Here is a 72089-nt window from a genome sequence, read left to right on the forward strand (position 1 = left end):
ACACAACACTCCAGCTGAATCCTTAGAAAGTTAAAATTTTGAAACTATTTCAAAATCGAAGGTAACTTCTTGCTATTCTAAATCAACTTCTCATCAGCAGACAAGTTTTCATTAAATATAACCATAGATTGGAGAACACTGTCACGACCGCTTTTGGCATCCCATAAGGGAGAGTGAGTTCTTTCATCATGGTTCTTTGTCACAGCATTAGAGCCCTTCCTTGCGAAGCACTCAAACTTCATTTCATATGCTGATGATCTTAAGATGCTGGTCACATCCGATGATCCAGCAAAAGTTGAGGCGGTCACCCATGAAAATCAGATAGTATTATTTGAACTCCAGGATTATCTAGGACGTGTGGGGCTCAAGCTGGATCCTTAGAAAGCAGCTCAGATAACCTTCACGAAAAGGACTATGAATGAAATTATGCTCACAATCAACGGGACCGCCATTAAAAAGGTTCAATCCCACACGGATTTGGGATTGAAGAGGGATGACGAGCTTACTTTCAAAGGCCACCTTAGGATGGCCAGGCTAAAAACGCTTATGGCGCTCTGATCAATCCGACAGCAGTTAATCGGGCTTAAGCCCGACAATAAGGAATTTGATACCCATACCGCTCTAAGCATCAGTGCTCTGGTCAAGGACCTCCTGTACTCAACTAAAGAGGTTTTTTCGGGTTGAATATTGGCTCCTGAGATGGCTAAACAGGGAGATGGGCTCTAGGAGCGTGTTTTATGCAAACCTTGCATTAAACCCAGGGAAACCATTATCAAAGAGAGGAATCTGCACACACGGCACAACTTCTTTGCCTCCAAATGGATTCACCAGACATCTGGGAATTTTCTACAAACCTTCGGTCCTCAGAACGAACCCGTGCAGTTCAACACTTTGTCTTCGATCTTCCCGGCAAAACTTTCAATACCTTCACTTTTTCCGTCGAATACGTTTGGAATGTATTAACTCCCTCGGAATTTATGCCTCATCTATATGCAGCGCAAAGCGCTACAGACAGGACATCCTGAAAGAAGTCTATAAACACGAATAACTATTATGTGGAAGGATTTCCCGGCTACGGTTTCCCTGGATTCGCCGTTTTTTTTTTTTTTTTTTTTTTCAACCTATTTTGATTTCTTGTAATTCCAGTCAATGTAATCAATTCAAATTTGCATAATGCATACACTTCTAGCCGAACCAGGCTGTTTCTTACATGTATTTTTGCACAAAACACTTACCATAGTATTCAGTTGTTCTCACTGAAAATCAATTTTGTTTAATTCTAGTCTTTTTTTTTTCTTCTTCCAGAGAAAGTTGATTTTCTTTCAACTTGTGATATTCTAAACTGTCTTGATTAAATTTCATTAACCTTTCTTTTCTTATTTGTATGTTAAACTGTCAGTTTAATTGGTGTGAATTTAAGTATATATCATCTATTGTTAAGGTTAAAAATAAAATTTTCAAAGACGTGTGTTGACTTGTTCGTAATCTTCATTGCAACTGCATTTTTTCTTAGAATATTTAAATTTCTTATTTGCTTAGTGTTATTTTATTACCATTAATTTAAATTTAATCTGAACACGAAACAATTTCAAAACTCTATATGGGGAGTTATGTTGTAGGTCTACCAATACATGAACCATTATCAAGGAATGATCACTGGGTTCCAAGTTGAATAATGGGATGAGGCAAAGGCATTAACAGCTTAAGGCATTACATGGCCATTATCAAATAGGCAGTTAGCACAGGGAGGGTGAATATATTAGAATTATGGAATATCTTTAAAGCTTTGTGGCCAAAGAAGCAACAAATTCATATATATTATTAAGAAAATATGCCTGATGGATGAATGAGAAGCTGGCCAGTTTAATAGATCAGCAAATGATTGCATGGGAAAATTAAAAGTACTGAAGCCTATAACAGCCACAATTTTATCTGTGATAATACCAGAGAAAATGTTAGTGAGTATATAAATTGCTGTTTAAGAGAGAAAAGAAAGGGGTAAAAAGTTTTTCATGCAGCTGTGAATACAACGTAAGGAACGAATCAGATCAGCCCTTTTGTCGATAGGTCTGGAAAAGTCTTGGATAACTCTGCTGATGAATATAAAAAGTATTTCGCATCGAGCTGTCGACGAAAGACCCTTCACAGTGAATAGAGGATGTGAGGGTGAGAATACGATATATGAAGCTGGCGACTTACAAATACTTTCCTTGTCTCAGCCAATAATCTCTTTTCCTGATAAAACCTACACAATCTTTAACTAGGATGGAAGGGAGCATGCGAAGCTGTTACTCCAAACTCATCAAAACTAGGATCGCTAAAACTTAAGATTTATAAATAATATTATATACGTACCCTCAGTGATCACTGAATTGTGACCACCTACCTAATAGGGTTTTGGACCACCGTTCGCACGAATAACAGCCGCTATTCGGCTAGGTACTGACTCCAACTACATGTCTAACGACGTTCGTAGGAATCAGCAGGTATGCTGCCTGCAGGGCTACACAGTGTCAGAATAGATGACGGCTGTGCGTCCATACGCCTCACTTCCATTCCAAACCATCCCACAGGTGGATTCGGGTCAGGCGAATTTGATGGCCAATCAAGATGAGTGATGATATATTCACTGTGTTCCTGGATCTAGTTGTGCACACTAGATGTTATACTCCAGATTATGGGTACACCTCCGGTCAAAGTGGCTTCTTTTGCTTGAAACTGTCCCGAATTACTGGAGCAAACTAACCTAAACTTTTTTCACTAGCCAAAAATGAATATCTATTAAAAAACCAACACTTCTTTTGCTTGAATCTGTCCCGTTATTTTCCAAAATTTGGCTATGCCCTCAATGCGGTGGCAAATTGTACCCATAATCTGAAGTTCGGACAACAAATATTTCAAAGAGACTTAAATCAGCTTCGATATCACGATATATAGCTATCACATATAATTTTTCACAGCAATGGGCAGTCACATGCAGTGAAAAATTGCCACTCGAATATTATTCGAATCATGCAAAATCAACGATGAGAAAGGAGGGTGATGGACGCGTGCGCAAACATTGACTATCCGTCAATGTTTCCAGAGTACACAGAAAGCTTCAAGGCATGGATTTTTTGGGACTTGTTGCTCAGAAGCTCCATATCATGGCAACGAGTTCCAGAAGTTTACAGTGATGCTAGCCAATAGTGCTTGAACCATGGAGTAGTGATAATATGTGCTATGGGGCGAAGAATCGCATTAAACAGTTTATGGAATGGAATGTGGGTGTGGAGAATGCTTTGAAAACGTCGTGTACCTCAGTGTTCGATACCTGCAATGAAATTTGCAAGAGGTAGGTCATGGTAGCGAATTTATCTTTCTGTTCGCACCCAAACCTTTGGCTGTACTGCAGGAAATCATCAATGCCCAATTGTAGAAAAAGTTGTGAATTGCTAAACAAGCTGATCAAATTAAATTCGATTAGTTTATTCGGCAATTTCAGATGTGTACAGGAGGTTCCGTCAGTGCTTTCACAGAACGAATTTAAGATCATTGTTCGTGACCACACAGAAAACTAGATCGAATTTCATGATTTGGTATAATAAGGCACTCAATTGCAGTCCCAGTCCAGATCATGATATTAACGCAAATTATAGCCTCTTAGTAAAAAAAAGAAATTTAATAAAAATATATTGGGAGAAGCTATATGAAGTTCAATCGAGGCCATCCCCTGCACACATTTCTTTTATTCTTAAAATAATAAAAATTATCAGTGTTGTTACATATATACTATAAAGAAGAAAAGCAACAGAGCATTCCTAACTGTGTCACTGTTCATAATGGGAATGCACATCCTATTACAAATACCTCGAAATAATTATCGGCAATTATAAAAAGATAAGCATTTATAGAATTAGAAGAATTAAAATTAGAAGTAACGTACTGAATAGTGCCATGAATACATTAAGAACAGGTGTTAATGCGCAAATTACTTAATTTCCAAATTTCAAATAATGAAGAAACGTTTTCACCGGGAAGGGGGGAAGAGTTGTAGCTAAATCACTTTTTTTTCTTTTTTTTTTTTGGCTTACCGAACAGAGAGAGAGCTTTCCAGTAGTTATAACTCTTTACTTTCAACAAAATGTCTGGTAGTAGCTAATACAATCGGGGCAGCGTAGTAATACGCCTTCTTCTCGTAGTTACATAAGCCTATCCATTCTAAAACGAACGCACTTTTCACAAAATAATAACATGCATCGAGAAACAATGGACGAATTCTTAATGCAGTCTGTCACGTATTGGTACGTGCAGTCGCTTCCAGCGCCATCACACGGAAAACAAAAATCACTCCTAATTTACATAAATCTTTATTGAATGGAAATCACAATTAAAATTGTTTGAAGATGAAATTTGTAACGTTCCACAAATACAAATAAGTATATTTTTGCGACTCGTTTTGAACATTTCATGTTATATTTAAGTAATGTGTTTATATATGCAAATGAAAACAAGAACGACAGAGATTTGTGAAATAAATATTTCCGAAGGATTATGCAGAAAAATTACTTTCAACTAGATAGTAGTGTTGTTGTTATTGAGTTTTATGCGCATCAGCGACTTAAATCATATTGCACCGTATTATGTCGGTAAATTTAGTGTTCTGTTCTCAATTTCCCTGTTTGCTTGAGTTAAAACACGAGTTTCCGGAACAAAAACCTCGCCTGATGCCGAATAACTCAGCCACATTGTGAAAAAGGCCCAAGAAAGTTTCTTCCATTCTTGACGAGATTCGAACTGAGGTCTTTTCCTCCTGATGTGGGAAGGACGGTAGACAATAAATACGGACTCCTGTAAGTAGGCTACTCTATAATTAGATCCATTTTAGCCCTCGTGTGTATTTTGATTTATAAATTCAAAGTATTACGCAATACTTTCAATTTATGGAAATTCATGGTCACTTTGTCAACTGTGTAATTAAAAAATCTGATTCAATAGAATAAAAAACATGCAATTTTTCCAAAGACCGACTAACTCGGTGACCGTGTGACGTAAAAAAAAAAAAAAAATACAAAAGGTTCGTTCCGTCCAAACAGGAAGTTTCCATCAACTTCTGCGATTCAATCCAGGACTTTTTTTTAACCAAATCATTGTTGTAGTATTAGTATTAATAGTGAGAAATGATGCAAGAGAACAAGCTGTATACAGCATCAACCTATAAAATAAAAAAAACAATGAAAAGAGCCAACACTTCCCAATTCACCTTTTCTTCCCTTCTAACATTTTGTCTAGTTCTTTCTTGAATTTAAAGCTATGCACCACCACAACACTAGATGGGAATTTGTTTCAACAATCTACGACCCGCTGGTGAAGGCAAATTGACGCACAATCTACCCTGCACCAGTCTCCCTCATTTCAATTTATACCCTTCATGTGCGTAGTCTGAACAACAGAAGGATTCCATTAGACTGAGCTTACTCGATCTATTCAAAGCCTTAAAAGACCCAATCAGATATCCACACAGGTCTCTAGTCTCCAAACACTACTTGCCGAACTGAAGACTTTCTTGGTAAGGGTACCCTTTTGTTCTTCTCACTAATCTAGTTGCTGTTCTCTGCACTTGTTCGAACAGATCCAAGTGCTTCCCAAAATGAAGCCTCCAGACCTATATGCAGCACTCAGTACTTTAGTACAGGTACTGACAAAATGACTCAAGGAAACTTCCTTTCATAAAGGCTGTCCTTATAGGCCTTCAGTCCTTGTCCTGTAGTAGTAATAATATTCTATGGTTAGTTTTCCTGCTTCTCCGATGAAAAATCAGTTTCCGTTGGTAAAAACTCTGCAGTCTCTCCAAAACAGACCAACTCAAACTCTGTGTGAAAACCCCATAAAAATTCATTCCATTTCAGCAAACCCTGTCTTCGAAACAGTGTAGAAACATAGTGATCGTATCCGCTATGGCTGTAGTCGCTGGCTACTAGGGACCAACGACTACAAACGTAGTGCTAACTGCGCGGATACAGGTACAATTACAATGAGTGGTCACTTCATTAACTACATATGTCCTATCCATGAAATGGAGTGCTTCTTCGTTAACGTACCACACGTTCGTACTATGCGATATCAAGCAGGTGAGCAGACTTCTTTATGATGTTATTTGTGTGCAGTGCGAGAACAGGCAAGAAGAAAGATTTACATGACTTTGAATATTGCACAGTACTTGGCACCAGACACATCGAAAACTGTAACCCTTTGCATTTTCATGTACAGTTGTGTCTCAGGTGTATCGAGATTAGTCCCACAACCAAATAGCATTCAGCCAACGGCGATCCTGTGCTCCGAAACATTTTGTTGATTCGAAAGGCCAATGGAAGCTGACAAGATTTTTGCTGGGTAATGAAAAGGCTACAGTCAGTCAAAAAAACAACCCAGTGCACCAGTGGCAGTAAAAAGACATTTCACACCTCGTCGTACCTTGTTACGGATGGGGCATCGCAGCCAGAATAAAACAGTGGTGTTACGTTGGGCCCAAAAACAAAGACTAGAGATTTTGAAAAAAAAACATTACTTGTTCTAACAAATCCCAGTTCCTGCTGTTTCAAACTGATAGCTGGACCAGAATATGGCGAAAACTTCATGAGTCCATGGACTAAATTGTTAATAATGTAGACTTTGCAATGGTATAGGAAATGCTTTCGTCGTGCACATTGAGTCCCTTGATAGCACAGAGAAAAATTTGGGTCACAAGTTATCTGAAAACTGTTTCCGACCAGGGAGCAACCATTTATGGCTGTAGTATATCCATCTGCGAATAGGTTTTTCCAAGAGGATAATACGCCATGTCAAATCGAATTAAAATTTCATTTCCTTTATTTTTTCATTGAAGAGGAGTAATAATTCCCAGAAAAATTCATGACCGCAAACTAATCGGAATTCTTAATTCTGTCTACTAAGGTGTTTCCTTGTAATTTGAGCTCAGATCATGATATTTCCTGAGGCCGTCCTAAATCCTTATAATAATGCGATTTCGTTTTGTTCGGAAATAAGTATTAAATGACCTAACGTTCTGATGATTAATACACGTTTTACAACAGATCATATTACCACACATTGGAATGATGATAACAAAACTCCTTAATATTGTTAGCCGCCTTGATTCTAACGACATCTTTTTATCTCCATTGTGGTCGATAAGGGGCAATAGTGTTTTTGTTATCTCTTCTCATTGTAGGTGTTTCCATGACATGCAGTTTCATCGAAACGCCCACAATGATTGATAGATTTAGAAATTCTTGGATTTAGAAATTTTCATTTATTGATTTATAAAGGCAGCAAAAAAAAAAAAAAAAAAAAACGGAAAATGTTCTGATTAAATACTCAAAAATATATTAAATGCAATTGAAATTGATTAAGATTATCAAAATTAGAACTGAAATTTGCTCTTCAGTTCCGTTATAAATGATCAAATATCTCTAAAAGGATATAAGCCGCAGTGGCTTATAACTTTTTAGTTCTACATTATATTCTAAATATGACAAAAACAATGAAAATTGCGCAAGGCCGCTACCAAGTACCCGTAAAAGAATATGAAATTGCCATTATCTAATTGAAGCCTTTGTCCTCGCGATATATCAATATTGATTTCACCCTCATGGATACGATGGGATGATTACTCGAATCACTATAGTTGGCTGGGTAATAAAAGGTAAGACGCTGAACTTGCTATATGAATGTGTATTTATCCCCATGGTAACGTATGGTGCACCAATTTAGTTTGAACGTGTAAGTGGAAAAGTATTTACTAGAAAGCTCAGTTCCATTCAAAGAGTAGTGCTCCTTAGGATGTGCATGGCATGCAGAACTGTGTCGACCCCAGCTTTGCAGATTGTGACTGGAAAATTGCCTATTGATCTGCATTTATTGTATTGTGCACTGACTTACTTCATCCGCCGTGGCATTCCCTGTTCTTTCCTGAATATACAGGTGGACATTTTGGCAGATCCCAGGAAGGAAAGGACAAGAATCTGGGATGCTTTGGTAAAAGTCTGGCAAAAGCGTTGGAGTGTTTGTGATAAAGAGCAGATTACACAAAAATTTTTCCCAGAAATGCAGCCTCGATAAAATTCAAATGGTTTGCCCCAAACTTACAAGCTATGTTCTTATTAACTGGTCATGGTTCGATTAATGCAAAGTTGCATGATTTAGGAATTAATGAAAGATCTAGTTGCCATTGTGGCGAAAGAGAATCATGGGAACATATTATGTACAACTGTGAAGAGTACTGCGATCTACAAATTGCATTGGTAGCTCGGGTTAGTAATCTCAATCTTATGGCAGAATTCTGCGAGACAATTCTAGTTGATAAACAGGAGAACTTCTTGGCTTTCCAAGCCTTTGCAATTGCAATATTTCTTAGGCGGAAGACTCTTCTGCATGTGGAAGCCTTGGATTTGTAATGCGGTATGGCGTATGCCGAATTACCTAGAGTTCTGTGAAATCGTGGAGGCTTGAGTCTGCTATATCCACTGCAACTCCAGCGCCTTGTGCTGAAATTTCTGCTCTCGGCAGCTCCTGGCGCTGGTGTTTCTCTTCTCGGCAGCTCCTAGCGCTGCTGGCTTTCCAACAGACTGTGAACAGATGCAAATCTTTCCAATGAAGTTTGGACTTTGTCTGAAATTTAATTATATGTATATTTTATTTTTTATGTAATTTAATTATTTTTCGATTTGTTCATATCAATCTTTTTTGGTAATGGCAGGTTTTTCCCTCCCTGTTACTTGGGCAAACAGGAGAGGGAGTATATAAGAGTACTGCTAAATTATGTGTAACTGACAGCGGGGTTGCCATTGGTTGGCTGGGACCGCTTTAAGTAATAAATATCAATCATGGCTACGATGTAATTCCAAGATTATGAACAGATTTACATCTTATTTAAAAATAAACTTGCACAGTAATTTGAAACACATTGCACAGATGTTACTTTTTATTGTAGAAGATTTCCTATAATGATAAATAATTAATTACGAGACCCATTTATTGACCTAAGAACTCCGAGAAGTGCAGGTAATATAACTGTGGGATTATGCATATTGCATCTGTGAAGTGGATGCTGTCATCTTTGGTTGCCTGCACTGAGGTAAACTGTAAACACAAGGAAGCGGCCACTTAATATGGTACGTTAAAAGGGTATTCGTGATGATCTGCAATTCTGGAAAATAAAAATAAGTCTGGTTAATAAAGTGTTAAGTTTTTTGGAATTTTTTAATTTAATTCCGAATTTAAATTTTAATTTTGTAAAGTTTTTTAATTTAATTAATTTTAAATTAAGCTTTTTAAATGAACATGAAAAATATTTAACATGTTATATTAGGCATTCTACCTTTTACAAATAGAATAGGCATTCTACCTTTTACAAATGCAATAATTTACTTCACAGTTCATTCCATACGCTAATTAAACTAAACAAAACACGCAGGCGTATTTCTAAATAATTTTCTTAATTATTTTGACTTTTTCACAAGCATGTAAAGAGAGCCAACAGATATATAGGTATGCTCCGCAATTATACTTTTTTCTATGTTGTTTACAAAAGAAAATTTAAACATATACCAGGTAATGAACACCAGGAATTATAAAAAAGACATCGCCAAGGAGCCCACTGTGACAGATGACACATGTCGACGATGCCACCTGGACTCAGAAACAGTCCAACACAAATATCAGCAGGATGATCAACCCGATGGACTACACTCGTTGACACGACTAGATAGCCAGGATAATACATCAGAAGCTAGCTAAGAAATAGAAGTTGATCAAAGGCAGTGTACTGTTTTACAAGGATGACTCATCGGCCGCACTAGAAACCCCAATTCACAAGCTGTACTGGGACCGCTCCATAACAACAGAAGACAATCCCGCACGACACACTGGACATAATCCTTGTCGACAAGAAGGAAAAGGCTACCTATCTGATTGGCATAGCAGTGCCGAACATTGAAAACGTCCAGAAAACCAAGGAGGAAAAGATCTGGAAGTACACATACCTAAGACAGGAGATCAAGAAGATGTGGCATATGCAACAAGTAACGACCATACTGGTCACTGTGTGAACCACCGGTATGGGTCCAAAGATCCTATACAAGAGCCCAGCAGCAATAGTTTTCCAGAGAACACCTACAAGGAACTCCAGAAAGTCGTAATCCTGAACCCAGGTAGGATAGTCAAGAGTTCCTTCTTAAACAGTAATAAATAGACATAACAACCACCCTATGTGCTTGGTACCATTAACCATCACCACATCATGAAGAAAAAATGTAATAATAATAGTAATAATAATACAAAAGGCATCTTACCCTCTAAACAGGTCAAATTTCATATCGAAGAAACGTAAATTTTTGTCCAAACTGTTGATCACTTTCATTTCGTCTTCAGATAACGAGAAATCGAAAACCTGAAAATTAAACAGAAAATATACAGCTGCCACTTCATGTAGATATTTAACGTGGATAGCGTTGTGATTTGCACATAAGGAAAAATAGGATGTATTACACAAAACGCGTAGTCTTATTAGCAGACAAACAAAGTAGCCAATCACATCTTGCATATAATATTAAGAAGCGTATCGTTTTAAATCGTAATTAAACACAAAGAACACACAAGTATTTTGATCTAAATTCTAACTAGAGAATAAATCTAAATCATAACATACATCAGATCATTATATGTACAACGAATGAGATTTGAAAAACTGGAGGAAAACATACATGGAAATCAAATCTTACTGTGTAAGGTTTGTTTGCTATTAGATTTGCATTTTAAATTTGAACAATTTAAGGTTTTAGGAGCATAAGCGACAAAGGTCATAGTGCTCCGTATATACTGTCTGTAAATTGCTTGTGTTTCTGAGGTCGATTTTCTGTTTGCTGGACGAAAAACCCGAATTTCCAGGAGAAAATCCATGCTACTTTCGCCTGAGATCCACTAACTGTCACGTTGTGAAAAAAGGCCCATAAACATACCTCCTGCCATCGACCGGACCCTAACTCAGGTTTTTTCCACCCAGTAGGGAGGAGGATGATCCTACCAACTGCACTTCTAACGAGGGCAGGTAGAAGGTGAAAACCTGCATAAAGATATTCACAACCCAACAACACAAAGTTGGAGAAAAGAAAAATTTTACCAGATCAATGGAAAGAAAGCATAATATGTCCCATTCACAAGAAAGAATCTAGAACTGACTGTAATAACTATAAAGGGAATTCTCTTTTAAAGACTTCAAACAAAATTCGGTCAAATATCATACTATGGAGGCTAACTTACTATATAAAGAAAAAATAGGGGATAATCAATGTGGTTTTATGAAAAACTGTTACACAACTGGTCAAATCTTAACAGTCAGACAAGTCATGGAGAAAATATACAAATATGACCAGGATATGCACATGCTCTTTATCGACTAGCTGTCAAGGCGGACCAAATGAACCTCGCGGCCCAAGCACCAGAGAGTAAGTAATTAAGTATCACCTTTGACTTTTCAGTATAACAAATGTCAATAATATTTAATTCTCAATTAAATATCGTTCGCGTTTAGGCCTCTATAATTTTTTGAAAACCAGCATATTGTTGAAAATTTGTAAAATCAAGCTAACAGTAGAACACAATTATCGAGAAAATCTATTCAATGAACAGCATATCACCTTCAAAATAAGTATTTATTAATTACATTAAAATATGGATTGCGTAATATATTACCTGAAAGTTTGCTTTTATCCTCCCTGGATTGGTACTTTTAGGAATGGCAATTATGCCCCTCTGAATGAGCCATCTCAGAGTAATCTGAAATTAAAAAAAAAGGTCTAAGCCTTTTCTTTAGTGTTTAATAGCAGTGAATATAATTGCAGCGCTATGTGTGTGAGGGCTCACTCGAGCTGAATTGCCATTTATAGGAATTTGCGAGTGTCAAATGAAACCATGCACACTGATTAGCCGATTTGACACATAATAGAGTATTATGTAATTAAATAGAGAGTAAATTATGTTATTAAATAGGGAGTATTACATAATTTTACTCATAATAATTTGACACATAACATCTAGTATGTACATTTATTTCGTCATCAGTCTAACAGACATTATTCTATGACTGAGCTTTTACTAAAAAACTTACTTGGGCTGGAGTTTTGTTATGTTTATCGCACAGGGGCTTCAGAGCTGGGTCTTCTAAAGGCGAGGAGTCTACTCTGTAACAACAATAAATTATCCATACCCTTCAAATAAAACTTATTGAATATTTTAGAACAAATATCATATCAAGAGTTTGATATACATTTAAGGATTATTGCAATAAGAGTGAAATTAATCTAGTATAAAATTATTTTTAACATAAGTTATAATATAAAGTATTCTAAAAGTTAAAAGTTACAAAAATTAATAAAGTTGCGCTGCTCTAATTATTCACACTAATATTAACATAGCTATAAGCTCTAGCAGACAAAAAAAAATTGATTTAGTTTAGAAATTCAGTACTTCTAAGTAAAAGAATAACTAAGACAAATCACTAAATCGCCATTTAATTGTTTAATCGCCATTTAATTACTTAGCGCGTGTTACTTTTCAAAAAAATTATCCATATCCTGTCAGGTCATTAAAAATATATTCACAAAACAAATATGTAATAAGGACGTCAACAATTTTAGTCATTAACAAATATGTGCCAAAATTGATAATCAGAACGGACAATCCCTAATTATATGTACGATATTAATTAAGAGTTCTCCAAAAATAATTAACAATAGGTACTCCTGCTCTGCAACTTTTAACCACAAATGAGAACTCCAAAGGCGAATTACATTCAGCGCAGCTAACACTTCGGCTTTAAATTAACAGAGTAAATCCAAAAAGTAAGCTCGTGGTGCCTAACAGATGCCAGTGCACTAAGAAGTGGTCAGTGGGGTGCATTACGTGTTGAATCTACAGTGCCAGAAGAGTTCCATTTTAACATAATGGGTTAATGATATTATCAGAGAGTACAATGAGCTTCACAACAAAACGGATTTAAGAAATTAAAAAAAAAACATCGAAAAAACCAGAACATTTAACAAAATTCTAAGGTAGAATTCTAGCTAAGACTTGTTGTGATTAACGAAAGAAACCTTCAATTTTTATTTAAATTTAAATAGTAATGAAAAACTACTTCAAAATTAATTTACACATTTGTGAAAAGTGAACATACGTTTTGAAGGTTCCACCTCCTGGGGAGCCAAAAGGAGAATATGCAGTAAAAGTGATCCCAAGTTTCTTGCAAAATTCGAATAGCTTGTCTTGTTGAAAATACATGTGGCACTCCACCTAAGGGAAAAAAAGGCAAATGAATATATTTCAAATATACAATGAGTAGTCACTTTATTATGCATCTAACAATGGCGAGAACCAATCGATAATAGCGAGCAGCCCCCTCCCTTAGCATTAGTTGAGGCATACGATACAAAAAAGCAAGCTTATGCAGCATCAGCCGAAAAAAAAACCCTCTCATTCATCCATCTATTCACTTCAAATGCTTGTCCAGCTCAGCCTTAATTTAATTAAGCTATCAACTTCCACAACAAGAGATGGCAGCCTGTTCCAGCAATCAACTACCCACTGGCTAAAGGCAAATTTGCGTATATCCATTCTACAACTCTCTTTCCTCAACTGGAATCTATGCTCCCACTGGTTCTTAATCTGAGTAAGAGCAAGCATCCCATCAGCACTGCACGTGCTCAAACCATTCAAGGCCTTGTACACCTCAATCAGACCACCTTGCAGGTGCCTAGTCTCCAGATGCTACAACTTACAGAATTTAAGCCTCTCTTGGTAAGAGAACCCCTTTGTTCCTTTACCAATCTTGCTGCCATTCTCTGTATTCATTCTAGCACCTCTACATCCTTCCTAAAATGAGGCCTCCAGACCTGTACACAGTATTCAAGGTGTTGCCTTGTACAACAAGATATTCACCTCCTTGTCCCTGCTAGCAAAATTCCTATATATCATTGACAAGACTCCATGACTTGCTCTGGCAGCTCGTCTTCACTGTTCAGCAAACTTCATATCTGATTGCACAATTATCCCCAGATATTTTTCATTCTCCACTTCCCTGAGTGTACTACCACACAGTTGGTATGTTTCTGTTGGGTTACTGCAACCAATGTGTAGTACTTCGCATTTGTCAATGTTAAACTTCAGTTGTCACTTCTCAGCCAAATTCCCCAAATTATCTAGATCCAGTTGCAGTAGCATACTGTCTTTAATATCGTTAACAAACCTGCCAACTTTTGTATCATGTGCCAACTTGGACATGAAGCTTGATATACCTTGATCAATGTCATTGATGAATACACAAAACAACAATGGGCCCAGCACCGAACCCTGGGGAACTCACCTAATAACATTAGGTGAGTTCCCCAGGTTCCACGAAGAGCAGTGTTCATTAACTACCACTCTCTGTCATCTCAAACTCAACCACCTTTTATCCATCGTAGCAACTTGCCCTTAATGCCATACTGCTCCAATTTGTACAGTAGTCTTCCATGTGCAACAGTATCAAAAGCTTTCCTGAAATTCAAGTTTATGATATCAAAATTATTTTTTGCATCCAGTTCCCTTGTGACCACGTCATAATATCCAATCAAATTGGTCAGACAAGACTTCCCTTTAACAAACCCATACTATGTCTGAATTATTACTGCTGTCTTGTCTAAATGATCCTGCAATTCTTCTTTAACCAGTGATTAAATTCTTTTCCCCAGAACACAAGTTAAACTAACAGGTCTACAGCTATTTGTGTCGCATTTTGAACCCCCTTTGTGAATTGGGGATACATTTGCACACCTCCAGTCCAAAGGGACCTCCCCTGAGTCCAAGGGAGCTCTTATAATTATGACTAAGGGTTTGCTTACTTCCTTTGCTGCCTACTTTAATATAACTGGCTAGTTCCCATCAACCCCAGATGTTTTTATTATGTTTATCTTCAAAAATTTCTCCTCAACTTTCCTCTCAGTTATTACAAAATCACTTAGCTCCCTGTTAGAGTTTGATAAACTTTTGGCATTCCCCGCCTTGAATAACTCCTCATGTGTGAATGTAGATGCAAAATACTCATTCAGTTTATCAGCTACCTGAGTATGATCATCAGTAGTCAAACCATCTATGTTAATGGACCAATCTGATTCATCCCCTTCCTTCTAGGGTTTACACAAGTAAAGAATTCTTTATTGTTTTTCTTCGCATTCTTTGCCAAAGATTTCTCGTAATCTGCCTTTGTCTGCTTCACTTCCTTTGTGACTTGATTACAGACTAGCTTATATCTGCCATAGGCTTCTGTGTCGCCTGATAATTTATATGCATCCCATGCGTTTTTCTTCTCTGCCACAAGCCTCATTAATTCATCTGGCATCCAGTTAGGCCTAAACCTTGAAAAGTATTTCTTATTTGGTACGAAAAGCCTAGTAGCCTCCAAGATTATGTCTCTGAAGGCTTCCTGTTAACAAACACAGACCACGCTGAAAAATATTCTACCCCATGAGCCTTACACAATCTCTCCAAAGCCAAATTGATTGACAAGGCTCTCATCATGTACTCCCTCCTGTCTTGTCTGGGCAGAATTGCAGACACTTTCAGATTCAACCCTAGCTCGCGACTTTTTTTCAACATTGACCTGTACTTGTTAATTAAATCTGCATTTCTCTTACTCTTAAGATCATTAGTGCCGTGTACAACACAACAACATCACATTTTGTGCCCTTAAAAGATGATATCTGCTCTACAATTTAAACTTTCACCCCTGGCAGACATACCTTGGTCTTGTTACACCTATCCGTTTTGCATAATATATTCCCCGTCTCCCTGACAATAACTAGATCCTGTGGGACCAGCGCATTCTGCCTTGGAGATTACCTCTGTGTTGCCTGATGCACAGGAGTGTCACATCGAGTTGGGCAGCTGAGAGCTTGATGGGCCCTCATATTAATTTCTTTGACGGCATCTACCCTACACCTCAAATTCTCATAGATGCCCATTAGAATGCTGAGCTGTCACCTAATTTCTTGACACTCCAGGCACCTAGTATACACAAAGACGTCCTCCAGGGCTTGATCATGTCCTGTTGTGAAAATGTCCGCAAACATTTCACATTTCGCACATTTTTTGATACTGATGCGTTGGAGAATCGCCCCCTTCGTTTTCGCCAAGTCACAACACTCTTGGTAGTCTTTGATCGTTGTTTGCAGCTCTAGTCAGGATCATGACTTCTGTTTAAATACAATTTAATTAACAATGAAATTTAATAAGATTAATAAATTTTATTGATTAATTGATAATACTATACTAAGCTAACAGATTCCTAATGCAGTAGTACATATTACGTTACTTAGTTTTACGTTATACCACACGCATGCTATCAGTTCGAGATATACGTTAGTCTATTTCGTATCGACTACACAATTGCGGCAAGTTGAACAATACTGGAGCCAACACCAGTTCTAGCGGGAGTCTTAACTTATAAAAAAATCACTAGTTAAATTTAAAAAATAAGTTAACGAACGCTTCTAAGCCTATGTAATATCTTTGTAGAACACAATGTAGTATGCCACTTAACGAAGAATACGGTAAATATATCGAAATTACTTATCCCTTTTCAGCAGCCGAAAATCAACTGCCTGTTCTCTTTCATGACCCTAGCGCCCTCCATCACTAGTCTTCAGAACAGCCTGTATTCTTCACGGCATGGACTCAACGAGGTCCTGAAAGCATGCCACAGGATGCTGGTCCATAATTAATCAATTTCTTACAGTTGTTGAAATCATATGGTTAATTTTTACTCCAAAGAGCTCATACACCTCGTCCCCCAGGTGTTAAATTACATCTCAGTCCAATCAGATCATCAAGCCTCAATCCAAACAGCTCAACAGATTTCAATGCAATTTGATTGAGTTCTGTTGACTTTTTCCATTATTTTCTAGTCCAATAATCAATATTAAATAGCAATATTCGGGATTCATCACAGCAGACAACGTTTTCCCAAAGCTCCAATGTTGAGTGTTAGTGTTCCTGACCCCACTACCTTCTTTCTTTTGCTGACAGAAGCAGAATCCAATTCGGTCGTCAGCTGCGATACTCTACCCGTAACAAGGTACAATGAGTTGTGCATTCTGAAATGCCTGTTTGGTTACTACTCTTGTATTGGTTGCTATTTGACTGTCTGTATGCAGTCTTTCTGTTGCCCTTTTCAGCCTCTGCTGGCCTCTCACATCAATGACCTGTTTCCGACTACAGGTTCACCGTTCGCTGGATATTATTTGGTTATTGGACCAATCTCGATATACCCGAGATACAGTAACATGTAAAAACACCACAGGGTTGCAATTTACAAGATACTCATACCAGAGTGTCTTGTGCAGAATATCATGAAGACTCACTGAATCCTCATCCTTCCATTTTCGCACTGAATTTCTGGTACCTTTCAGTGTGATGCTTTTACTGGGAGTGCTGCACTTCATGAAAAGGGTAGGTGCACCTAATGATATGGCCTTTGGTGTGCATGCAAGTACAGCACATTTAATTCTGACAAAACTATCGTATTGTAGTGTGGAAAATATTACATACTTCAAATGAGGCTTCCACATCCTTTCAAATAAATGTACTTTTATTGCTATGAATATTTGCTTTTGATATCTGCATTATGAAACTTTGTTATAAACATAAGTAATGTGTTTTTATAATGACATTATAAAATTTAAGAAATGCAGATTGACAAATTTTAAGCCATCTAAATGCCCTAAGTAGATATGTAGTCAGTATTAACATATTTTTACCTCAGGCTATAAGGCTTTCACAAAATAACTCTTAATTCAATTAGTAGAGCATTTCCTCCCCCATAAAACTGGTTTTTGTTAATTTTTTCCAGTAGATCGCACTGTTTTCGCTTGCTACATGCCTCTTCGTTCACTATAATTAATTTTTTTTTGATAAGAAGAGTGTAATTTTTAATTAAACTATTTTAAAAAATCAAACTGGTTTTAGTTTGCCTTTTTTCTCGAGAGACTTGCTTTTGAAGCTTGAGCACAAAAAGCAGACAGATAGAAACGAAGAAAGAGACAGTGAGAGAAAGTAGGAGAAAATAGATAGAACTAAGAAGGAAACACAAAAAGAGTAAGGGGAGAAGAGCAACCAAAGCAGCAAGAGAGAAAGGACAAAAGAAATAAAGAAAGAGTAGGGGAGAAAGAACGTGAAAGAGAGAAAGCAGGAGCCGGAGCCAGAGAGAGAGAAAAAAAAAAGACAGTGTGTGAGAGAGAAAACAAAACAAAGTAAGAGAGCAAGTGATAGAGGAAAGTGAGAGATAGTGAAAGAGAGAGAGCAAGAAAGAGAGAGCAAAAGAAAATGGAGAGAGAGAGAGGAAATGACAGAGAAAGAAATAAAGAACAAGAGAGCAAGTTAAAGAAAATAGAACTAAGGTGGAACAGAAAAGAGTGGAAAAATGAGTGATAAAAGATGAAAGAAGAAAAAGAGACAGAGATAAAAAAGGGCAGGGGAAAGAGAGACTAAAATAATTAGAAGTTAATTTATGCTTCCCACCTGTATATTGGCTGGTTTAATTCTAGCATTGTCATAAACTCTCTGAATCTGTTCGTGGTTAAAGTTGGAGATACCAATGGCTTTGGCCAGTCCTGCATCAAAGACGTCTTCCATACCCTGTGTAAAACAAGAAGCATAGCAATTTACAGAATTTGATGCGTGAGAAATCAGTGAGATGGATGATCTATTCTTATGCAGAGTAACACATCCTGATTATTAGTGAGCAGATCAATGTGTATAGTACAGAATTGTAGAAATAAAAATGAAACTTTTACTAAACTAAAATAAACTAAATTTTTGATTAATATCATAATATACAAAATGCACTATGTTAATTAACAACAAAAATTTTCTTAAAGTATCACTGTAAGATTTCATGAACATTAACGTTATAATTTCAGTAAACTCAATCAGCAATCTAACTGTAGTACAAAAGCTAAATTTAATGTAGTACTAAAGCTAAAAAAAGTAAAAAACTAAATTCTCAAAGCTCATCATTCTCCGAAGGACAAGCTTTTAGCATTTTTAAGTATTGGTGATTAAGCTTCGATGGAGTACAGACATCTGTACAGTGTAGACAGTTTTTGTAAGAAGAAATTCTTACAAAAACTCTACAGATTTTCAAAACTCCTAGAAACACTGTTCATACAAAATTACTTTACTAACAGTGTCCTCTGGTAATACCCTCCACCATCGTATCCAAATTAAATCTCAGATCACAATAATTCCGGCATTCAACTATAACATGTGAAATTTAACACTTTCCACAAATTAAAGCATTTCGACTCTTCCTTGAATCCATGACCAGTTATTAAATTCACCACATTGGTCTCCAACACATACCACAGCCTCTTCTTAAGACTGACACTATCAATTTTAGGAATGAATCTGTAAATGCCCATTCCATGATATACTTCATCCCAGCGATCCTGCCATAATCTAAAGATACTTTGCGATATTTTATTCCTAGCCATCCTGGTAGGTATGGAATGCTCCAACTCCCCCACCTCTGTTCCCATTAGCACTGTCACTATTCGTTTCCTCACATCATATACAAGATTCCTTTTAGCCACTAACAAAGCTGCTGGAACCTTCGCAGATAAAAAGGTGCAGAGCATCATTCGATAAAGTTGTATTTGCCTTAGTGACACTCAATAGGGTTAGTTTTTGTGCAGCTAACAACTGCCTTTTTATCGAAAGTTCATCAGCTTTGTGCTTTGTGACTTATGCTTCTGTCACATAAGTCATAAAAAGTAAACTGCAGCCATTAGCAATCCACAGCAGGATGGAAGCCTCCTCAACAATTCATGCTGGGGGAAATAGACCATAATCTTCCACGCTAGTCTAGTGCGGGTTGGCAGATCAACCGTATATTAGTAAAAATATAACCATTAATATAATGCATAACATAATATAGTGTTAATTACTAAACTGATTAAATAAATAATGAAATAAAGAATAGCTAAGGGAAAAAATACTGCGTGGCAAAACTTTTAGAGTGCCATTCTAGTTACATCTAGCAACCTAATTACGGTATAATAGGAAGAAAGATCACTACTCAATGCTTGGATTGGTTTATCTGAGTCATTACAGAATTCGTCTGAGGACAACCAAGACAATAAGGCTACAAATTGGTCGCCATAGCTGATAAGTGAAATGTTTTATTTTTATTGCAGTCCTGAAAGTTTTTCGTAATATAAAAGTGTAGTAATTTCTCAAAGTCAGCTCACCTTCCACACGTCCAAGAGATCAGATTCCGTATCGATTATCACTTTGCCATCCTCGTCTTTAGGTATCAATTCAGTGTCGTTCTTATACTAATCAGAAGGGCAAAAACATGTTAGTATGACTATTCTCTGTTATTCACACAGGTAAAAATAACAATTAAAAATTGCATACATACAACTTATATATATATATAATACATTCAAAATAAGTGCTTGTAATGTGATATCTAATTTTTATAATTTAATTATATTCTTTAACTCAGACTCCCCTCATTGCAGCTGGTCATTCCATTTTTGGATAAGTATACTGTATGAACTATTTTGTAGCAAATACTGTATGAACTATTAAATAATCACAATCAAAATAACTGTCTGGAAAAAATTTCGGTGTTGCTCAGTCTAAATTCTGTCTGCGTTAGCATATTTCAAGATATCAAACTGATTATGAGTTAACGTTTGACATAATTGGTCGATGTGGAGTGAAATCAAGGATGTGAACCCTCGTAAGTAGTATTGGTTGAGTATATGAACTGATATAATGGCTGACAAGATGGCAGTGAAAATCCAAGATGGCACAGATTGAGTGGGGTGGGTGAAATTTTATTTCTATTCCCCCAGGTGACACCGTTCATTTTTTATATTCAATATGGCTTTAAACCATATTGATTGTTGTCCTTTGATGCATCATTTGTTGTCTTCGAGTTGCAAATTGCCCTCAGTTATTATACCTTCTCATAAAGTACTATTTTAGTAATTGCTCTATTTTTCTTGATACAAACTAAACACCAGTCTGTATGCAGAGATATTACTCGTGGCTGCCCAGGGGTCTGTCCTTGGACCCCTAGTGTGGAACTTAGTTCCAAATGATTGGCCTCTCCTCAATGATGACTTGACAAATATAAATACAATAGCTTAACACCGATGACTTATCCATTCTTGTCCACAGAAATTCCGAAAGAGATCTAGAATCTTCTGAAAAAATACATTTTCCCCAGATTATCTGACTGGGCCACTTAAAACAAGCTCACAGTTTCAGTGAAAAAAAACAGAAATGATCTTTAAGGGAAGACTAAATTACAGTAGGCCTCCAGCAATAAAATATCAAGTAAATTCACTTCCTCTAGTGTCAGCACACAAACACCTTGGTGTTCTCTTAGATGACCATCTAGTTTTCTCTTCACACTTACAGCATCTCTCTAAAAAGATTAAGAACTTTACATCAATGCTATTCAGAATTTCTAGGAAAGAATCAGGACTAAAAAACAATACTCTCTATATCTTGCATCTTACTGTCTTTATCGCAATTCTTTCACATGCCTCCTGTATTTGGTTTAAAAGGGCCAGCCTTCTAACTTTAAAATCTCAACTGGAAACTATAAAGGTCTTTTCTCTTGGCACTGCTTCAAACATGCCATACAGTCTCCACACCAGCACTACAAGCTATCACAGTTACTTGACCTGCTGACCTTCATGTTATTTAGAAAGGTCTCTGCTATTATATTAGGAAAGGGATACCTATTACCTTCCTTAATATTATTGTCGATCTAACTGCTGATCCAAAGAAAGAAAAAGAAAAATGCTGGAATCTTCTCACCAACTGTTGGCAATCCACATGGTCCTTGTCTACTAAAGGTGTCGTTATTAAGTCGTTTATACTCGACATTTCATTTACCTGTTCCAACATTGTACAGAAATGGTTCTTCCCTAGTCTCTGCACATCATACTTAATAACAGGTCATGGATCATTGAATGCGAAGCTCTTACAATTTAAACTCACCTCTACAGATTCTTCCATATTCGGTGGCATCAAGGACTGGCAACATGTGATTTATTCTTTCTCAGTTTATCAAGATCTTCAGCAACAAATCTCAACTACCTCTCATCACTTTGCTTCTAGAAATGAACACGAATTAATTGCAAACAAGGAAAAACTTTTGAAATCTTCTAAGAATTTTCAAAGGAAATATTTAACACACAGTGCAGCTATCAGGATATACACCTTCTAACTCAATCATAATTTCTTATGCGATAGTTTCTTGCCTCCAAACAGAACTTATTGGTTAACATTCGTGTTTCAATCTTACTTAGTAAAGAACCTATCATCGTTGAGAATATATGTTTTTCCTTTCTTCGTGTGATTCTGGAATCGATCTGATTGATTCTTCTGTTTTGCGCTGTGTCGCCCTGGCCAAGTCTACCTCAAATTTTATTACAGAATAACGACTACCAGACTTTACCTTCTGATTTCTCTGACTCGACTGCTTCTCATTGAAACTCCCTAGCTAAGCTACATGATGACTACTGAATTCATTATTCCTGGTGGCTTTTTTTTTTTTGTCAATAAAATTTTGTACAATCAAAATACAGCACAAAATCTTTTCAAAATTACAGAAAAGACGTGTTTTGCGCCTAACTGTTAGCCATGTTCAGAAATTGTAAAAGCTGAGAAAGTTACTGTTCTAATCAGAGTTTTATAGAACAATTATCGCTTAACAGGACTGTGGTCAGGAAGATCGACGCATGCCCCTCATTTAAGACATCTCGGAGGAATTATTGATGACAAAGACCCTCGGAACTGGCTCAGAAATCAGGGAAATAATTTGAACCTACTGACATGCAGTATTTATTTTGCTTGTTATATAAATTGTGAATATCATACTTTTCATATTTAACAGATAACCTTGTTCTCTTTAGTTTAAATAACTGGAATGTAATACACCAAGCATATAACTGAAATTTTGTTAAAATAATATTATAATATAAGACCCGATCAAATTAAGTTAATTTTATCGGGTCTTATAATTACAATAAAAGCAGTAAAATAAAGTATAAAAATAAAATATAAAGAATAGCAATTACACTATACGGAATAAAGCGATAAAAAGAACCGTAGCTTTCAAAGGCGACCTCCCCCTCCTTTACCTGTTGATAAAGATTTATCAACAGATGAACGAGGCGGTTTATCATCTTATTCATAATAATATTGCAGTTATTATAAATCAAAGCTTCTTGAAGAAATAATAAAGATTCCTTACCTGAAATGAAAAGGGAGTGTGAACCAAATAAAGGTCAACATATTCCAACTGTAAGCTCTCCAAAGATTTCTGTATGAAATGTTTAACCAAATGACGACGATGCCCAATAAGTGGAAGCTGTTGCAAAGAAAGAAGTTGTTTCGTATCAATAATTCCCATTTTAGCTCAATATTCTTGCTCATTAGCTCAATTTTAATTAGCTCAATTAAACAATTCTTGTTTAACAGAACAGCAACGGAAAAGTGGGGTGAAGTACAGTAGCTATTGTACTTAGTCAGTGAATAACCAAATTATAAATGAGAAAATACTGCTCTTAAAAACTGCAAATCTTTCCAATCCGCTTTTGCAAACACCAATTTATGCAAACAAATTACACTCAGTGTCAAAAAAAATTGTCCCTTCCTAATAGTGTAGATTTACATATATTTATCTGAGCTGGGATATCTGGTAAAGGAAATAAATGATGAAAATATCAGAAGAGAACGTTTCGCTGTAAACCTGTGTTGGAATATTCCTCCAACCTCACCATTGTCCTGCTGAGCAGTGACTCAAAGTTGATGTTCCATCATGTCCCAGATATCGGCAACAAAAATTGAATCAGGGGCCCTACAGGTTAGGGGGAAAATGTCGACTGTCATATAATAGCCATATGGGATAGTATAGGCTCCTTTTTGAAACAAAGGGCTATGCACATAATGGAGAAAAGGCAAAAGGGCAGGCTTTAGTATAGTTGCTGTGAATTCTTTGAACACAAATCAGTGATGAAGAGCGAGAATGAGAGATGGCATCCGATATCATAATTTTTAAAGTTTTCGATTTGTATTCCTTTGTTAAATACTGGCATGAACAGCTTTTTACACTAGGGCGTCGACAAACATCGCTCTCCAGAAAGAACTACTACTAAAGGCAATCAGTCGCCATTCCTGTGTCCAGCTGATTCTGTCTTTGCACCATAAAAGTACCTATGTATGATGAAATGCAATGAGAGAGTGTCGACGGAATGCAAAAATGGAAACGTATTTCAACACTGGCAGTCACTATTAATGCTGTTTCTTGATATTGGATTTCCTAAAGATGAGTTCTAATCCATCTTAGTAACAGCGTGCAAGAACCCGGATGGTGGCTGTGTTTCCTCCTATCTACTGCTCCCAAGGACCTTGGCTAACAGGAACAGCAACTTGCCAGGTGGTCCAGCCAGCCTTATGAAACCCGACAATGCAACGCTCCCTTTCAAACTTATTCAACTGGATAAAATTCAAATTTATGTAGACTGGGACACAAGCAGTCATAATTTTAGACGTCCTGGATCACTGCTTGTTGGTAAATCTGCCCTTGGTTGGATATAAACTTTTCATAAATATGGTCTGGGCATCTTGAGCCTTTCTGAAAACTGGCTCACCAATGTTCTGTCTTTCTTCTTCTTTTGCACCTAGTCGGAGCAGAGTCTTACTGATCACTGCAATGAATTTCTGTAGCACTTATTTTTACTTCCAACACATAGATAGTTCGATAATTTGCAGATATTTTCAGAAAGTTCCGTTAGAGTGGCGAAATTTTTGTGACATTGAGCCTATTTAAAAAAACAGTGCATCAAGAGAACTATAAAAGATGTCACTCATAATGCTACAGAATTATGTAGAATAGACAAAATTATGTAGAATAGAAATTTATGAAAGAAAGTATAGGGGAAGTAATTTCGATATAAAAAATAATTAAATTCATAATTATGTTTTAATCTTTTTATTTATATTAAAATTAAATACAATTTTAAAGTTTTACATTTTAAAATAAACTAATTCACGAAATTAGCTCATATTTTTGAATTCAAAGTGCAGGAATTCTCGGTGGTTTATTTATTTTAAAAAAAAAACCTTGAAAATGATTTTCTTAATGTGAAAATCTGAATTATTATTTTTTTATGAATTTCATTCATAAAAATATAAATAGTAATTAGCCATATTTTAAATTAAAAACTAATTATGATAATATAAAAATTATAATATTGACTTAAAAATTAAAAGCTCACGTGAACAAACTGAAATCTCAAAATAAAAGAGACACAAAAATGAGAAGAGTGATCAATTGATATGATAAACGTGAACAATTTACCTTGGTCACGATGAAAAGGTCTTCACGTTTCACTTTACCCTCGTCGAAAGCTTTCTTGAGAGCTTTACCAATATCAGCTTCATTCTGATACATATAGGCCGTATCGATGTGCTTGTAACCTGCGTCCAAAGCTGCCTCAATAGTTCTGTCTATTTCTTCAGGTGTGGACTAAAAAATAAAAATGAAGTTAGGACTATCACAAAATGGACAACATAATGTATAACCAACAAATAACTGTTTTTCCCTTTGATTCAATAATTATGTGCATACGATATAATAAATTTAGCACACTGTGCTACATATATTGAGACACTAACGAATATTTTCTGCAAATTATCGGTGATACAATTATTGCTGTTGGCAGATTAATCGAATGCAATTACGCATTTCATTTGGAAAAGAGTTCTGCGAATTCGAACGAGAACGGTGGTAGGATATCATCAAAGGATCGCAATGTAAGGTAAATTTCGGAGCTTCAACATTTCAAGGACTTCCATCTGGAAAGTTAACCCTTCGTTTCTATTTAAATATTTAACATAAGAGATTTAAGTACGAGATAGCCTAGATATATTAAAGATTCTCAACCCTTTTAGGCGCATTCTCAAAATGTATAAAGTGACCATCGTCTTTACAATTTCCATTCATTTGCAATAACAAATGGACTTCCTGTGAGCAGAATTTCATGAAATACTAGATTTGAGTCTTTTAGAAAGATCTTTCGAGTTCAAAGTTAATTAAAATCGGAACAGCAGAAATTCGGACTGTTTTTCTTTTCCTCAAAAAATCTCGAGTTATACATATATACAAATGGAGCACTGCAGATGTTTGAGCATTACACACAAGAAAAAAGTTAAGTAGGCACCAAATTTTTAAAGTATGCTCCGTCTTGGGAAAAAATATATATGGCATCAATTCTGACTCCAAACCAAATTTCCACAGTTCCCTCGACAGAAACCTATGTATAGTTTCAGATGTTCGGGCAGTAGTTGAAAAGGAAAAGTCGGATCGATACCAAATTATCAGCGTTTAGTTCATTAGTCCCTGGAAAGGTTTTGAGTTCAATTCTGACGGCATAATCTTTACTTTATAGAGACAGAAATCTAGATATCTACAAGAGATTTCTAACAAGTGGCAACCCTAGTTTTAATTATATTTTAAAAAAGATTGATCATCGATTAAGAAAAACAAGGACTGGCACACAAAAAAACTACTACAGTAAGTCTATGTTAAGTCCAATTCAAAGCAAACTTCCAGTTGCTTTGGACTTACCGTACATAAGGCTATGAGGAGTAAGTATATTGTGTCGATAATTGGTGTATTCTTCTCCAGACGATTTTGCTGTTTAATCGGGCAGCTTCAGAATCTCTTCCTTGCTGGACCTTGGAATTTTAACTCAAAAATTAGTTTGAAATTTGACCACCCCCTGTATGAAAACGTCTGTAGTTTTTGAGATACTTTTAGCATTTACTGAGAAACATTCATTCCACAATCACATGTAGCGTCGTTACACGTGAAGGTACGTTGAGGAGGTCGCATAGTTTTCCTCCGGGAAAATAGGGTTTTTGTCCTTAAGAGTTCGGCTGTAACAGCGCCCATGAATGCAAGAAAAATATATCCCAGGACAAAAAAAAAAAAAAAAAGTCTTCAAACAGTTTATTCCTTAAATAAGAAATTAGTGTCCCTTTTTATTTTTGCTTTATAGTATTATATTATTTGTAGCAAAGCATATACGGAATCAGAAAAAATAAAAGAAAGAAAAAACTTGTCACATCGCCTGTCCATCCCTTCTAATAATTCGTTTAATTTTTTCTTGAATTTATTCAAACTCCCGACTTACACCACGATACCAGATGAAAGTTTGTTTCAATAATAAACTGCAAGCATATTTCCTCGCATCGATTATGAAACATTTCATTGAATATCAAATAAAAAATATATATACACACTATTCAACATGTTTTCATCTCATTTTTAGCGGCGTTCGCATACATTTATATGCATAAATATGCACATATAAAGCGCCTATTGTCTTCATCGAGTCCATCTGTCAGCGAGTCTGCATGTAAATAAATAAATAAAAAAAATAAATAAATAATAACAACGCGACCCGCAGTGAACGGATTTTCATGAAAATTTTATATTTAGTTCTCTTAGAAAGGTTTGTCGAGCCAACCCAAATTTCATAAGAAATAGAAATTGCTCAATTATTATCCATTATTTATCATACAGTTTGTATGCAAAAGAGGAAATCATAAATTAAGCAAAGTTTTATTGCAGTCTCGTTAGTTTTACACTGTCTGCACGCGTCGCGTGTATTTGTTATGTAAGATTCGTGAACTTGGTGTTGCTTGTGGTGTAAATAGATCCATGGCGTGATGAAGCATGCAGTATTCAAAAAATTTCATAAAACATGAAAATTTGGACTTTGTACCGACGAGAAGGCACCGCTAAATTTGACCTAATTGGTATTTACATTTTTTTAAATTGTTGGTATTATTAATTGGAATTTCTTCTATATGTGAGTCGAATTGACATTTTTGTAAAATTATTTACTGGTATTATTAAACGGCATTTTTTTTTAAATTATATTAGGAGCGTTTTCCTTTTGCAACACCCATTATCGTGATTTTAAACTAAACGGTTAAGTTTAGAAAACGCGTAAAACTATAGAATTTTATGTGTTCTATAAAGTTATATTCTTTGATAATTAATTGATAAGGAGATAACTACAAGCGTTCAAGATACTAGTATATTTACTTGTCGCTCATTTTAAGCACAGAAAAATTTAAAAAAAAAAAACCTACGCGAGGGCCACTTGCCCGAAAAAGCGTTCAAACCTCCATCTTCGCCAGCCCTAGTTTCCAGAACAGTGAAAAATATCTGCAAGTTGCCACCATCATACCTTTGCGTGTCCTTGAAACGTGTGACATTTTCGCTTGCTGTAACTCTATTTAATAAGCTGGGTAAACACCATTGCACAACATGCCACATCAAAGAAGATAAGGAGCTCACCTCACTCCAAAGCCTGGTGGAATCCAAAAGTACATATGGCTTTTCTAGCAGCAGCTGCACCAGATTTGGAAACGTCTTGTGTATGTTATTGTAAATTTAAATGTAGTTAATACTGCATTATGTAAAGGATCATAATAACATGTTTCATTTTTTTCCCTTTTTATATCGTTGCGTACACAATTAATTATTTTACTCTGATGTGAGCCCCTGGCCTTTGTCCGTGACGGGACAATTGCAATTGTACTTTATCAATATTGTATTTCATCTAGTTGCAATTAAAGATTTTCTCTCTCTCTCTCTCTCTCTCTCTCTCTCCATCGGATATTCCGTCACACTTCAGTAAACGATACATTCAGTTGCTATTCATACTTGGAAATTAAACATTTTGTTCTCCTGTATGTTTTATTGCTAGAAAAAGGAAAAGTTCAAAAAAAATACAAAAGACAATAAAAAATGACTCGGTTTAGCTCACATGAATTTGTTGCGTTAATAAGCGAACCAAAAAACAATAAAACTTGTATTTGAAATGTTTTCTCAAACCAATTTCAACAGACTGAAACTTTTCCACTTCTACAATACCGTTATTATTTATTTTTTTTTTTTATTTTATTTTCTTCTTTTTTTTATATAAAAAAAAGAAAAGAAAAAGCTTCTTATCCAACTCAGTGCCGAAAACGATATGAAGGAAAAATATCAATTAGTATTAGCCATATAGTGCAAAGAATCAACGGGCTTTAGCTGCACCAGCAAATAAAAAAATATACATATTTAGAGGTAAATTGTTCAACTAATCCACAACTCACTGGCTAAAAGAACACTTCCTACAATCTAGTCGAAACTCTCCTGTAATTTTAATTTATGGTCCTACTTCTGGAATTCTTTATAACAGTGAAAAGTCTGCCTTCATTCATTTTACTAACCCATCTCAGAGCCTTATAAACCTCAACCAGGCTTTTCTAAGGAGCCTGGTTGCTAACCTCTGTTGCCCACATAATCGAAGTCTTTCCTCGTACGTTCGCCGTTTGTCGATCTCACCATGCGAGTTGCCCGTCTTTACCCTTTTTCAAGAAGCTCAATATCTGTTTTCAGATCAGGTCTCCATACCTGAGCACGGTATTACAAATGCTGTCTTACAATTGCCTTATACAATAGGACTATGACCTCTCTGTCTCTACAGGATATTGTTCGATAAGCCATCGATAGGACATCACTGGATTTTCTAGCAGCCTGTTTACACTGTCAGAGAACTTCATATCGGCCCGTGCCGTAAACACTAGTTCCCGTTCTTCCTCAACTGTTTCTAATTTAAACTTACAAAGATTATAAGTTATTTTGAAGTTGCTATTCTCCAAGTAACATCATGCATTTTGCTGCATTAAAACATAGCCGCCACTTTTCTGGCCATTCTTGAAGCCTGGTCGAACTATCCCGAAGGAGCCTTGCTTGGCACTGATCATTATGAACTCTCCTGAACAATTGCTTCACATGTATATTTTAACAACACGCCCTTTATCTTTCGTCGATGTTGTTTATGAAAATCATGAACAACAGTGGTCCAAGAACTGATGCTTGGGGGACCCAACTTCCTCCATTACATCGAACTGAAGAATATCCATTAATCGCAACCATCTGCCTTCTGCCCTGCACTCTAAGATCCATCTTAGAACCTTTCCAGTAATCGCAACATATTCCAGCTTATATAGTGACCTCTGCTGAGGAACTGAGTCAAATTACCCTACTAAAATCCATATAAACTATGTCGAAACTGTTCCTTACATTAATTTGTTCAAGTATACTTTTAAAAATTGACCACTGTCTTTTCTCCTCCTGCCAGAGCCGTTAAAAAAAAAATAATAAATTGTATCGATGGTTGTACAGAGCATTATCAAACAATGAAACTGTCCCAATGTTTTCATTTTATTTTTGCATTTTGAATGAGTTACTTCTTTCACATGCGAAACTATCGTGGAATATGAGGCGTTATCCCATGAATCTTTGCGACTACAAATAATGGACAGGTCTAGCTCCGCCCACCGGTTCTTGATTGGAATATCTACTCCTGTGAGTAATTTTCCGCTTTTTTCCTTGAATGAGTGAAAAGATTACAGAAGTGTGACTTGAATAGCTCGAACGCTCGGCAAATTCTTCCCGAGCATTGAATGAGAGATGCAAAGATGTCTATAATAATTTCAATAGTTCTATAATAAATATTTAATTTACTCACGTTTATCAAAGTTCGCTGCGACCCATTTTTTAATGTTTTTCCTTTCTTTTTCTTTTTTGATATTCGATATCAAGCGAGGACTGGTAACTGGACAGTTCGGGCAATTAATAATTTTTAGAAATTGTAACGTTGTATGCTTCTACGTAAGTTTACTTAGACGTAGGCCAGTATGCTTTAAATTACGGATAAATTCTCTTCAAACTGAATCACCAATTCCTTTTTGGAGAGAATTTATTCATTTTGGAATGAATGTACAAACGTCACCAGATAATATTCTAGGGCTGGAGGGGGAAAGTAGAATGAAACATTCTGAAGGCCAGAGTCTGTAAACAATTAAGAAAAATAAATGAAATAATACAGTGTTCCAGAAGGCTGGAGGGAGAGGAATTAGACAGATGGCGTGATGTCCCTGTTCCATTTCCTGACAGCTTCTCCAATGAGTGCATAATTAATATTAATTTAAGCGTTTAAGACGCGCCTTCATGAATGCATCAAGCCTCCGCCATTGATGTATGATTTTCATTTTTAATTTAAAAAAATATTAATTTTAGCGTTAGGACAAGTTACTCGGATGTACTCTGGAAACCTAAAAATGACAAGATACGTCACTTTAGTGGTAGCGGTTTAACTCTGCGGTATGCACCTCAAGTTCAATTTCAGATTAGAAGGAAGAGGCCACAACTTCCGCTCTCCCATTACGATGAGCTTCTGCGTTTTATCCTTACAGTTCTTATCCCCATAATGCAAAGTTTGTACATGGTGTGTAAAGTTAACATAAAGTAGAGTCAGTTATATCCAAGTTTATATAATGCATTTTGAAAGCAAACATTTTACTTACTTGCCATGTTCCTATCCCAACAACCGGCATGTGAGCCCCGGTGTTAAGTTTAATAGACGCAGCCATGTTGTATGGAAACTGTTGGTAGCCGTTGTCTGTTATAGAAACGAAACGATTTGGTAGGCAGCGCAACGTGAACAGTTAGCTTCATGTGGTGGCCTTGAAAAACGAGCTGGTAGTTGTACTGTCCATTACAGATTAGAAGGAAGAGACTACAACTTCCGTTATTCCATTACGATGAGGCTGCCGCTTCGGCATTTTAACCTTATAGTTTTTCATCCCATACTCCCATAATGTAAAGGGCGTGTAAAATTAACAAAAAGTATAATCAGTTATATCCAGGTTTATATTTCATATTGAAAGTAAAGATTTTACTTACTTGCCATGTTCCTATCCCAATAATCGGCATTTCAGCCCCAGTGTTAAGTTTGATAGACTCAGCCATGTTGTATGGAAACTGTTAGTAGCCGTTGTGTGTTGTAGGAAGAACTCTTCAGCAGGCAGCGCAAAATGAACAGTTAGCTTTAAACATGTGATGGCCTTGAGAAACGAGCCGGTAGTTGTACCACAGAGTATTACTCTGTACTATCTAAAATACCGCCCATCTGTGAAGGTAATGCCACTCACATGTCACTGTGATATCTTTATTATTATTTCTTTTTCCTTTTTTTTTTTTTTTTTACATTTCCTCGTACGTACCGTGAAAACGATAATTATAAGCGGTTATCGCAGGTGAATGATACCAGGAAGTGCTACTTGAACATATATTTTATTACACATATGTAAAAATACGTACTAATTATCCATGACATTCGTTTGACTTTTAAATCATTTATGATTTAAAAGTCAAACGAATGAAAAGAAATCGCTTTTTCATTAGGACTGCATTCAGACGAGTTGTGTGCCAATCCGATAAAGCGAGTACCTGTTGGCAGAATATTTATGATTTGTTACGAATATCTATTCGTCTACGCGAATTTCCAATCCTAGTCATTCCAACAAACGCAAAAGTTGCTTAGTTATTGGAATGAACAGATCGCTTAGCCCCTATTGGTCAAATTTCGAACTAATTTTTATTAAAAAAAAAAAAAAACTCCCACAGCTAATTACAATGCAACAATCCGTTCTTCGATACGACTTTAGTTTAAGTTATTCATTTTTAAAAGTTAAAAAGAACATTATAAGCATCGTGTATGATTTGAGCCATGGGTAAGCAACTTTGTGTATCTTATCTTCAGTTAACCAGTGTTTTATTGTATTTATTGACCTGTAAGAAGATAATGTTAGCATTGTTCAGAATTGTAGATAAAACCTTCCAGATTATTCGAAAATACTGAATGAAGTTTGACAGTAAAATCTATTAAGGCTGCATTTTATTACAAGACAACCCGTGATTAAACAATGACGAGGGAAAAATAAATAGGATGATGAGATTTATCTGTTGCTTAGATGATGCTACATATAAATTTTAATGCCTATAGAAGTAAAAGGTTTTATTTATTTTAGTAGCTTCGAGTGTTTTGCTAACGAAACTTGAAACGTTGAACAAATATTTGTTTTATTTTGCGAAAGCCGTATTATACATATTCAGAAGGTTGCTTTCATTCTGATTTCCTCTCACTGAATATGTTGATGCAATTGAAATATATTTATTGTTTACATCGAATTAAAATAGTTAATGATATGTTCACATTGTACACTGAGGTATCACTGAATTATGACCACCCCTATGAAAACTGAATAAAAGTAAAAGTAAACTGCATGAAAGTAAAATTCCCAGCGTGATGGGTAAAAGGAAGGCTTTATCGGACTTTGATAAAGGACAGATTATGGGTGCTCGAATAGCTGGTGCCTCGATTTCCCAAACGGCTGGGGTGTTCGACAGCCGCCGTAGTTAGTGTACCAGGACTGGCGTCAAAATGGTCAAACAACAACCAGAGGGCAAAACTGCTAAAGTCAGCGAAAAGTTGATGTTAGAGGTGAGCGCCGGGTCCGACGACTCTTACAGGCGAACAGGCGTAGCACTGTTCAAGAGTTGACTACCCAATACAACATGGGCCAACCCGGAACAATATCTGGCATGACCATGCGTCGCACGTATGGACTATACCAGCAGATGACCCCTACGGCATCCTAGTAGACAGTTTGTAAAGTTTATTACCAAATTTATTATTATTTTAAGTCTTTTTAACAGTACGTGTATAGCTCCTTGCGACAGAAGCTTTCCCAAATTAAAAATAATTAAAAATTACTTCGGCTAATCAGTGGGTCAGACTAGATTATCAAATCTTGCTATATTATTGAAAAAGAATATGCCAGTAAAATTAATTTCAATGAGGTTATCGATAAATTTACTGAAATGATGACACGAAAATGGAAACTCTTCTGTTATGGATTTTCACATTTTTTGCTCTCTTTGTTATTATACACACAAAGTTCATTCATGAATTTTTCTACGCAATCGTAGAAACTGGTACCCCTTCGGAAGATCACGTGGATTTGGTCATGTGACAACTGACGTTGGCATCAGCGTGGCACCAGTTCTCCCGCTATCTTCGCATCCGTAGACGCTGGTACTCCGGCACGCAGTCGGTGGTAGGACGGCATTTGCTTCGACGCTACTTCGGCATCGTTGCTTGCCGCAAAGATGCACGGGAGTTTGTCACGTGACAGCGTAAACTGAACGCCGGTAGTGGGAGGAGCGAAACTTGTCGATCAGTGTAGTAACGTCACACCTCCACGAAACTCAACCGGGAAGGTTCTCAGCTTGTGAAATTTAGCCAATCGTTGATATTTAGTTATTTGCATCGCGTGTTAATAAAGAAGTCAGGCAACAGTTAAAAGGAAATTAGCTTTAGCCTGCCTTTAGGAATGCAATGCAGTGCCATCTGTCAAGAGCAAAATAAACTAAGCTACATTTTACTTCGTTTTGAATCAGGATAGCATAACGCACTTTGCTAATTGTTTCCAGAATGCAGATATTTTATTGTGATGTTAAATATTGATTATTATTTAACTTAAAAGAATATTGCGGACGGACATTCGTAATATGCCAGTTCAGATTTATTTATTTAATTAATGAAAGATATAATGTGCTTGAGTGCAGGTGGAGGGATTCCCATTCAAATAGTTTCCTTGTCGTCTCAACCAATAACGTCTTTCCTTGATAAATGGTTGGGATGGTTGGGTGGGAGGGTCGTGCGAAGCAGTTACTCCAAAGGTATGAAAACTAGAAGCACTAAAACACGATTGATAAATAACATTATATGCGTTCACTCAGTGATCACTGAATTGTTACCACCTTACTTAATAGCCGCTATACACCGAAGCACTGACTCCACCAGATGTCTGACGACGTCCGTATGGATCTGCAGCTATGCTGCCTGCAAGGCTTTTACACAGTGCCGGAATAGATGACGGTTGTGAGTCCATGAACCTCACTTCCAGTTCCAAAACATCCCACAGGTGGGTTCGGGTCAGGCGAATTTGGAGGACAATCAAGATGGGTGATACCTTCACTGTGTTCCTCGAACCACTCGTGCACAGTGCGGCCCAGATGATATGGCGTATTACCGTCTTGAAACATACCGTTTCTGTCAGAGAAAAAAATGGAACATGGCAGGGTGCACATGGTCTCCGGCTCACAATAGTCACAGTAGCCAAAGTACTAGGAGTGATCATCGACTCCAAACTAAGCTTCCTCGACTACCTAGACCGATGAATGGGGACTGTTCCTTGTTTATTATAAAGCTGCCTTTCTCTCAATTGTAAGCTACGCTGCCGGCGTCTGGGTCCATCGCATCGGGCTGGTGAAGATGGGGGAAAAACCGGACTCAATACAACGATTTATGTTGTTAGCTATCAATAGAGTCTGCAGAACAGTTTCCACCCCAGCTCTACAGGTCATCGCTGGAGTCCATCCTTTTCTTTGTGACCTTCCGAGGACGGGCTTTTCGGATTAGAAAGAAAATCCCATCCACTTTACTCGACACCGAGCTCAATCTGGAGGCAGATCCAAAGACGGAAGAGACCCGCGTCTATCATGAACTATTGAACATTTGGCACACTCGGTGGGACACCTCCTCCCTTGACACAACCACAAGAAAATTTCTACCTAAAGTCACATTCCCTGATTCCAAGTCAGTACAAGCATTACGATTTTTCTCCCTCGAGACATTTTCTCTGATCACCAAATACGGTTCAATGAACGAGAAACTACACCAACTGGACCTGCATCCAACTGGCCTCTGTCACTACGCTGCCAAAGACTACTGGCACCATATACACTGAGTGAACAGAAATCATGGTATACCCACCTAGTAACGGGTAGGCCCACCTTTCGCCCTGATGAGGACAGTCACACGGCGAGGCATTGAGTCCACTAGTTCACGAAAGCGTTCCACAGGTATTTCCACCCATGCTTGCTGCACCGCTGTCCATAATTCCGTTGCATTCCTGGGTGGAGGATACAAAGCTCGAACTGACCTTTCCACAGCATTCCAAAGATGTTCCACAGAGTTCATATCCGGTGAATGGGGTGACCATTCCAGGGTGGTAAAATCTGCGGATGCTTTTTGAACCATGAACTAGTCACCATGACTCAGTGGGGAGGTGCTTTGTGCTGCTGGAAGAGTCCATTGCCCTGTGGGTGTACAATGAGCATGAAGGGATGCATATGGTCAGCAAGAATGGACACGTAACTTAGACCATTCAGAGATGCGTCTAGTCGTACCAGAAGTACCAACCTGTGCCAGATGAACATGTCACAGACCATTCGTGCGGTTTCCGCCAGATACGCACCCTCCCGTCCGCTCGAAATAAACTAGAAACGGAACTCATCGGACCAGGAGACCCGTCTACAGTCATCCAAGGTTCAGTGCCCATATTCTTTCGCCCAGTTGAGGCGTAGAATCCTCTGTCGTGGTGTTAGCAATGCGGCTCCCATAACCTATTGCGGCTAATGATGACCTGATGGAGACGTTTCTGGCACCTCCCTCGTTGAAATCGGCGGTGATTTGTGCCACTGTCGCTCTCCGGTTGGCTGAAACAATGCGAGACAGGCGTCTGCAGCCACTTTCGTTCACCACATTTCTCCGCCCACAGCGCTGCCCACGATGAGATGTTATTCCCGAAATGGTGTATTCCAGATACACTCTTGATCCTGTCGAACAGGGACAGCGCAATTTCTGTACCACCTCCGCGACAGAGTGACCCATGCGTCGGGCACCAACTATCATCTCTCTTGAAAGTCGATTAACTCAGGACTTTTATACACACTGACATCGAATTGCCGTCTATCTAAATGCAGTGGACCTATATATTCCTGCCAAGCGATGAGTTCGTCCACTAGAGAGAGGGGTTCTTTCTCTTCGCCTTCTACACTGGGTAGCTGTCACATTGTTTTTGTTCTTTTCTTATTTACACCACGGATTTTTTTTTTTTTTTTAATGTATACCCCCGTATTTTTCCCCCATACTTCTCTGAAGTGGGCTCCCAGAGGAATCCAGCCCGCCTTTTGAAGTCATCATGTGAATCACAGTGCCGAATTGAGACACTACGAGCTCCATTGGGACTGGTCGACCTTCCAGTGGCTTGGACGAGTACTCGGAATTATTTCTCCAGGTGATTAATGCTTCTGGGTAGCAAGAAGCCAGAACTGAACACACACACACACACAAAACTAAACTTCTCACATTTCTGGCCTTTTTACAATGGTATTGTTCTTCACAGAGTTACAAGGAGTTGAACTGACGTTCTAGGAGCCGCCCCTTACAAAAACGCATGTCCACACACATATCCTAAGAGCTGCCAGTAGACCTCGCCAATGAAACAGTGGTCCATACGCACCAGTAGTCCTAGTTGTTGCCAGAAAAAGAGGCCTGACATAGCCGAGTGGTCAGGAGCGTGAATGAAATAGCACACGCTCTTTGAGTGAACCAGGGTTCAAACTCGTGACTGCTAAATACGATTAACATTTGTATTGATGATTTATTACAAACTCCATTGATCTGGTGGTCGTGCCGGAGTATTAACAAGAACTTTATCCCAGTGTTCGATGCACGCAATGAAATTTGCAAGAGGTGGATGATGGATCATTGCACAGAATTTAATTTTGTGTTCGGACTCACGCCGTTGGCTGTACTGCCCGAAATCATCAATGCCCAGTTGTCGAACAAACTAATCAAATTTAATTTGATTAGTTTGTTCGACAATTCAGAATCGCGGATGAAAATGAACCAAGCGAAACGTTACACTCGTTTCAGATGTGTTCAGGAGGGCCCGTCAATGCTTTCCTGGTACGAATTTGAGATCATAATTCGTGAACTTAAACTAGATTGAATTTCATAATTCGGTATAATAAGGCGCTCAATTGCAGATACAGTCAAGAGTCACGATATTAGCACAAATTATAACCTCTTAATAAGAAAAGAAAAATATATATTGGAATGAGCTATAACCGATATGAATGAATTTCAAACGAGGCCCACCACTGCACATATTTCTTTTATTCTTAAAATTATCAATATTTCCGCGTATATACTCTAACGAAGAAAAGCAAGAGGGCATTTCGAAAAATGTGTCATTGCTTATAATGGGAATGCACATCCTATGACAAATACCTCCTGAAGTATTATCGACAATTACAGTTTAGTGCCACGCTGTCATCATGCACTTGAAAGGGTCAGTAAGAGGGTTTAATTTCCAAATTTCAAATAATTAAGAAAGGTTTTCACTGAGAAGGGAAGAGTTATTCCTAAATCACTTGTTTCTTTTTTAGCTTACCGAACAGATAGAGCTTTCCAGTTGGTTTAACTTTGTACTTGGAACAAAATGTTAGATAATATGTACAATCAGGGCAGCGTAGTAATACGCCTTCTTCTCGTAGATACATAAGCCTATCCATTCTAAAACGAATCTACTTTTCACAAAATAATAACATGCAGCGAGAAACAATGGACGAATTCTTAATGCAGTCAGTCACATACTGGTACGTGCAGTCGCTTACAGCGCCATCACACGGGAAAAAAAATCTCTCCTTAATTTACATAAATCTTTATTGAACCGAAGACAATTAAAAATGTTTGAAGATGAAATTTGTAATGTTCTAAAAATATAAATAAAGATAATTTTGTTACTCGTCTTCAGCATTTCATGTTATATTTACTTAATGTGCGTACATATACACAATGAAAACAAGAACGATAGGGATTATCGAAATAAATATTTCCGAAGGATTATGCAGAAAAATTACTTTCAACTAGGCAGAAAGTGTTGTTGTTCTAAGATTATAGGCGCATCAGCGACTTAAATTGCATTGCGCTGTACATATTATGTCTCTAAATTTCGTGTTCTGTTGTCGATTTGTTTCTCTAATGAAGTAAAAACCCGAGTTTCCCAAATAAAAACCATGCTATTAGCATTAGTAGAGGCATATAATGCAAGAAAGCAAGCTTGTGCAGCATCAGCCAAAAAAAAAAAACATGCTCCCATTTCACCCCTCCGTTCGTTCCAAGTACCTGTCCAGCTGAGTCTTAAATTTATTTAGGCTATCAACTTCCACGACAAGGGATGGAAGTCTGTTCCACCAACCAACCACCCGCTGGCTAAAGGCAAATTTCCGCACGTCTATCCTACATCTGTCTTTCCTCAATTTGAATTTATCAAATTGGTCAGGCAAGACTTCCCCTTAACAAAACCATGCTGTGTCCGATCTATAACTGAAGTCTTGTCTAGATGATCCTGCAGTGCTTCTTTAACCAATGCCTCCAATGCTTTAACCAATGCTGTCTGGGTGGTGGTACCTATCTGAGAATAAGTAACACTAGTCTTCTCCTTAGGTGAAGCGTTACTTATTCGAAGTAGTGCAATATCATGGCAACTCGTTGTGAAGGCATTCACAATATGAGATATAACCTAAAACGATGCCACCTTAAAAATTTTCTGTTTATTCAGAAATGGCTGTGTATTATGATGCTAAGCACTTTATATACATAGCCAATGCCTCCATTAATTTTCCTGGAACAGAAGTTAAACTCACAGGTCTATAATTACTTGTGTTGCCCTTTGTGAATTCGGGTCCAATTTGCACATCTCCAGTCCATGGGTACCTCCCCTGAGTCCAAAGAAGCTCTCATAATTATGGCTAAGGGTTTGCTTACTTCCTTTGCTGCTTCCTTTTATATAATTTTTTTTATTATTATTTATTATCATCAGTTTATTTCTCTTAGGAGAACACCCGGTTACAGCCACAGGCTAGAGGGTGAACATACATATACAACTATGTTACAAAACATACAAATATGTTACAGTTATAAAATACATGAAATACATAATATCTGATTTATAATTATCTGGAATATAGAATAATTGAGTTATTGATTACTCGCAAAGGCTTTTACTACCGTAAACTGGTAAGAACATAATATCATGAAAATTGAAGCATACCTTCTGCTTAAACACACACACAAATGGGAGCTTCACCATATTTACATAAACACAAATATTTACAGCCAGACAACGTACAGCATTTGAAACAACAGGAATGACAGCGATACAGCAAAATAAAAAATTTGAAAGTTCAATTTTCCCGCAGTCGTCTTCTTCTGTGGTTTTCTTCTCTGCCACATGTCTCATAACTGGATAGATCCCATCCACCCCGGGTGCCTTTTTTATGTTTATCTTCAACAATTTCTCCTCCACTTTCCTCTCAGTTATTACAAAATCATCCAGCTCATTGCCAGAGTTTAACTCATCCCTCACATTCCCCTCCCTGAATAACTCCTCATGGGTAGATGCAAAATACTCATTTAGTTTGTTAGCCACCTGAGCAGGATCATCAACAGCTGAACCATCAATATCCATTGGACCAATCTGATGAATCTCTTTCTTTCTAGATTTTACGTAGGTAAAGAACTCTTTGTTGTTTTTCTTTGCATCCTTTGCCAAGGATTTCTCATAATCTGCCTTTGCCTGCCTAATCTCCTTTGTGACTTGGCTACAGACCAGCTTATATCTATCATAGGCTTCCATGTCACCCATTAGTTTATATGTATCTCATGCATTTTTCTTCTCTGCCACATGTCTCATTAGTTCATCTGACATCCATTTAGGCCTAAACCTTAAACAATATTTCTTAGTTGGTATGTAAACCCTAGTTGCTTCCAAGATAAATTCTTTGAATGCTTTCCATTTCGAATTTACTGTTGGTAACATCATCAGTTGGTCCCACCATATAGAATTTAAATACTGTCGCAGACCATCGTAGTCACCTTTACGAAAGCAATAACCCTTCCCTTTACCCCTGATGGTAGTTACCTCTTTGAGTAAATCCCACTTCAGCGCACTGTAATCACTGCCACCTAGTGGTTCCTCTATCTGCAGATTCTTAATGCATGAAGAGTCACTGCTGATAATCAAATCAAGAGTATTCCTCCCTCTAGTTGCCTCCCGAACATGCTGATGTTGAAAACAATCATCCAATAAATCCACAAAAGCCTTGCTAGTGTGTGAGTGACCAACCCACAAATTCTAGTCAATATCTGGGAAATTAAAATCCCCCATTATAAGACTTTCTGATTTACTGGCCCACTCTATTTTCCTGTACAGTTTCTTATTATACTCATCATAGTCATTAGGCCTATAGCACACTCCTACTCTCAATTTTGATCTCCCAATGCTTGTCACACCAAACTGACTAGACACTGCACTGTCCAGCGACGTCGACTGGCTTCACTTCCTTGGATTTTATGTGTTTCTTAACTAATAGCATAACCCCTCCTCCCTTCCTATCCTTTCTGTAGACATTGTACTCCCCAAATTCCATTTCTGCATTCCTTATATCTCTGTGACACCACGTCTCTGAAATCCCCACAATATCTGCCTTGGATGTTTTGAGCAATACCTCAAATTTATTTACTAAATTCCTAGCATTAGTGTACACGCAAATATACATGCACCTGTTCCTATTCTTAGCTACCTTAACAGAACCCATCTGTTTACTTGTACCGCAATGACTCCCAGCAGTCTCTGAAATATCCTGCATCTTGTTTTCCATGCTTCTGCTCATTCCAGTAGAAGCAGTGCAAGAATCACTTTCTCCTCTGCCAGTGGCTACTGTTAATCTATTAGTCCTTGTATCCACCCCCAACTAGCAGTTTTCCGACCCACCTAACACTGCCTCGATAGCATCAGCAAATATTCTTGCACCTTTTCTATTTAAGTGTATTCCATCCCTGTAGAAGCAGTCTGTCCTATTAACAAGTACAGTCCAGGCTGAAAAAAATTCTACCCCTTGAGCCTTGCACAATCTTTCCAGGGCCGAATTGATGGACAAGGCTCTCATCATATACTCCCTCCTATCGTGTCTGGGCAGAATTGCAGACACTTTCAAATTCAACCCTAATTCACGGGTTTTTTTTTTTCAACAGTGACCTGTACTTGTTAAGTGCCTATTCTCGCGTGGGATCGACTAATTCAGTCACGTTGAGAAAAAGACCTAGAAAATCCCTCCCATAATTGAGATTCGAATTCAGGTCCTTTCCACCCGGTGTGGAGAGGATGGTAGATAGACAATACAGATGGACTCCTGTACGCAGGCTACTCGGTAATTTGATCCATTGTAATGTGTATTTGATTCCGTAAATTTAAAGTATTGTGATAATAGTCACTTTATCAGCTGCGTGATTAAAAATCTGTTTCAAGAGAAGGAGAAACATACCAGTTTGCAAGAGACCGATTAACTCGATCACCGGGCAAGGTTAAAAAAAAAAAAAAAGTTTCGCTCCACCCAAACAGGGAATGACTTTCAACCTCTGTGATCGAATCTAGGACTTTTTGCGCACAGTGCTGAACACCAGCCACCAAATCATTATTTTAGTATTAGTATTAATAGTGGTAATGTGCAAGACAGCAAGCTTCAGCCAAAACAAAAAAATTAATAAATAACGCTAGGTCTAGTCCTTCTACCTTGAATTTAAACCTACCCATCCCTACAACACTAGATGGAAGTTTGTTCCAACAGTCGGCCAATCGCTGGCTAAAGGAAATTTCCGCACATCTACCCTGCAACAATTTTCTTCCTCACTTTGAATTTATGCCCCCTCATGTGTGTAGTCTGAACAATGGAATGATTCCACTAGCACTGAGCTTACTCAATCCATTCAAAGCCTTAAATATCGCAATCAGATACTCACACAGGTGTCAAGTCTCCAGGCACTACCATTTGCAGAATTGAAGAATTTCTTGGTATGGGTACCCTTTTGTTCCTCTCACTAATCTCGCTGCTGTTCTCTGCACCCATTCCAACATATCCACGTCCTTCCGAAAATGAAGCGTAATACCTGTATGCAGCAACCATTACTTTAGTACAGGTACTGACAAAATGACTCAAAGAAGCTTCCTTTCGTAAAGGGCATCCATGTAGGCCTTCAATACTTGTCCTTGTTTTATAGTAATAATAATATTCTATGGTTAGTTTGCCTACTTCTCCGATGAAAAATCAGTTTCCGACGGTAAAAACTCTGCAATCTCCTCCGAGACCGAAAAACTCAAACACGGTGTGAAAACCCCACAAAAATTCATTCAATCTCAGCAAACCTGTCTTTGGCACAGAACAGAAGCACAGTGATCGTATCCGCTGCTTGCAGTAGTTGCTACTAGGGACGAACGACTACAAATGTAGTACTAACTGCGAGGGTACAGGTACTACTACAATGCGTGGCCACTTTATTAATTATATCTGTCCTATCCATGAAATAAAATGTTTCTTCAATAATGATACCACACGTTCGTATCATGCGATATCCAGCAAGTGAACAGATTTGTAGGGATGCAATATTTGCAATTCAATGCGAGAATGGGGTAGGAAGAAATATTTACGTGATCTTGAATACCGCACGGTAGTTGGCTCCAGACATATCGAAAACTGCAACCATCTGCAGTTTTATGTACAACTGTTTCGACCGTACTGAGATTCGCACCACAATCAAACAGCATTCAGCCAGCGACGATCCTGTCATCGGAAACGTTTCATTGATTCGAAAGACCAACGGAAGCTGACAAGATTTCTGCTGGGCAATAAAAAGGCTACGGTCAGTCAAATAACAACCCAGTGCAACAGTGGCAGTAAAGATGCATTTCACACCTCGTCGTACCTTGTTATGGATGGGGTATCGCAGCCAGAAGAAAACAGTGGGGTTACATTGGGCTCAGAAACGTCAAGACTAAAGATTTGGAAAAGCATTACCTGTTCTATCAAATCCAAGTTCCTGCTGTTTCACACTGATAGGTGGACTAGAATATGGGAAAACATCATGAGTCCATAGACCCACTGTCAGCTGTTAATAATGCAGGCTGGTAGTAGTGGTGTAATAGTATAGGAAATGTTTTCATGGCGCACATTGGGTCCCTTGATAGCACAGAGGAAAATTTGGATGTCACAAGTTATCTGAAAACTGTTTCCGACCGGGCGCAACCATTGATGAATGCCGTATATCCATCTGCGAATAAATTCTTCCAACAGAATACGCAATGTCAAATCGAATTAAAATTTCATTTCCTTAGTCTTTCATTAAAGAGGAGTAAATAATTCCCAGAAAAAATTATGACCGCTAGTGTCAGGCGAGAATAACGTGGTTGTTTATTCTCAGAAACTTGGATTTTTCGTCCAGCAAAACAGAAAATCGATCTCAGAACGCACGCAATTTACAGACAATATACATGGAGCAATATAGCCTTAGTCGCTGATGCTCCTGAAACCCTACTACAACAACAACATCACGACCGGAAACTGATCGGATCGTAATTCGAATTCCTATCGTCTAATAGGGCCTTTACTTGTAATTTGATCTCGGATATGACATTTACTCAGGCCGTTCTAAATCCTTATAATAATGCAGTTCAGTTTCGTTCACAGAAATAAGTATTAAATCACCTAACCTTGTGATGAATAATGCGTATTTTACAACAGATCATATATCACCACACAATGGTATGATGATAAAAGTCCTTAATTTTGTTAGTTGCCTTGATTCTAACGATACCTTTTTTATCTGATACTTTTCAACCTATGGTGGTCGATAAGAGGAGATAGTTTTTTCTTTCTTTTTATCTCTTCTCGTGTAGGCGTTGTATTTGAAGTTCAAATGAACGTTACGTATTTTTCAATGGTGCTTCAATTGATTTTTCGATTGCATCACTTCGTTTATTACTGATGTTCTCGTTTTATTTTATTTTTACAATGTCTGGACGCATGTAATGGAATTCTCCGTATTGAACAATTTCATGTTTGCATAAATGAGTAAGATTTTTGAAAGGGTCTTGACAACATAGCATGAAATGTAACAAGACTACAGCTGACCAATGAGCTGAGTACAAATGAGACCAATGAGCATCGTCCATGAACTCTTGGCTTAGAGTTCATGGACGATGACTCAGTTTACTCTTTGATTCAGTTCTTAAATCTAATTATATAAATTCTGACCGGCTTGGAGAATTTTAGTGGAAGTAAACGAGTTGAAATGGATGAGGTCTGTAACTCAAAGCCACTACTATCCCCTTTTCAAAGAAACTTAACTTTCCGTCGAAAAAATCTTAAGAAAGTTTTCGATTTCACTGTAGAATTTGACATGCAATTCTGATTCACTCTGTCCTCCAGTATAGCCGGTTTACTTAATGCTACATTAGTTCTAAGGACGCTTCGCTGGTGCACTGCAACCTTTCAAAAGAGAGAAAAGAAAAAATAGGAATCACACGCGCGATCTACTTCATAAATCAATATTCATCTGTATATGAACGCCTCAGTCACATTTTCATCATGCTATACGTTTACTCTGTTATCTTTCCAAACATTGCCATCTCCATGGAAACAAAATGACATTGTAAGTTATAATATTTGAATTGGAACTTTAATAAAACATGAAAATAAGCATCAATAGCGAGTTTTACATTATTTTATGGCTATAAAACACCATAGTTGGCTCATAAAAATAAACTACAATTGTAGTGTAAAGGCATCAATTTAATTGTATCTCATATTGTGGCTACTTGACATGCTACTTTCAATGCCTTGTGCATATTTTATTACAGTATTTTATGGCGCATAAAAGTTTAATGGTTTTTTAAAGATATTAGGGGAAATGGTTATCATAAAGCGGTATACTCGGTTTATTCACATCTAGCGCATTTAATAGCTTCTCATATAACAAATATACACGTGACTATACTAAATCACTGATTATTCTTCCGTTTATTTTCACTTGTTGATTTTTAAAGCCAAACTTGGCCACATCAAATTTCAATCTTATTAACAATATTGCGGACATCTTACAGACTGAAAGCTGTCTGAAATTAGAATGCATTAAAAAGTAACTATTTCAACAAATCATTCCCAATAAAAAATTAACATAAATATACCACGATTGACCACATGGCTGTTATGAATTCACTGATTAATTGCAGGATTATGAATTTCTTTACATCTTATTTTAAAATAAACTTGCACGGTGATTTGAAAAAAAAATTGCACAGATATTACATTTGATTGGAAAAGATTTCCTAAAATGATAGATAAGTAATTACGAGACCCGTTTACTAAACTAAGAACTCGGAGGAGTGCAGGTAATTTAACTGTGAAATTATGCATATTGCATCTGTGAAGTAGATGCTGTCATCTCTGGTTGCCTGATGTAAACTGTATATACAGGAAATGGCCACTTAATATGGTACGTTAAAAGGGTATTCGTGATGATCTTCAATTCTGAAAAATAAAAATAATGCTGGTTAAAAGCGTTTTTTCATTTTTAATTTTAATCTTAAAAAATATAAACTAAAATTAAGATGTATAGGAGTTCTGCTCCACAATTATGAATTTTGTGTTGTTTATCTTATCCTATCTTATCTTCCTTCATGGATTAGGCGATCCGCCTGTTCCGATCTCGAAGAGGTCTGTCCATCTTTTCTTTGGTTTTCCTCTGTATCTTTTTCCTTTTGCTCTATATGTATAAGCTAATTTAGGGAATCTATTATCTTCCATTCTTTCTACATGTTCTTTCCATCTTTGTCTATATTCTATAATTGTTCCATTAACTGATTAAATATTTAATTCATTTCTAATATTTACGTTTAGTATTTTATCTAATTTTGTAAATCCTTTAACGTAATTTTGTAAATCCTTCATTTCTGCAGCTTGTTTTCTATTAATGTCTCTTTGTTTCGGTATCCATGTTTCAGAACCATAAAGAAGTGTTGGTATTGCCATTACTTTGCAAAATTTAAATTTCTTTCCTTGTTTTCTTAGCCAGAGTTCTTTTCATTATTCCACATATATTTTCAAATTTCGCCAATTTCTGGTTCAAATCTTCTTCGACATCATACGTTACATCGCATCCTACATATTTAAAATGTTTCACTTGTTCTAATATTTTATTGTCTATAACTATTTTTGTTCTCACCGTATTTTTCCCTTTAAAAGCCATTGTTCTAGTTTTCGTCGTTGATATTTTAACTTTATATTCTTCTCTTATTTGGTTTAATTTAAATACTGCTCTTTGTAAATTATCTTCACTATGTGTTGTTTACTACAGCAAATTTAAGCATATACAGGGTAGAAAACAGTAGGGTTCTTAGAGTTACTGAATTTGTTTTCACTGAATATTAAAGGTCATTAGTTAGTTAGCGTTAGCATAGTAGAGGCATATGATGCAAGAAAGCAAGCTTATTTAACATCACCCAAAAAAAACAAAACAAAAAAAAAAAAAAAAAAAACCCTTCCCATTTCACCTATCCATTCACTCCACAAATGTCTAGTTCAGCCTTGTCGATACTGCATTCTACTGGGTATGAATGCAGTGTATTCATTGTGTGCATTTCTATATCTCTGCCTCAGCGCCTCCACTTCTTCCTCTGGACGGGATCTCCGCGCTCGTTGGAAGGCCCTTCTTCTCTGATTAACTTCTCGCCTCAGGGTCCATAGCTCTAGGGACAGAGAATACCGCTAGGTGGCGAATTATGTAGTTGCGTGTTAATTTGTTCTCTTAAATTTAACTGAAATTAATTAGTTTTAATGCTGTTTAGTGATATCCTATAGCTCTGAGTGATTACTCAAGGTCATCCTTACCCGCTGAGAACATTTTCAACGTTGGATCCGAAGATGCAGTTAAGTACTTTTTGACTTATTTTTCGGATAGCAATTTGTACTGTAGTACGTAATGGCGGACTCCATTCATTGTATTCTGAGTTAGACTTACTAGGCTCGCCAGACGACACGTGTATTTTGCCTATCTCTTTGCCGTTGCCTACCTGTCAATGTGCGCATTTTAGACGCGACCAAGCGCCTCCAGCTATACACCTGCTTGCGCTCAGTCCTTCCGAAATAATCCACATCCCTAGGGAACCTCTGCAACCCCTCTGTTGACTGATAATCATTGTCTCCGTTCTTAGCCACGCTGAAATATACAACCAAACAATGTCAAGTGCAAACAAGCGTATACGTGGTTACAGCAAGACTGGTATCTGTCACCTATGTAGATCGGAAAAAAACCTCGATTCAAACTCGCATATCAAATGCACCGGGTGCAATAACCTTATTTGCCGTTCCTGCAGCAAGATTGCACATATAAATAAACTGCCAGCAAAATCCCGGAGTTCTTTTTTAGGGGAATGCTGCAAATCCCCCCAAAAGTCGGTCACATCTCTTGAATTGCCAGAAATAGACACCTGCCAGACCTCCAGGACACTCCGAACTAAGGGTCTGCCTCACGGGAACTTAGGGGAAAGTAATGACAATGAAATACTGCGTGGGGTGCCGTACACCACCAACAACAACAACAACATTGCGGACGGAAGTATACTAAAGGACCAGACGCCGATAAAATCAGGGAGGTTTCACGAGATCATGAAAGTAGCCAGCGAGCAAAATACGCCTTCCTCCTCAAAACCAATTCACGATAAAAATTATATCACCCAGATAAAATCACCGGTAAATAACATCTCCGATATTAATGACAACTACGAAGTAACCTCCATTAATCCAGTTACTTCACGACCACAAGTATTAAATAATGGCAGTAGAAGGCGACACGTCAGTGACAGCCACGTACATATGAACCAGCTTGGTAAACAAAGCCAAGCTGAAGCTGGCACTAAGCAAGAAGAGTACACAGTTCGGGTAAATTGTGAGCTGAAGGAGGGCCAGGAAGGTTGTGCTTCACAACAGCCAAATGAAGACACCAGACCACTGGACATCCCTCTAAACCCGACTCTGCCCGAGGGTACCGTACTAGAGAAGTCGCTCGTCCTCAGAACTGCGTTGGAAGACCTGTTGAAGGACCAGTGTAGTAGAGTCTCAGCTAGCCTCAGGGGACAGATCGTCACCTTATGGACCAAGCTGGAGACAATCCTAAACAAGGAACACGTGGAGCATGAAAAGATGAAAGCGAAGATGGAGGCCTACTCAGAAGAGAGAGAAAAACAAATGCCACAGCGTTCTCTCTCTTATTCAGACGCGCTGAGGACTACAATAACAACTACTGCAACTGATACAGCTGGGACAGAGCAGAATAAGAGAAAAACGCTCCTACCAACGCCAAATTTGGTCATCCTAAGACCAAGAAACCTGGAAGAAATAAAAACTAGTGATGAAATCAAAACCAAAATAATAACAAACCTAAAAGAAGACCTAAAGCAGACAAGAGTAAAGGGAATTAGGAAAATGAGAAGTGTGGGTATAGTCATAGAGACAGAGACCAAAGAAGAAGCACGGGAATTAATGGAAAACCCAAAGATCGCAATCCTTGGACTGAGCGCGGAGCCACCCAAAAGTAGGGGCCCATCTATAGTTATTTATGATGTAAACAAAGATATTACCGCATCAGAACTGACAGAGGAAATATATCAAAGAAATTTCCAGGGGATATATCCGAAAGGGAAACCACAACAATTAATAACTCCTAAATACGCCATCAAATCAAGGGATGGTTTCAGCAATAACTGGATAGTGGAACTAGTGCCGGAAGCCTGGCAAGTAATAAGAAATCAATCAAGAATCTACATAGACTGGGGATCCTGTCGCTTCAGGGAGCATGTGGCTGTTCCCAAGTGTTACAAATGCTGCAAGTTCGGCCACACCTCCCACACTTGCGCACAGGACGTCAAGACATGTGGTCACTGCTCTGAAAAGGGGCATGACTACAACGCTTGCCCAAACAAGAACCAAGACCCTGTATGCGCAAACTGTAAGTCGCAGAAACTAGACCATAATCACTCCATCAGAGACCCGAAATGCCCGATCTATCTGAAAGCCAAGAGTGTCTACCAAGGAAGAATCAACTATGGGGACACGAATTAAAAACTTTAATTCCACAATGATAAAGATCTTCCAGACAAATGCACAACGGGCCAGAGCGGTGGCCGACCAGGTCAGAATAAAAGCAGAGGAGGAAAATGCAGACATTATACTACTCCAGGAGCCATATGTACATAAAAAGCTGGTCAGGGGCTATCCACTGCACTTCAAAATTATTCAGACAGAAGAGGATACCCCGTGGGCGGCCATATTGATCAGAAATCAGAACATCACGGCCACCAGGATCACACAGTTCTGCACGACCTGGGCCGCATGCGCACACCTTATCACAGCCCTGGGCGCCTTCTACGTGGTGGCGCTATACTGCCGACCAGGAGAAGAAATAACCTTCGCAATAAACTACTTACAACGACTTTTGGATACACTGCCTAACCAAAAAATTATCGTCGGCGCGGATGTGAACTGTCGTTCGCCAGCATGGCAAAGTACTACACCAGACAGAAGAGGTACCAGAAACGGCCAACATCTGGAGGACTTCCTCATGGGCTCCCAATTTACTGTTTTAAACCAGCCACATCATCTGCCAACCTATTGTAATACCCTGTGGGAGGCCACGATCGACATCTCTCTGGCAACAAGAAATCTTGCTGGGTTCGTGACTGACTGGAGGGTCGAAGATTCGTGGACCACTTCGGACCACCGGGTCATAACCTACAAGATAACAAGAGTCCTAACAAGAACACCACTAGCCAAGCAGATGACAAACAGATACGCTATCACCAGTGCCAACTGGGAGCTCTTCAGAAACCTACTGAATGAAGCGGTGGAACACAATCCAGGAAGTTTAGACCCGCAAGCCGACCCGGACGTACTGCAAGATAAGACAACTAAAATAATCACAGATACAAGCAACGAAGCTATCCAAAAGAAGAACCCGAAACCTGGAGCGAACCCCTGGTGGACTCCGGAAATCAGTGCCCTCCGCAAAGTGGTAACCAAAAGAAGAAAGGAGTTCCAACGAGCGCGCAGGACGTGGCCAGAAGCCGAAGTAGAAGCCCTCAGGCAACATTATAGAGAAGCCAGAAACCGATACACGGACGGCATCCGGAAAAGTAAGGAACGAACCTGGGAATGCTTAGTGACAACAACTGGAAATGATGACCCTTGGGGAACAGTCTACAGGGTTATTACCAACAAACTCCCTAGGGGGGAGGTAGTGACTACCACACGAACCCCACAAGGTCATATGACAACAACTTGGGAACAATCGGTGAACAACATCTTGAATGCCATATTCAAGGAACCGGCAGTCCCAACTCTACAGGAACAAAATCATCTTTGTCAAGAAAACCTGAACTACAATACACAAATCATGGAGCCCCCCTTCACCATGGAGGAGCTCAGTACTGCTGCCGCCCGGATAAGAAAGAGAAAATGTCCCGGCCTAGACATGATAGAACCCGAAATACTTAAAAAAGTAATAGAATATACACCACAACTTCTATTGACCCTGTTCAACAGATGCCTAGAGGTAGGGAAATTCCCAACAAAATGGAAAACGGCCAACATCAAACTTATCATCAAGAGTCCGACTAAGAAAACAGAGTGCCCGAAATCCTACAGGCCCATCGCACTTCTCTCAGTAGTTAGCAAATTATTTGAAAGGCTACTGCACAAACGAATCCTTCAACACTACGAAGCAGCTGGCCTCCTAGCTGGGAATCAGTTTGGATTTAAACCGGGATCCTCCACAACAGAAGCCCTCAGAAACCTAACTAACAAAGTCAAAGAATGTGACAACAAATATTTCCTCGTAATAGCGATTGATTTTGCCGGGGCGTTCGACTCACTCTGGTGGCCGAGCGTCTTGGGCAGACTCAGGAAAGCTAAAGTACCCATCAACCTCTATAAAGTCATAGAAACCTATCTCTCACAAAGAAAAATTGAAATAAACACTCCATACAAAAAGATCGCAAGAACAGTACACAGAGGATGTCCACAGGGGTCTGTATTGGGCCCACTCCTCTGGAACTTGGTATTTGATGAGTTCTTGAGAATGGACCTAGGCGCAGTGGGGGTGCAGGCCTTCGCAGATGACCTGATTTTGACAGTGCAAGCAAACTCCAGAGCCCAATTGGAAATCCTAGCTAATCAAGCCCTGCAGATACTCCAACAGTGGGCCAAGAAGAATTTCTTAACAATTTCACCGACAAAGACATTGTCGGCGCTGCTCAAAGGAACCCTGCAACTGAGACGACCACCCCAGATTAAGATTGATGGGACAACTATCAAGTTTCCTAGTCAACTAAAACACCTGGGTGTCATACTAGACAATAACTTATCCTTCCAACCACATCTCAAATTCCTAAGACAAAAGATCAGAAACTACTCTGCCATGGTAGCTAGGGTCACAAGGCGAGACTGGGGTCTCAAAAAACGTACCCTAGCCTTATACTACAAGACAACCTTCCTCCCAATAATTACATACGCTTCAGCAATCTGGTATGACAAAACTGCCTTGGTCGTAAATAAGAGAACCCTGGATGCAATTCAACGCACCATCCTCCTCACTACCACCCGCGCCTGCAGAACGGTGAGTAACCCAGCGCTTCAGGTGATAGCAGCAGTACTTCCACTTGATCTTGAAATCGCAAGAACAGGACTCCTCTACTACTTATCTAAGGGAATAACCACCACTTTCTTGGGATTTACAATAGACCCAACAACCAACCATAAGGCAGAAAAGATCCGGCTTCAGTCTCACCTGCTGCAGGTGTGGCAGGACAGGTGGGCAGAAACAACCAAAGGAGCAATCACCCACAAGTTCTTACCGCAACTTGAAAAAATCTATCCAAAATCGCCTACTTGGTTCTTTCCGGGGTTGCAAACAACATACTTGCTAACTGGACACGGCCCCTTTAACGCAAAGTTAATGTACTTCCCCTTGTAGAGGACCCATGCTGTACATGTGGAGAGATCGAAACCTGGGAACACCTCATGTACGACTGTCCGCAATACGAGGATCTCAGGTGTATTCTAATCACGAGTATAAGTACCTCCCCAGAGGGCAAGAGTTCCACCTATTGGATTCAGAGGAGAAATACAGAGCCCTGACCAACTTCGCTCAAGAACTCTTCTCAAGAAGGAGAACCCTATATGCAATAAACCAGGAGTAAAAGGCGACCAGCCAGATAACAAAAAAAACATCCTTTAGGACACACCCCAGAATGAAAATTATGTGGAAGCTACTATCTGTCTACCAAGAAACCCTGCATATGTACCAATAAATATGAGACCTAAATGAAACTGACAAATATACTGAATGAAGATAGAGAACCAAAACAAAGACATTCAACTTGGACGGGACACTATCCCACGAGTGACTACTACCGGACTTATGACTACACTACGACTGATGCAGCCTCACTGCCATGTAGCCAAATGGCGATCTCTACCAGCTCCCTTGCCTGGTACCTTTTTTTCCCTATCCCTGGCAGGGGGGAGGAGGAGATGGTCTTCCTGTTTCCTCCCTCCCCTACCACCCCACATATTTCGCCTGGTGAGGCATGGGCATGCCTTACTGACCATCTGGGGTTGCCTTCCCTATCGACCCCATACTTCTGTCTTTCCCCCCAGTCTTCAGTCTCCTCCCCCTACTCTGACTAATACGGCAGCGTAAACCCCACATAACTAATCAAAATTAACGATTTCTAAACTGAAAACTGAACCACATTAACCCCTTCTGGCTTTTCTAAACTTAAGTGCCCCCCGTTTTTTTTTTTTTTTTTTTAGGTCCTAGCCACCGAAATCTCAGGAAATTAGGTGGCAGGACCTGCCAGAGTGCATATAAGCTACTGGGTTCCTGGTCTGCCTCCACGGGGCGTAAGTGGGGCAACGTTGGGCCCCAATTGGAGTCTAGCGGCTAAACGACCAGAAGAACAACGGTACACGACACTAAACGATCCAAGACCCACACACTTTTAAATCTCTGGCATTTACAGCGTACTGTAACACACCACAATGTAAACTACGCGGAGATGGGGGAATCCCCTGGTGCCGCTTGACCCTAAACACACTTACACTTACACTAGCTCTGGGGACCACCAAGGGACTGTGCCAGGTTTTAAATTTTTCTTTTTGATGGTTACCTCGCATACATTTGTGAAAAGTTGGTTCTGGGTCTCCAAATCTAGAATCCTCTTCATTGAGGTGGTGCAGGGAGTCTAGGAGGGTGTCTTTGAAGATTATCTAGTCGGCCTTGTCAACAGCATATCAGTCATCAGTCTTTGGGCATATGAGCGGGTTAAGGAGTGCTTCATATCAAAGGTGATGGCCCTGTGGTCGGAGGTTGTCCATGCCTCCTGGACCTTCCCGTTTAGGAGGTAGCCTGTCAGGGAACTTGTGGCAAGGGTCACATCTACCGTGGCCTCTCACACTGTACTTGAAAATGTTGGTAGGTTGTTATGAGCGTTCTGTACGACAAGGGGCGAGTTGATCAATATGTTGTCCGTTTCTTGTCCCGTGCCTATCTTCCGAGTTGCTATGCCAAGACGCTGAGCGACAATTTACACCTGCGCAGATGACAAGTTTCGCCGATGGAAGCCCTGTAATGACTGTTTCCAGATACCTTATCGTAGGGTGGATGTCTTCCCTGAGTCTACAATATAGGCAGATGACAGAAAAGTCACCCAGCGGAGTGATGAGGTGTCACACGCGTCTCAGACCGTGCAGAAATGTGCAACTTTCGTGGGCGCCTCCGTAGCCAGGTGGGCAGGAGCAGCAGTGCGTAGCACACGCTTCTTGATAGACCGGGGTTCGAGCCCTTGACTACCAAATACGGAGGATGCGGAAAGGTCAGGGAATGACCACCGCATATCTCGGAGCAATATAGCCTTAGTTGCTAATGCTCCTAAAAACCAAATAACAAACAAACAAACAAACAGCAACTTTCGTGGCTGTGATGTCAGGGTTTCGGATTGCTATTGCGGCCCACGGTGTCTCACCATCATGCTGAATTATCTTATAGTTGAGTGGATACCCTCCTCACCTTCTTGCAGTGAGTGTAGGGTTCCTGCAATAGTATTATGTCACAGTTTATTTCGTCGGGTTTTATTCTGAATTGGTAAACAACTGCTCAGGCCCTCTGCACGTTGATTTGAAGGAATTTGACCTCGGTTGCATTGTATCTCTTATGCAGAGTTCCCATAATCTATTCGAGACTGGTACATACTCTTGCATTTTTGATAAATTGGACACGTTGTTCCTAATTGAATGGTTGTCCTTCCAGTTCTGGGCCTTACAATTTGCGCAGATGGACTCAGCGAATTTGTTAGGGCAGGTTGAAAATTCGTGCCCTTTCTCTGAGAATTGGGAGTTCTCTCAATAGAAAGGGCTCGTTAAGAGCTTTTAGATGGTACCAAATATAAGTCCATAGTGTGTTTCTGAGCTGAGATCTAGGTCCGCGATCTTTAGGGCAATCCCCCACCGGTCACATGAGAACGAGCGGGTGGAGCCCAAGTAAAGAAGCTCTCCTAGACGAACCGAACCCCAAAGCTCAAGAGCGGACGCTCTTCCCCGAGACTGAAGAATTCAGGCTCGCCATCGAAAACCAAGCAATCAACACCAGGAACTATAGAAAATAAATCGCCAAGGAGCTTCAAGTAACAGATGACACTTGTCGACGATGTCACCTGGCCTCAGAAACGATCCAACACAGCACCGCTGGCTGCAGGATGATCACCCAGATACGACCAGGTAGCCAGGATAATACATCAGAAGCTAGTTCGGAATTACCAGTTGATCAAAGAATGTATACTATTGTATTACAAGGACGAACCACAGGCCGTACTAGAGACCCCAGTCCAAAGCTGTACTTGGATCGCACCATAATAACGGTCAAGGCATAACCATTGTCGACATGAAGGAAAATGCTACCTATTTGATTGACATAGCAGTGTTCAGCACCGACAACCTCCTGAAAACCCACAAGGAAAAGATCTGGAAGTAAACAGACCTAAGATATGAGAGCAAAAAGATGCAGCACGCACAAGTCATGCCAAGTCCGATCATCGTGTGAACCACCGGTATGGTGCCAAAATCCATACACATGAGCCCCACAGCAATAGGTTTCCAAGAGAACAGCTACAAGGAACTTCAGGAAGTCGCAATCTTGAACACCTGTAGGGCAGTCTAAGAACTCCTTGACCAACATCAATAACAACCAGACATAAAAACTACCCTATGCACTTAGTACCAGTACCCTTCACGGGATGGAAACCTGCTACATCAGGGAGAAAAAGTGTAATAATAATAATAATAATAATAATATTAAAAAAAAAAAGGCATCTTACCCTTCAAATCCATTCATATCGAAGAAACGTAGATTTTTGTCCAAACTCTTGATCAATTTCATTTCGTCTTCAGATAACGAGAAATCGAAAACCTGAAAATTAAACAGAAAATATACAGCTGCAGTTTCTTGTAGGATTGTACTGACATACATGTGGATCGTGTTGCTCTTTACAGATAAGGAAAAATATGAAGCATTATACAAAAAAGCTTAGTCTTATTAGCAAACAAACAAAGTGGCTAATCATATTTTTTCTTGTACATAATATTAAGAAGCGTATCTTTTTAAATCGTAATTAAACAAAAAGAATACACATGTATTATGATCTAAATACGTGTACATCTTGATTCTAACTAGACAACAAATCTAGATAATAACATACATCAAATCATTATATGTACAACGCATTAGATTCAAAAAATTGGAGGGAAACATACACGTCAAACAAACCTTACGGTATAAGGTTTGTTTGCCGTGTATGTTTGCCATGAGATTTGAACAATTTAGGGTTTTACGAGCATCAGCAACTAAGGCCATATTGCTCTGCGTATATTGTTTGTAAATTGCGTGTGTTCTGAAGTATTTTCTGTTTGCTGGACGAAAAAATCCAAGTTTAAGGGAAAATAAACCATGATACTCTTGCCTAAGACTGACCAACTCAGTCACGATGTGAAAAAGGCCCATAAAAATTCCTCCCGTCATCGACGACTCGAACTCAGGTCTTTTCCACAGGTCTTTTTCAGTGCCCCATCTCTAATTTAATGCTGTTGGAAAAAGAAGATAATCTCATTAGCCTAAAAATAAACAACAAAACAAAATACCCTAAACTTAGTAGAAATAATGAGAACCCCAACATCAACATTAGAAATTAAACAGCCCAGAAAATGTCAAGCTTTAAGTACTTGGGAAGCTCACTGTGTGATTGCAATAATATCGCAGAAGAAATTAATTCTAGGATTCAGAGTGGAAATACTGTACATGCCCTTATGCGGGTCAAAAAATCCTAACTTCTAAACAAGTATCTGGGAACTTGAAAATAAAGATTTACAGAACGACACCCAAAACAATCAGAGAACAGATTACAATCGTTCGAAAATAAAATTCTAAGAACCATCTTTTGACCAAAACAAGATGAAATCACTGGAGAATGGAGAAAGCTACATAACAATGAACTAAAGGAGAAATGCAGAACTGAAAGTATAATTCAAATCACTAAGGTTAGAAAACTCAGATGTGTTGGACATCCTATCCGTACTGATGACGGAAGATACATCCACCAAATCCACACAGGAATCCCAACTGAGAAGACGAGAGCTAGCAAAGCAACCCTGAAATGGGAGGATGGTATAGAGAAAGCTATTAGCGTAATTTTCTGAGGAAAGGTGAACTGGAAAAATAATACAGAGTTCCAGAATTTAGTTATGGCGGTCAAGGACCTCGCGACCCAAGCACCATGGAGTATATAAGTAAGTACAGTATCTCCTTTGACTTTTTAGTATAGTAAATGTCAATGATATTTAGTTTACAATTAAATATCATTCGCTTTTAGGCCTCTTTAATTTTTTTGAAAACCAGCATATTGTAGAATATTTGTAAAATCACGTCTAACTGTACAAACACAATTATCGAGAAAATCTATTATATGATCTTCAAAATAAGTATTTAATAATTACATAAAAATGAGGATAGCATAATGTATTACCTGAAAGTTTGCTTTTATCCTCCCTGGATTGGTACTTTTAGGAATGGCAACTATGCCTCTCTGGATGAACCATCTCAGAATAATCTGAAATTAAAAAAGCATATACAATATAATTGATTATAATCTCCAACATAACAAGTTAAGTGAAGCTGTGCGATCAATGATGTGAAAAATGGTGCTATAAAATGCTTTCTTTAGTGGTAGATGTCACGGAAAAAAGTTTAAACAAAATTAAAATTTTAAAATCTATCTTTTCTACAGTGTAGAATGGCTGCGACCATAACTGCTGTGCTACATGTGAGGACTCACCCGAGCTGAATTGCCGTTTATAGGAATTTGAGAGTATCAAATGAAAGAATGCACACTGATTAGCAGATTTGACAAAAATCGCATATCAATAACGTTTTCCCAGACATATCATGTTCCATTATTAATCATATAATAATACTTCTTGTTCACACTTTACAGCACTGCGGACACGCCAAAGCACAAATGTGTCTGAATCTTTCCACGCAACGACACCTAGCAGCAAAGGCAACTGGAACTTCTTTTTGCATAATTCTTTTCCAAATATTTTGTTTCTCTGATGAGTACTTTATCCTGAGAAATAGGCGTGGTTTAATTTTAAACGCCTAATATGTACATTTATTTCGTCTTCAATCTAACAGACATTATTCTATGATTAAGATTTTATCAAAAAAAACCAAACTTACTTGTGCTGGAGTTTTGTTATGTTTATCGCAGAGTGGCTTCAGAGCTGGGTCTTCTAAAGGCGATGAGTCTGTTCTGTAACAACAATAAACCATCCACACTCTTCAAATAAAACTGATTGAATATTTTGGAATAAATATCAGAATTTGATATACATTTAAGAATTACTGCAATAAGAGTGAAATTATTCTAGTATTAAATTATTTTTAATATAAATTATAATATAAAGTATTCTAAAAGTTTAAAGTTTCAAAAAATAAAAAAATAATAATTATCTTCAGATACCTCAGCGCCAACAACATTTTTTTTCCGAAAAATGCGTTTAAATAACCCCGAATTAAATATACTTAATTAGAAAAAAAAAAAAAAAAATGTAATACTGTATTGAGACTGCAACAAAACAAGAGGCCCAGGCAATAATTTCTAATCCTAGAATTAGTTCCCTCGGTCTAACAGCAGAACACCCCAAGAAGAAAGGTCCATCAATTCTTATTTTTGACTTGGACCGGGAAATTACTCCAGACAGCATCGCTGACGAAATTTTACACAGGAACATTCGAGATTCGACCCAAGAAAAAAGAGACAAGGAGCACATAAAACCAAAATACTGCACCAAGTCAAAATCTCCCAACCTTTGCAATTGGGTAGTGGATCTCTCTCCACAAGCGTGGAACCAGCTAAAACTTCAAGACAGGATCTTTATTGGTTGGAGCAGCCACCGCTTCAAGGAACATGTGGCTGTTCCTAAATGCTTCAGATGCTGTCGTTTTGGGCACACCACCCACACATGCACACAGACGGATCCTACCTGTGGGCATTGTCCCAAAAAGGGCATCATTATAGCAGTTGCCCAAACAAATCATCTGCTCCGACGTGCGCAAACTGCAAAGCAGTAAAACTGGATGCATCCCATTCAATCAGGGACAGCAAATGTCCTATTTACATCAAGGCAAAGCGAAACCAACAACTGAAGACCGACTATGGTAGTGAGGCCTAAGCCATTCAATAACAGTGTTATTAAATTTATACAACTTAATGCTCAGCGAGCACGTGCAGTAGCAGCGGAAATAAGAAAAAAGGCAGACGAAGAAAACATTGATATATTACTACTGCAAGAACCATACACCCACTCCAAGAAAGTTAGAGGCTATCCTCTCACATATAAAATAATTCAAGCAGATGAAGATACTCCCTGGGCTGCCATAGTCATCCGGAACCCGAACATAATGGTCACCAAAATCTCTTCTCTCTGCACAGGTTGGGCAGTATGTGCCCATGTAATTGGCCCCTTAGGTGCCTTCTATTTAATATCACTCTATTGTAGACCCAGTCAAAACATCGGCCCAGCTATTGACTACCTAAGAACTGTTACCACTACTCTACCTAACGCTAAAATCATCCTGGGGGCAGATGTTAACTGCCGTTCTCCTGCTTGGCACAGCCTCACAGCTGACCGACCTGGTTGCCATAATGGGCGGCTTTTGGAAGACTTTCTAGCCACCTCACCATTTAATATAATAAACAGGCCCAATAACCTCCCAACATTCTCCAGTACTATGTGGGAGTCTACAATAGACATAACAATTGCTACAAGATCAATCTCAAGTAAGGTGTCGGGGTGGCAGGTAAATGAAGCCTGGACCACCTCCGACCATAGAGCAATTACATACAGCCTCACAAGAAATATAGAATCAACTCCTACTCCGCACTACGATATCAACCGCTATGCCATCAGCAAAGCCAATTGGGAGCTGTTCACCACTTCTCTCCAGTCAACAATCATGGATCACTCTTCTGATATCCTCTCCCTGAATTCCGAGCAGCATCAAAAGCTTGTAACTAACATCATCACCCTCTCCTGCAATCAATCTATGCCCAAGAAAAAACCTCTTCCAAGTGCTGTACCATGGTGGTCTCAGGAACTCGAACGTCTACGCTGGACTGTTCATAACAAGAGGAAAGCTTTTCAGAGAGGTCGCACCTCTTGGCCAGCTACTGATGTGGAAGCCCTTCGTGAAGACTACAAGAGTACCAGGAACCAATACACTTCCATGATAAGGCAGCGAAAAAGAACTACATGGGAGCCGCTGGTTACCACCACTGGTAACTCGGACCCTTGGGGAGTGGTGTACCGAGTTACTACCAACAAATTGCCAAGAGGAGAAGTAGTCCATTCCACAATAACACCACAAGGAATCATGACAACGTCATGGGAGCAATCCATGATGAATATCTTGGATACTCTCTTTATCAGCGACGCCGATCATTCACAACACAACAGCAGCAAATTTGTCTAGATAATGACAATTATCACATTGACTCTGTGGAGGAAGAATTTAACACTGAAGAACTGCAGCAAGCCCTTGGCAAAATGAAGGATAAAAAATCCCCAGGACTAGATCGCATTGAACCAGAAATACTAAAAAAGGTCGCCCAAATAAATCCCCAATTTCTGCTTAACCTGTTCAATAAATGCCTAACCCAGGGATCCTTCCCAGAAAGCTGGAAAATAGCTGAATTAAAGTTAATACTGAAAAATCCATCGAAGCCTCCAGAACAGCCTAACTCATACCGACCCATTGCCCTCTTGTCCACATTGAGCAAACTATTTGAACGCCTCCTCCATACCAGACTCCTAACACACTACACAGAAGCTGGCCTACAATCCAATTCACAGTATGGATTTCGCCCAGGACGCTGCACAGAGGATGCTCTCTACCAAATAACCCAAGCTGCAGCCAACACTAATTACAAGTACTTTCTCCTCATAACCATTGACATGCTCTGGTGGCCAAGCATTCTTCGCAGGCTAAGATTGGCACGCATACCAGCCAACTTATACAGGTGTATAGAAAGTTACCTTTCCAACAGGAAGATCACCATCTCCTCACCATACCAGAAGCTCACCAAATCTATCTACAGAGGCTGCCCACAGGGTTCGGTCCTCGGCCCGTTCCTCTGGAACATCGTCCTTGATGAGTTACTTGGTCTGGATCTGGGCCCTGTTACTATCCAAGCATTCGCAGATGATATTACCATCTCCATCGCAGCGGACACCAGAGCAGCTCTCGAGGCCGCTGGAAATCAGGCACTACAGATCTTACAGGACTGGGCAACTCTACACAAGCTCCGGATTTCTCCACAGAAGACACAATCCATACTTCTCAAAGGCACCCTACAAATATCAAGGCCACCTCAGATCAAGGTACAAGGAAAAACCATCAAGCTGGTAACTTCCCTAAAACACCTGGGTATCATCCTGGATTCGAAGCTCTCCTTCTTCCCGCACCTCTCATACCTTCAAGTAAAAATCAGAAATTATGCAGCCTTAATCGTCCGAGTAAGCAGGTGTGACTGGGGTCTGAACCGGAGAACACTCAAACTCCTGTATAACGCTATATTCCTCCCTGTTATTACATACGGATCCGGGATTTGGTACCATAGAGCAATAATTGTTCGCAATAAATGCAAACTGGAAACAATTCAGCGAAGTATACTGCTTGCCATTACCAGGGCCTGTTGCACAGTAAGTTCTCCGGCCCTACAGGTTCTTGCAGGTGCCTCCCCCTTGACTTGGAGGTTATCCGTCGAGGATTGCACTACTGCCTGTCGCGGGGAATCCCAGCTACCATCTTTGGACATACCATCGACACCCGCACTGACTGCAAGCAAGAAAAGAAAAAACTAGCTGCCATGCTACTACAAATCTGGCAGACAAGATGGGAGGAGACGGACAAGGGCCTGATAACTAAGAAATTCATCCCGGATGTCAAACTAGTTTATCCAAAGTCGCCGCCTTGGTTCTCTCCTGGCCTCTACTGTACATATATTATAACTGGACACGGCTGTATAAATCATAAGTTGACTACCTTGGGAATCATCAATAACCCCTACTGTACATGTGGAGAAATTGAAGATTGGGACCATCTTCTTTATAACTGCCCAATTTATAACGATCTTCGAGGAACACTGTACACCAGGCTACAACACATACCTCAAGGACAGGAGCACCTGCTAATTTCTGAAGAACAATATTATAAATCATTAACGGAGTACGCACAGAACCTCTTTTCTAGGCGCAGGACTCTACAACCAACTTAAGCCAGGGATAGAAACCTGTAAAGGACTTACTCAAACTTGAAATAAAAAATCTGTACTTAACTGTTTTACCAGCATCGACTTGCTAACCCTGGAACATCCAAAGTAGGATTACCTGCTAACTTTCCATATGGTTTGGTAGGCTCCAGTGGTCTTGACCACTCCACCGCAAAATATAAGTCACACTCAGTACTCTCGCTGAGTGGTTTTTCTACCCTTCTGGAGTTATCCCCTCCCCCTTTTCTCCTGGTGGGGCATATGCTCCACTGTCAATTTACGGGATGCCCTTACCTACATCCCCTTACTCTTACTTTCATCCCCCATCTTCTTCCGTACACCCTGTACTGCCGCACTCTACCTTATTTTTTATTTATTTTTATTATTTATTTACTTATTTTTTTTATTATTATTATTATCTTTTTTTTTTAATTTTATTTTTTTTTATTTATTTGTTATTATTATTATTATTTTTTTTATTTTATTATTATTTTAATTATTATTTATTTATACTATTTTTTTAATTTAATTTTTTTTAATTTATTATTTATTTTTTTATTATTATTATTTTTTTTTTTTTAATTGGTCTCCGTTCAGGAAGCTCTGGCGACTCTGACGGAGACCTGCCAGAGAATAATGGGCAGCTTGGCTACCTCCTAGTGGTGTGTGCGGGCAACGTGGGGTTCCACCAGGGGCCCTGCGGCCAAATGCCACAACACACAACAGAACCCAACACAAAACTACACACTCAACACACTACACTTTTTCTGGCATTTACAGTGTTCTGTATTTCTTCACAGTGTACATATGGCGCAGATGTGGGAAACCACAGGTGGCGCCCGACCCTAACACTATGCACACTATGTATAAATAAAAAAAAAAAATGCTGAAATATGAGGTGAAATGAAAAAAAAAAGAAGAAATTATATAGGATCACGAATATATGAAAAGAAAATATCACATTACTGATATTCACGAGACGTCATATCTAGCGTGTCAGTTAGAATTAGTAAACACGTGCGTGGATTGGTAAAAAGTAAAAACGGGACACTGCACGTGCCATACATATAATTCGTTATCTGTAAAACCAATTCCAGGTGAGGAACCTAAACCGTTATTTAAGAAATCAAATATTTTTTTTAAGCTTCAAGTGTTTTTATAGTAGCATCCAGAACGGATATACTCGCTCATAATCTCAAGAAAAAATGCATTAAAAACAAATAATAAGCGTGTATTATTTCTTAATGCAATAACGTATCTTTTATTTTTTTTTTATACATTTTAGAAGTATTAAGTTGGATGTGTATTTTTTATTTATTTATTGTACCAGATAGTCCTTGCCAAATTCGGGTATCACCGCAGTATATTACAATGCTATACATACAGTATTACAGATACAATTCATAGTATTATCCTACCAGAAGTTATTCAAAATTGAGTTCAATTTTTTTAACTAATTTAAAGATTTTAATTTTTATACACAGGGATCATTTTAATGGGTTTAATGATTTTATTATTAGACAAGGTGTTTTCTGACTCTCAAGGTTATGTGGTGGTGGTGGTCGGGTTGGGAGATCTTGGAAGACTGCCGATCGCGGATACCTCGGACCATTCATATATCTGTGAGGGAAGGAAACATTGAGTAATAATTTTACGTCTGATTGAATTTAAGGGGTGTGTTGTAATGAAGCATTCTACAAAAAAGCATTGAGGTGAATTCCTCTTTGTTTCTATATAATTCATAGTATCGTACAGAGAATGAGGTGTATCCATTCAAAAGTAGGCAACAATCCAAGTCCATCACAAGAACCCTCCAAGTCCATCACAAGAACCCTCCAACACAACACAAGAATCCTCCAAGATGTCTTTCCCGTGAAACGATTTGAGGGTCACTGCTCACACACTTATAATTACAACGGTACTGTACACCCTGCGCCTATCCTGTGGAAATATTGAAATACATTCTAATGATCAGCCAACTTGGTTGTTCTCCAGTCAGCCACAAGACCTCTTTTCACGTGGTAACAATTAATTTGCGGAGCATAACAAAAGGAAATAAAAAAAAAAAAACATCGAAAAACCCAGAACGAAATTCCAGCTAAGCCTTGTTGTGATTGAAAGAAACCTTCTATTTTTATTTAAATTTAAGTAGAAATGAAAAACTACTTCAAAATATTACACATTTGAGAAAAGTAAACATACGTTTTGAAAGCGCCACTTCCTGGGGAGCCAAAAGGAGAATATGCGGTAAAAGTGATCCCAAGTTTCTTACAAAATTCGAATAGCTTGCCTTGTTGAAAATGCACGTGGCACTCCACCTAAGAAATAAAAGACAAATGAATACATTTCAAGTATACACTGAGTGGTCACTTTATTAATTAAGCATCTAACAATAGCAGAGCAGCCTCCACCCCATTAGTCCTTGGAACAGTCTGTATTCGTCGTGGCATTGACTCAACGAGGTGCTGAAAGTGTGCCACAGGTTGCTGGTCCACGTTTACTGAATTGCTCACAGTCGTTGCAAATCATATGGCCAATCTCTACTCCAAAGAACTCATACACCTCATCCCACAAGGGCTCAATTAAATATCAGATCACTAAATCACAATCCAAAGAGGTCACCAGATTTAAATGCAATTTGATAAAGATCTGGTAATGTTTTAAAAATATTCTAGTCCCATAATAAACATTAAATAGCGATAACTGGGATTCATCACACCAGACAACGTTTTCCCAATGCTCCAATGTTGAGTGTTAGCGTTGCTGAACCACACTGCCTTCTTTCTTTCGATGACAGAAGCGGAACCCAGTTCGGTCGTCAGCTGCGATGCTCCATCCGTAACAATGTACAACGAGTTGCGTGTTCTAAAATGCTTCTTTGGTTACCACTCTTGTACAGTACTTTGCTATTTGACTGATTGAAGTCTTTCTGTTGCCCTTGTTAGGCGCTGCTGGTCTCTCGCGTCAATGACCAGTTACTGCCTACAGGTTCGCCGTTCTCTGGATGTTATTCGGTTATAGGACCAATCTCGATACACTCGAGACATAGTCACACGTGAAAACACTACCGGATTAGAGTTTTCGAGAAACACATACCGGCGCGTTTTGTGCCGAATATCATTAAATCTTACTGAAATTCTTGTCTTTCCATTATCGCACAAATGAAGCTTCCACATCCTTTGAAATAAATGTACTTTTATTGCTACGAATATTTGCTTTTGATATTTGCATTATAAAATTTCGTTATAAACATAGGCAATCTGTTTTTACAATCACATTATAAAATTTAAGAAATGCAGATGACAACTTTTACGCCAGATGAATACCAAAAGTAGATATTTAGCCACTAGTAACATATTTTACCTGAGGCTTCGACAAAAGAACCTCTTAATTCGATTAGGAGAGTATTTTACCCCGCCTAAACAGGTTTTTGTATGCTTTTTCCGGAAGATAGCGCTGTTGTTGCTTGCTACATGCCTCTTTGTTCATTCTCATTATTTTTGTTTTTAATGACAAGGTTATAGTTTTTTATTAAGCTAATTAAAAAATCAAACTGGTTTTAAGTTTGCTTTTTTCTCGATAAACTTGCTTGCTTTTGAAGCTTGAGCGTAAGAGAAAGAAAAAAAGAGATAGATAGTGAGAAAAAGTGTAAAAAAATAGAGAGAATTAAAGAGGACACATAAAAAGGAGTATGGGAAGAAGAGAAACAGAAAGAAATAAAAAGTGACAGAAAGAGGGAATGACAAAGAAAGAAAACTAAAATGGGAGAGAGAGAGAGAGAGAGAGAGAGAGAGAGAGAGAGAGAGAGAGAGAGAGAGAGAGAGAGAGAGAAGTGAAAGAACACAGAAAGGAAGAAACAATAGTGAGAGAAAGTATAAGAAAACAGAGCTAAGGTGGAAACAGAAAACAGTGAGAGAGAAGAGAAACAATGAGTGAGAAAGGATGAAAAAAGCAAAGAAGAGCGAGAGAAAGAGAGAGAATAAAAGTGCGAAAAGTGATAGTCCCAACGAAAAGCCCTTCCTGGAATCCCAAACTGATTTCCAGTCATATGCTGATGACATTAAGTTTTACGTTACATCGTCTAACAAAAAGCAGGCTCTTGCCACTACTCTGCAGGCAAATAAAAAAAATCCATTAAATTGAATAATTTCTGGCCTCGATTGGTTTACAGATTAATCAAGCAAAGACGGCCGAAATGTCATTCACCTGGAAGAAGTCACGCAATAATATCGACATTACCATCAATGGATCATCCATTAAAAAAGTTAAAACGCACAAGGATATGGGATGAGGATCTGACATTCCAGGCACACCTCCTGAACAAGAAAACCAAAATGTATTCTGCTATGTGGGCAGTCCACCAGGCCAAGAAATACGTCCTTCGATGTCTCTACCCCATTATGCAGCAACTGTTTGGTCATCAGCCCCCTACAACACACTTCAACAAGTTCTACAGCCTGGAGTTCTGGCTCCTGAAATGGCTCATTTGGCGGACTAGCAACCAGTACACTATTTCTAGAGCCCAACTGTAGATCAATCTCGAAGTCACACCATGGAAACAACGAATTGTGGCAGCTAACCTTCTTGTACTGGACAGACTAATTACAGAACGACTTGACGCTCCCGATATCAGTGACCTAATAAAAACTCCCAGAATTGTCAAAAGAAGTCAAGTGGATACAAGGCTCCTGCTGAATATCAGTTTCAGCAACTCAAAGGCCTGAGACGCATGTTCCCAAGAAACAAGGTTGATTAGATAAACAGTATAACCATCGACCTGGATAAATTCTGCCAGCAGCACACCTACAGACGCCAGAAGCTAATGGACACACACATAAATCTACCGTTATGACTCACACCAGAAGGAATATATGGACTTCCTCAACTAAGGAAATACTGTACCTGCTTATACGTTACGTCACATTTTATCCAACACTTTTGATCAAATATTATCTTGCTTACTTTGGGACACCACGGTATTCCACAATTTTCAAATATGTAATTAAAGAATTCTGTACATACTGTTCCTTTCAGGTTAAGCACACGTGTGGCTCCCTGTGAACGTAATAATCATCCCCCTAGCTTATTGCTGTCCAGGGGATGGCTCTAGAACAGAGCAATAAACAGATGATGATAATAATGTAAAATTATAATGAACAATTGAAAGAAACATTGGGAGTAAGACTACAAATTCAGAATTACCGTACAGTGAAATGGAAATATTGAAGGAATAGGACAATTGAACTTCCGATGTAACAGAAGCAGCGAGAGACAAAAGAAACAAATAACAGGGAATAGAAAGATAAATGGAATCCCTTTGAATACTTATTCAAAGTGCAGGGATTCTATGATATGAGATTTTTTAGTAAGAATACCTTTTATGAGAACTTTCTGCTTTCTTGAAGTTTGCTATGCATAGACATGATGCTTTGCACTGTCTTCTACCCTTGTTAACTAGTTTAAAGCTACATCTCACCACAGGCTCTTAATCAGTTATTTATCACCAGGTGCAGTTTTTTTATTATGAGAGTAATAAAATTTATAGTAAACATTATTTTTGACAAATATACGTGGCATTTTTATACTTTAGATTTTTTTTTCTTATAATAAGAAGTTAATTTATGCTTCCTACCTGTAAATTGGCTGGTTTAATTCTAGAATTAGCATAAACTTTCTGAATCTGTTTGTGGTTAAAATTGGAGAGACCAATGGCTTTCGTCAGTCCTGCATCAAAGACGTCTTCCATACCCTGTGCGAAATGAGAAGAATAACAATTTACAGAATTTGATGTGTGAGAAATCTGTGGGGCAGTTGATCTATATATGTTATTTACCAATAAATACCAATATTTATGAGCTATTTAACGTGAAACAGAACAGAATTTGAGAAATAAAAATGAAACTTTTACTAAACTTTAATAAACTGTTTTTGATTGATATCATACTGTACAAAATGCACTATATTAATTAACAACAAAAATTTTCTTAAAATATCATTGTAAGATTTCATGAACATTAAAGTTATATTCCAGTAAACTCAATCAGCAATCTAATTGTAGGACAAAAGTTCGTCATTCTCTGAGAAGCTTCCAGCATTTGAGTATTGGTGATTAATTCTTGACGGAGTACAGAATTTTAAAACAGTGCGACAGATGGCGTTAGAGTAGCATATTTTCAAAATGGAATCATATATAGATCGTTATAAAAACAAAAAGCTATGGTACAGCTCTTAACGACAACAGTGCTTTCTGGACTGACATCCATGCGCATATACATCATTGTTATTACATATCAGTATAAGACTGTACATACACTTAAAACTCAAGGGAATTTCAATATAACAATATACTAGATATAGTTTGAAACTATTAACAGGGAAGGCTTCCCCATTGCCTTCCTGTCACAGATGATGGAACGTGGATACTACTTTGAGGAAGAAACCACCGCACGACAATTCATGGAGTAGCAATGCCCAAACTCCTTATACAGGATAAAGACAAATTTCTATGATGAAAGGTGTGGTTTTGATGGAAATTGTGGATGGACAAACCATAAATTCTGAGACGTAATTTTGAATAAATGAAAAGTTGTTTTCGGTGAATTTGACAAGATAAGGGCAATGAAGATGTCCTTCTGCAAGGTATAACACCGTATATACCAATGTGCAGACAAGGGACGCAAGATGTTCTCTCTGGGTTCTTTTTTGAAAGTCAGTAATAACATATTAACATACAGATAACCTTAAGGTCTTCATAAATTGAAATCCAGAGATGGATAACGAAGAATTACAAGATTGCACCAACAGGGTCTTAAAAATTTAGAAGGCTGCTTAAATCACACCAATCTTCTAATTAATGTAAAAAAATACGCGAGCAAATAATTTTCATGGAAATGGAAATTCCAGTATTATTGAACAAATACATAAATGAGAAACACGTGATGAAAGTTAAACGCTATAATGATTTTGGGGGACGCTCATATCGAATAGTAAACTCACTTTGAAGAAGCATATAGAACAACTTAAATATGCGTATAGCCTGGTAGGAAATCAAGAAATTACAAGAATTTCTAAACACCAACTAGTAATTCCATACTTCACAAGATGCTTGTGCCCAACTGTGATGTGCCATTGCCATTATCTGGCCTTCAGTTCCCCCCCAAATCAAATTAAAAAGACGGAGGTGGCTGAATATTGGCTGTTAAGGTGGTTGAACAGAGTCACTCACCAAAGGAAAACCATCTTCAGGGTAATCCTACATACAAACTTAAATATTAAACCAGAACACATTACAAGAAATAAAACATACCGCGCTTGCTGGACTGAACACAACAACAACTGGCGCACCGAATCTCAGTGACATTATTCAAGAAAAATAAAACCTAGAATCAGAAGAAAAACAAAGGAGAAAAAAAAAATAATCAGGACAAGAATCATGTTACAAATATTAAATACATATTGCCTAATAAAGATATATTTTAAATAGTTTATTACGGAAATTTTCATCAATCATAAAAGCAAAATAATAAATTTTACATAAAATAAAAGTAATTCCTCAAAAGTTAGCTCACCTTCCACACGTCCAAGAGGTCAGATTCCGAATCCCACATAATTTTGCCATCCTCGTATTTAGGTACCAATTCATCATCGCTCTTATACTAATCAACAGGGAGAAAATACGTTGGTATGATTATTCTCTCTTATTTACACAGGGTAAAAACAACGATTAAAATTGCATAAATACAACTTAAATTATTACATTTAAAATAAGTGCTTGTGATGTGATTTCTAATTTTTATAATTTAATTATAGTCATCAATTCCGGCTCCCTTTATTGCAGCTGGTCATTCCATTTCTGTAAAAGGAGATACTTATCCAAAACAGAATGCCCAATTGCAGTAAGGAAAATTAAGAATTATTTAAAATACTGGTACACGAATTTATAGAACGAAAAATCGTGTTCATACTAAATAAATCTGACAAAATGAAACGTAAATATTCCCAATCAAAACCAGTTGATTCCGAGAATCTATCGAATAATCTTTTTAAATAAAATCAATGCTTTATTTAAAAAATAAATAAATAAAAAACAACAGTATTATCATGTACACGTGCTACTTATATTATAGTTGCACGTGTACATGACACGCTACTTATATTATATTAGCAAAAGGCTGAATTATTTTGTAGAGATAACTGTATGAAATATTAAATAACCACAATAAAAATAAAGGTCTGGGATAAATTTTTCGGTGTTGTTCGGTTATGTGTACCCTCGGATCTGACGAAAACCTTTAAAAGAGCTTATGAATAAGCAATAAAAAATAACTATCTGGTATGTAAGAGACAGTTCACTGATAGCCATGGGAGTAAAAAAGGCAACCATTACATAAAAAAGAAACTTTTTTTTGTTATTGTTGTCGTAAAGTGTTAGAGTACACTAGTTTTCTTAATTTCAAAATACTGTGTATTTTGCTATATGTTCACTGATCATTAAAAACTATATATAAATAACTATAATTTTAATATCTCTCTTTATACATTAAAAAAGTTTCTCCTAGTGATATTTATTCGAGCCAATGTGGGGGGGGGCAATTACGTCACTACAAATAGGCAGGTAAATAATTACATTGTTGTCTTTCAAACTGCCTCCATAATATTCACTAACCTCGTGCACGTGCTTCACTTTATAATACATGACGACGCACGGCATCATTTGATGTTCCATTGTAATGTCGGCTGATGAACGGACCCAATTTAGTTTGTATATTTGTAAATAGTTTAGTATTGTGTAAATATCTTAAATATTTGTATAGTTTGTAAATATTTTAATCCTGCTCTTTCAGATGCAACAATATTCCTCATGCATTATGGAACCAGAAGCAAAAGATCTTTTCCTAAGTGACCTAACGTAGATAAATAATTACATAGTGATATTTATTCCACCTTGAGAATGCCGCGTTGTGAGGGGTGGCCAATGGGAGAAGAGGGATGCAGGTCACGTGATACAAGTGGGCGGGGCAGTTGCGTCACTACTAATGCACAGGTAAATAATTACATAGGTCATTTCCCGATTAGATATCGATCATAGAGGCTGACATCTGGTGAGTATGGGGTTTGGCACACCCAGGGTTCTCAACTGGATATCAGCATTCTTCCCTCAATGTTTTTTTGGCTGGTGCAGCATAAGCCTCAGGCTTCCTTGCACCATATGGCTAATAATAATAATATTATTATTAATTATTATTAATGCATGTGTAGTTTAGTGTTGGGTTCTGTTGTTTGTGCTGGCTTCTTGGCCGCTGAACCCCTAATGAGACCCAACGTTGCCCACACTCCTCCCCGTGGAGGCAGACCAGGTACTCCAGTATTATAGTTATGACGAAGTGTGCTGAAGAGCTACT

The 72089-nt window shown here is 38.3% G+C and overlaps 2 protein-coding genes across 4 annotated transcripts in view; both read right to left on the reverse strand.

Annotated features, from left to right (window-relative positions):
- Positions 1-8933: 8933 nt before the first annotated feature.
- On the reverse strand, positions 8934-32072 carry LOC150081890 (1,5-anhydro-D-fructose reductase-like). Of its 2 annotated transcripts, none has more exons than XM_090378959.1 (10): positions 31910-32072; positions 25457-25624; positions 23348-23464; positions 20316-20402; positions 18586-18702; positions 13211-13326; positions 12146-12218; positions 11731-11814; positions 10332-10429; positions 8934-9187 (listed from the first exon to the last, which is right to left on the reverse strand). In XM_090378959.1, the coding sequence occupies exons 1-10, from the start codon at positions 31973-31975 to the stop codon at positions 9145-9147; spliced, it is 969 nt and encodes a 322-aa protein (XP_090235085.1). In that variant the 5' UTR covers positions 31976-32072; the 3' UTR covers positions 8934-9144. The 2 variants fall into 2 exon arrangements, with proteins under 2 accessions (XP_090235085.1, XP_090235086.1); XM_090378960.1 differs by lacking the exon at positions 31910-32072 and adding an exon at positions 31531-31662.
- Positions 32073-45516: 13444 nt separating this feature from the next.
- The window catches only part of LOC150081891 (aldose reductase-related protein 2-like), a 37802-nt gene continuing 11229 nt past the window's right edge, over positions 45517-72089 (reverse strand). Inside the window, exons 4-10 of one of the 2 annotated variants that reach the window (XM_090378963.1) lie at positions 70257-70343; positions 68321-68437; positions 64891-65006; positions 58596-58668; positions 57883-57966; positions 56182-56273; positions 45517-46285 (exon numbers count right to left, since the gene is read on the reverse strand). In XM_090378963.1, the coding sequence (XP_090235089.1) occupies positions 46243-46285; positions 56182-56273; positions 57883-57966; positions 58596-58668; positions 64891-65006; positions 68321-68437; positions 70257-70343 (612 nt within the window). In that variant the 3' untranslated portion in view covers positions 45517-46242. The remainder of the gene's footprint in view (positions 46286-56181; positions 56274-57882; positions 57967-58595; positions 58669-64890; positions 65007-68320; positions 68438-70256; positions 70344-72089) is intronic. The other variant, XM_090378962.1, reaches the window with a different exon arrangement.

The sequence above is a fragment of the Mastigoproctus giganteus genome, chromosome 8 (genome assembly GCF_048544385.1).
Source record: "Mastigoproctus giganteus isolate SK-2022 chromosome 8, ASM4854438v1, whole genome shotgun sequence".
NCBI classification, from domain to species: domain Eukaryota; kingdom Metazoa; phylum Arthropoda; class Arachnida; order Uropygi; family Thelyphonidae; genus Mastigoproctus; species Mastigoproctus giganteus.

Excerpts from the sequence above, each read along its gene's own strand:
- LOC150081890 (XM_090378959.1), bottom strand. The coding sequence starts at position 31,975 with ATGGCTGAGTCTATCAAACTTAACACTGGGGCTGAAATGCCGATTATT. Across the intron at positions 20,403-23,347 it reads ACACTCCCTTTTCATTTCAG|TATAAGAACGACACTGAATT; the intron begins GTAAGGAATCTT and ends CCTTCTGATTAG. Across the intron at positions 12,219-13,210 it reads GGAGGTGGAACCTTCAAAAC|AGTAGACTCCTCGCCTTTAG; the intron begins GTATGTTCACTT and ends TTGTTGTTACAG.